At 44.6% G+C, this 60000-nt stretch overlaps 3 protein-coding genes across 3 annotated transcripts in view; 1 reads left to right on the plus strand and 2 right to left on the minus strand.

The window, feature by feature from the left end:
- tmem19 (transmembrane protein 19) overlaps window positions 1-4421 on the minus strand; it is a 37726-nt gene extending 33305 nt beyond the window's left edge. Inside the window, exons 1-2 of the mRNA XM_083935475.1 lie at window positions 4230-4421; window positions 1534-1681 (exon numbers count right to left, since the gene is read on the minus strand). Coding sequence (XP_083791601.1) covers window positions 1534-1663 — 130 coding nt within the window. The 5' untranslated portion in view covers window positions 1664-1681; window positions 4230-4421. The remainder of the gene's footprint in view (window positions 1-1533; window positions 1682-4229) is intronic.
- Window positions 4422-12139: 7718 nt separating this feature from the next.
- On the plus strand, window positions 12140-16221 carry kics2 (KICSTOR subunit 2). Its single transcript, XM_083934878.1, has 3 exons — window positions 12140-12670; window positions 13474-13768; window positions 15219-16221. Exons 1-3 carry the CDS (start codon window positions 12430-12432, stop codon window positions 16036-16038), a joined length of 1356 nt encoding a protein of 451 aa, XP_083791004.1. The 5' UTR covers window positions 12140-12429; the 3' UTR covers window positions 16039-16221.
- Window positions 16222-18817: 2596 nt separating this feature from the next.
- On the minus strand, window positions 18818-54234 carry srgap1b (SLIT-ROBO Rho GTPase activating protein 1b; the record flags this gene model as incomplete). The annotated part of the gene is made up of 23 exons (XM_083935381.1): window positions 18818-19252; window positions 19986-20328; window positions 23187-23318; window positions 24828-25008; window positions 25333-25412; window positions 26399-26623; window positions 26900-27005; window positions 28328-28462; window positions 28554-28631; window positions 28722-28782; window positions 30974-31007; window positions 31104-31131; window positions 31209-31293; window positions 31404-31601; window positions 33806-33907; window positions 34711-34932; window positions 36054-36182; window positions 36267-36464; window positions 38149-38211; window positions 43674-43781; window positions 43886-43940; window positions 44049-44244; window positions 54168-54234. The coding sequence occupies 23 exons, from the start codon at window positions 54232-54234 to the stop codon at window positions 18818-18820; spliced, it is 3261 nt and encodes a 1086-aa protein (XP_083791507.1).
- Window positions 54235-60000: the final 5766 nt, after the last annotated feature.

Consider the following 60000-nt stretch of genomic DNA (forward strand, 5'->3'; position numbering starts at 1 on the left):
CTAAGCTCTTCTTCTTCTTCTTCTTCTTCTTCTTCTTGGTGGGTTTCTGACTCCTCGCTAAGCTCTTCTTCTTCTTCTTGGTGGGTTTCTGACTCCTCGCTAAGCTCTTCTTCTTCTTCTTCTTCTTCTTCTTCGTGGGTTTCTGACTCCTCGCTAAGCTCTTCTTCTTCTTCTTCGTGGGTTTCTGACTCCTCGCTAAGCTCCGCTCTGTTGTTGTTCTCGGTCGCTCCAGTCTGGTTAAATCTGCGGTTCAATCCCCACATCAAAGTCTCTTTGTACTGTGAAAAACAGAAAGGTTAACGCAGAACACCAGCGGTTCACCAGAGGACGTACAGAGACGCTTTTGTTTCTGTCGCTGTGATTCTGTCTGAGTTTAGTCTGCAGCCAAATCTGAGTGTGAAGATACAAGTTAATGAGGCATTTTCAGAAAAATCAGGCTGCTCTGCATTTGTGTGAGTCCAGTTTCTGATGAATAAACTAATGTTTCATATGAGCGCGTCAGCCTGGTGATGTAACTAAGAACTGAACTAGGTACATTTACAAATAACCAGGTCCAGTTGCTTCTGACTGAAGTTGCTTTGGGAGAACTCGTAACTGAAGTCATCAGATAAATGTAGTTGGAGTAGAAAGTAGAATATTTCCACTGGTTTGTAGAAGAGAAGAAGAATAAAGCAGCATTAAAATAAAACACTAAAGTAAAGGAGAAGAGCCTCAAACTTTACTTAAGGGCACACTCACACTGTTCCTCCGTACCGTGTCCCAGCACGTTTCACGGCTAAAGTCTGGTTCCTTTGACCAGTGTGAGTGCACCCGTACCACGCCACGGCCCGTTTGGGAGAGGTGGGCTTTTGTAAAGCACGTTTGCACGTGTACGAGCACGAGCGTGCGCACGTGTACGAGCACGAGGCCTACGGCGGTTCTGAGGTCATTTCCTGTGCGCCTGTTGGGACGTAGAAAAAAGAAGGAGGGACCATGCGCGGACATTTCAAACAATGGCGGTGAAAGGTTCACGTTGGTGTGATGTGGAGGTGGAGTGTTTACTGCAGATTTGGTCGATGAAAAGATTCAAAAACAGTCGACAAGACGCACAAAAACTCAGAGGTCTACGGAAAGATCTGGAAACAAAGCCACGCATCGCCATGACGTCATCAATGCGTGTGACGTGTTACGGCGTGATGACGTATAGGCAGCAAGAAGCATTCTCCGAGGCCCAGGTAGTGTGAGTACAAACGGGCCTGGAGGGGGGGACAAGGACCCTAAAGCACGGGGCACGGGACGGAGGCACAGTGGGAGGGCCCTCTTAGTCCAATAATTGAGTGAAACCCTCACAGGATTGTTTTTAAAAAGTTGTTGCACTTTGATAAATAAAGAATATCTGCACTCCTATGTCGCTGCATTGTTTTACAACATTAATGTGATGCTCAGATTGATGTGATGCCTAATTCCAGCTGAACTGAACCGATCTCATCCACACTGAGAACCAGGATTAAAGAAACTAATGTAAACGATGCATTAAGCATTGAGTGGACTCACCGCTGTAGGCGCTGATGGTGAGGGACAGGACCCAGAAGAAGAGGGAGAGGGCCAGAGTGGCACACAGCACGATCATGTCAGTCATCATCTTGATGTATTCTTTCATCACCACTTCGCCCTCAGAGTCCATGCTGGCGCTCGAACCGTGCTGCAGCATAGGAGAGAGGACCTTCGTTAAACTGGGGTTAGATCTCATGTTACTGTTTGTAATTAGACGTGGTGACAGTTTTACTGGCAGCCACTGAACCTTTGTTCATGTTAATAAAATAAACGCTCCCCTCGCTCTGACATCTCTCCTTAATTGCATGTATATAGGTCCTGTCTGTGTGTGTGTGTGTGTGTGTGTGTGTGTGTGTGTGTGTGTGTGTGTGTGTGTGTGTGTGTGTGTGTGTGTGTGTGTGTGTGTGTGTGTGTGTGTGTATTTCGGCCTGTGTGTGTGTGTGTGTGTATTTCGGCCTGTGTGTGTGTAACATGATTAATAATAAGAGTGAAAAAATTAAATTTCACCCTGCGGGATAAATAAAGTAATTCTTCTTCTTCTTCAAACACCACACTCTATGACTTATTTATGATTTAAAGAGACCCAACAATTCCCCACAAAAAGATGCTAAATGACTAAAAATAGATGCAAAACCACCACAAAAAGATGCAAAATGACTAAAAATAGATGCAAAACCAGCACAAAAAGATGTAAAATGACTAAAAATAGATGCAAAACCACCACAAAAAGATGCAAAATGACTAAAAATAGATGCAAAACCACCACAAAAAGATGCAAAATGACTAAAAATAGATGCAAAACCACCACAAATAGATGCAAAATGACTAAAAATAGATGCAAAACCACCACAAAAAGATGCAAAATGACTAAAAATAGATGCAAAACTACCACAAAAAGATGCAAAATTACTAAAAACAGATGCAAAACCACCACAAAAAGATGCAAAATGACTAAAAATAGATGCAAAACTACCACAAAAAGATGCAAAATGACTAAAAATAGATGCAAAACTACCACAAAAGGATGCAAAATGACTTAAAATAGATGCAAACCACCACAAAAAGATGCAAAATGACTAAAAATAGATGTTTTTGTGGTGTTTTCATCTGTTTTTTGGTAATTGTGTCACGTTTTTGTGGTGTTTTCATCTGTTTTTAGTTGTTTCATCACTGTTTTGGTGGTGTTTTCATCTGTTTTTACTAAAAAAAAAAAAAAAGACTGCTAATGTGCATGTGTCCCTTCTCTCCAGATGTGTAACGTGGAACCTTTCCAATGCAGGTCCTTGTTCTCGTCGCGGTGTTTCTGTTTTAGTCTTTGGTCACAGCCACGGTGGCTCTGCAGACGAGACAAACGGCTCTTTACTCTCATGAACAGAGAACGTTTGACTCCCCTGTTCTATGAGCTCATCATGTGTTTGCAGCTTTTATTACATAGGACATGGAGCGAGAAAGAGTGGGGGAGACCTGCAGCAAAGGGCCGTAGGTTGGAGTCAAACCCGCGGCCTCCTTATATGGGGCGACTGCTCTAACCGCTGTTCCACCGGCCGCCGCTAAAAAGCATTTTAAAGATTATTTTTGGTAGTTTTTTAAGACTTTTATAAGATAGGACAGACAGGAAATAGGGTGAGAAAGAGAGGGGGAGACATGCAGCAAGGGGCCGCGGGTTTGACTCCGAACTGCGCTGCCTCGAGGACCTTCAGCCTCTTTACACGGGCCGACCGCCCGAACCACTGTGCCACCGGCCGCCACTAAATAGCATTTTAAAGATTATTTTTGGTAGTTTTTTAAGACTATTATAAGATAGGACAGACGGGAAATGGGGTGAGTAAGAGAGGGGGAGACATGCAGCAAATGGCCGCAGGTCGGAGTTGAACCCGCGGCCACTGCCTCAAGGACCTTCAGCCTCTTTACACGGGCCGACCGCCCTAACCACTGTTCCACCGGCCGCCCCAAATAGCATTTAAAAGATCATTTTTGGTAGTTTTGTTTGATAGGACAGACAGAAAATGGGGAGACATGCAGCAAATGGCCGCAGGTCGGAGTCGAACCCGCGGCCACTGCCTGGAGGACCTTCAGCCTCTTTACATGGGGTAAAGCCCCTAAATAGCATTTTAAGATAAAAACACCATCACAAACACCTTCGTATACACCCTGAACACCTACAGAGCTGTCAGAGACGTAAACACTAACAACCTGAAATGTGTCCAAGTTTGATTCCTGCTGTTTTTCACGCTGACAGGAAGTTAACTAGGACCAAGGCTAGCAATGGAATTCGATTAAAAAGGTCTATAACGTTACTTTAAATATCTTTACAATTGACCTAAAATGGGATTTTTTGGTGTTATTTATAATATTTGCCCCCTTAAATTAGGAAAAGTCGTTAAATATGAAGCAAAAATAATTATATCAACCGTGTATTTAGAGGGTTGGATCAGTAAGCTTCTTAAAATATAACTTTTACCCCTTTATGTAAAAAAAAAAGGGTTAAAATGAGCTGGTGACGTTTTGTTTCTCGCTTTAAACATCATTTAACAGTGAAGCAGCTCAATGAACTTTACCGTGTGGGTGAAAACCGGAAGTCGGTGCGATAATAATATAAATATGCTGCTTTATCAATTGAGCAAATGTGACTTTTAAACACATTAAAGCCATAAATGTTAAATTAAACCTGGTGTGTGTAACGTCGGGGAACTCACCACTTGTTTCAGGAGCCATCGCGAGAGTTCGTTAACGGTACTTTAACGGTAAAATACGTAAATTTAACGGTTAATTTCCAGTTGAGACGATTAAATTATTATTATTATTATTATTTAACCGAGTAAAATAAATAAACGTCCGTCAGCAGAGAGCTGAGACACCGGACCGACTGAGGCTCCGTGTGTGTGTGTGTGTGTTACACCGGAGGCGAGGGCAGCACCGAGGCAATTTGATTAACGGACCGACTTCCGGAAACAAACCGTTGACGGTTCTTAAAGGGACAGTAACCGAAATAAAGACAAAACAACGTTTATTTTTTTATACATAAAGTATTTAATGTTTATTCTTATTTTTTTTATGAATTAAAAAAATCACTCTGTATTTGTTCTGGGGAACATTGTTGTATCCGAGCAACCACCACAGCCACTTCCTGGTTGGTCCAAACAGGAAGTATCCAAAACTGCAGTTCTCCAAGTTTCCACTAGGGGCAGGTTTCATGATATAGCAGGTTTTCATTGACCGTCGTGTTAATCACAGCATCTTTTAACGAATTATGCAGTAGCTCAGTCCATAGGTGACTTGGCTTGAAACCGAAGGGTCGCTGGTTCAAGTCCCTGTGTGGACCATGAGTGGAGCGTGGACTGGTGGCTGGACAGGTGTCAGTTCATCTCCTGGGCACTGCTAAGGTGCTGTTGAGCACGGCACCGAACCCCCAACTGCTCAGGGCGGCGCTCACTGGCAGCCCCCACGCTCTAACATTAGTTGCATGTATATAGGTCCTGTGTGTGTGTGTGTGTGTGTGTGTGTGTGTGTGTGTGTGTGTGTGTGTGTGTGTGTGTGTATCGATTAGGGTTTTATGCTACGTTCCAGTGCCGTGGGACGTTCATATCCATGTGCAGAGCTTTCACATTAACGGCTCCAGATCTGTTGAGGATGTTTTCACTGCTAAACAGTTTGTTTGTTAACGTACTTGATGGCGGTCGTCCATGTTTTCTGTTTACGTTCGACTTAAATGTTCTGGAACGCTTTGAAGTCGGAGCTTGTAAACTCCAGGTAGGAGAAGTCCCATGACCCGGTGCTTAGGAGTGCACTTTATTTGTTAATAAATAATATTAAATACATTTATCCTCATATCTTTACACTGGCTTCCTGTCTGTCAAAGAATTGATTTCAAAATACTTCTGTTGGTTCACAAAGCACTGAATGGTTTAGGATCAAGTCAGGACTAAACATGGGGCGGGTCTGTCCACACTACCTGGGCCTCGGAGAATGCTTCTTGCTGCCTATACGTCATCACGCCGTAACACGTCACACGCATTGATGACGTCATGGCGATGCGTGGCTTTGTTTCCAGATCTTTCCGTAGACCTCAGAGTTTTTGTGCGTCTTGTCGACTGTTTTTGAATCTTTTCATCGACCAAATCTGCAGTAAACACTCCACCTCCGCATCACACCAACGTGAACCTTTCACCGCCATTGTTTGAAATGTCCGCGCATGGTCCCTCCTTCTTTTTTCTACGTCCCAACAGGCGCACAGGAAATGACCTCAGAACCGCCGTAGGCCTCATGCTCGTACACGTGCGCACGCTCGTGCTCGTACACGTGCAAACGTGCTTTACTAAAGCCCACCTCTCTTAAACGGGCCGTGGACGGCAAGCGTGCCGCTCCTAGACGCGGTACGGTTGCACTCACACTGGTCAAAGGAACCAGACTTTAGCCAAACATGTTTGGGCACGGTACGGAGGAACAGTGGGAGTGCGCCCTAAGACACCTACAATAAAATCATGATCAGTTTATGATCAGTTTTTCTCCACTTTACCTCTCAGATCACGAGTTGCTGATTTAACTGCAGACAGATACGTTTAAACATCTGTTTAAATGTAATAACTTTCGTGGTCCTTAGACTTTTCATCAGGTACCCCCCCCCCCTCCCACACACACACACAGGTCAAAACTGGTCCATTACTTTGTCTTATGACCAAACACCAGCATAACTACGTCCTCGTCAGCTGTGCTTTGTGTTTACGGCTCATTAGCACGCTAACACCTGCTAAACATCCGCAGCGTAAAGCGCCCACAGCTTCCCAGATTTAGTGGCTCGGCTGTGGGCTTTTGTTTTTGCAGATTTTTATCAGTAAAGTAACAGATTTAAACCGATTTACAGGCCAATTTTACACGGTCATCAAATCCTGTTCTGTTTCCTGCCGCACAAAGACACTTACAATGTGTCACAGCTCAGAGTATTTCACGCCGATTTGAAACTGTGTGTAAACTGAGTTTGTGTTTTACGGCGCATTGATCCGACACTGATACAGACTCAAAGAGCTGGATCAGTGACACTTGGGGATAAAACGTTTTACGGGCTGTTAGCGCGGCCGTTTATAACCGCACTGTGAAAAGCTCAAGGTCAACATCGTCCAGCATCAACCAAAGTCAGCAACAGTCTAAAATGTGTAATTATTCTTGTATTTATTGTATCTATGTATTTTATTCTTTATAAGAGTACTGAAAAAGGCTTTTTTATAACAATAATTTGTATTATTTTAATGTTTATGCAAACAAAAAGTGCTGCTAATCTTATTCGTAGGTGTGTATCAGCACTTTTTGAACATTGTCAGCACATTTTAACAATGCTACCATGGACACAAGGGATAAAAATGGTATAAAAACAGACTTTAAAACTAAGGCAATGAATGACCTAAATTAAAAGCGTTGTACGGTTTCTTTTAGAAGCATAGCAGGTGTTTAGCTTGTTAGATCCTGTGCAACATCTGCACATCTATAGATCCTGTTTAAACACATAAAATGAGGCTTTAAATTAAAACCATGCTAACGTGCACAGAAGGGTACATAAACTCCAGGTGAGAGATTCTTCACATTAAACTGAGACTCGCTCGGAAATCATTACAAAGAGTGAACGCACGAGAAAAAGAAGAAAGAGAGGTGGCGTGACTTACCGAGCAGGAGGAACGGAGGAGGATGAACGTAAATGTGATTTGTGCTTATTTTTGAGGCTGTCCACACTTAAAGTGGAGCAGAGACCCACCCCTGGAGGGGGGGGGGGAGAGAGAGAGAGAGAGAGAGAGAGAGAGGGAGGGAGAGAAAGAGAGAGAGAGAGAGGGAGAGAAAGAGAGAGAGAGAGAGAGAGAGAGAGAGAGAGAGATAGAGAGAGGGAGAGAAAGAGAGAGAGAGAGAGAGGGAGAGAGAGAGAGAGAGAGTGAGAGAGAGAGGGAGAGAAAGAGAGAGAGAGAGAGAGAGAGAGAGAGAGAGAGAGATAGAGAGAGGGAGAGAAAGAGAGAGAGAGAGAGAGGGAGAGAGAGAGAGAGAGAGAGAGAGGGAGAGAGAGAGAGAGAGAGAGAGAGAGAGAGAGGGAGAGAGGGAGAGAAAGAGAGAGAGAGAGAGAGAGAGAGAGAGATAGAGAGAGGGAGAGAGAGAGAGAGAGAGAGAGAGAGTGAGAATGCATTTTTGTATAATCGATTATGTAATCACAAATCTCACACGCTTTTCAGGAACTTGGTCGTTTGTATTTTAATAATAAACTTCAATTTTGGATAAAAACAAACATGAAACAAGGAGGACTGAATAAAAACAGAAGACTAACAGAAGACGATTAACTAGCAAGAAAGGGAACAGATATATACAAATACAGGTTATAACAGAGGGGATTCTGCATCATTTCTGGGATCAAGGGCCTCATTACAGAAAGTTCAGAACAGAAACATGGATTAAAAAGTAACACAGAGTAGTAAAGTGATGCTTCATGGCCCCTACAGTGGCTTTAAAAGTAACATTAAGTAGTAAAGTGAAGCTTCATGCCCCTATCGTGGCTTGATAAGTAACATTGAAACTGATGCTTCATGGCCCCTATCATGGCTTGAAATGTAACATCGAGTAGTAAAGTGATGCTGCTTCATGGCCCCTATCATGGCTTGAAAAGTAACACCGAGTAGTAAAGTGAAGCTTCATGCCCCTATCGTGGCTTGATAAGTAACATTGAGTATTAAAGTGATGCTTCATGGCCCCTATTGCGACTTGAAATGTAACATTGAGTAGTAAAGTGATGCTTCATGGCCCCAATCGTGGCTTGAAAAGTAACATTAGGTAGTAACGTCACGCTTCATGGCCCCTATCGTGGCTTGAAATGTAACATTAAGTAGTAATGTGATGCTTCATGGCCCCTATCATAGCTTGAAATGTAACTTTAAGTGGTAAAGTGATGCTTCATGGCCCCTATCATGGCTTAAAATGTAACATCGAGTAGTAAAGTGACGCTTCATGGCCCCTATCGCTGCTTGAAATGAAACATGGAATAGTAAAGTGATGTTTCGTGGCCCCTATCCTGGCTTGAAAAGTAAAATTGAGTAGTAAAGTGATGCTTCATGGCCCCTATCATGGCTTGAAATGTAACATTGAGTAGTAAAGTGATGCTTCATGGCCCCTATCATGGCTTGAAAAGTAAAATTGAGTAGTAAAGTTACGCTTCATGGCCCCTATCATGGCTTGAAATGTAACATTGAGTAGTAAAGTGATGCTTCATGGCCCCTATCGCTGCTTGAAAAGTAAAATTGAGTAGTAAAGTGATGCTTCATGGCCCCTATCACAGCTTGAAATGTAACATTGAGTAGTAGAGTGAAGCTTCATGGCCCCGATCGTGGCTTGAAAAGTAACATTGAGTAGTAAAGTGATGCTATTGGGGCTTGAAATGTAACACAGTAGTAAAGTGATGCTTCATGGCCCCTATCATGGCTTGAAAAGTAACATCAAGTAGTAAAGTGACGCTTCATGGCCCCTATCATTGCTTGAAAAGTAACATTAAGTAGTAAAGTGACGCTTCATGGCCCCTATCATGGCTTGAAATGTAACATCAAGTAGTAAAGTGACGCTTCATGGCCCCTATCATTGCTTGAAAAGTAACATTAATTAGTAAAGTCACGCTTCATGGCTCCTGTCACGGCTTGAAATGTAACATTGAGTCGTAAACGGACGCTTCATGGCCTCTATCGTGGCTTGAAATGTAACATTGAGTCGTAAAGTAATGCTTCATTGCCCCTATCGTGGCTTGAAATGTAACATTAAGTAGTAAGGTGACGCTTCATGGCCCCTAAAGTAGCTTTAATAGTAACATTAAGTAGTAAGGTGACGCTTCATGGCCCCTAAAGTAGCTGTAATAGTAACATTAAGTAGTAAGGTGACGCTTCATGGCCCCGATCGTGGCTTGAAATGTAACATTAAGTAGTAAAGTGATGCTTCATGGCCCTGATCATGGCTTGAAAAGTAAAATTGAGTCGTAAAGTGACGCTTCTTGGCCCCTACAGTGGCTTTAAAAGTAACACCAAGTAGTAAAGTGACGCTTCATGGCCCCTATCGTGGCTTAAAATTTAACATTGAGTCGTAAAGTGAAGCTTCATGGCCCCTATCATGGCTTGAAATAATTTAAGCCAGAGTTTCTGCATTTCGGGGGCAGAGGGGAGTTTAAAAGCTGCTTTTAGCAAACTATGAATTTGAAATTAAGTTCAGCATATAACTCAGTGATAGATTAGAGATCCTGCTCCTTGTAAAGATCACAAATCACTGCCATACCCCTCTGCACCCACTCCTCACACCAGACAGTAGATTTACCGTAGGGAGGGATTGAACCGTAGAGGTTGTGTTCAGGAAAGGGTCAAAATAAGAATATCTGCTGTCTCGTACTGAGAGTTCATAAAGACCATCTATTTATTAAAGGTATTAAAAATCAACTCATACATTATAATGTATGATTATAGATATTTACACCCAGCGTGATTTATAAAGTCAGTAAAATCAGCTCCACCTTCACCAGCTGCAACATTAAAGTTATGAACAAATTGCGGTGTCAATAATTCCCATCCCATAATATAAAATATAGCCTGGTGTTCTGGAATGAGACGTTCTGCATGAGCTCGGAGACAGACCAACACTTTGCAGCTTTCTAAAGGAAGAAATAGGACATGACTGCAGGGCAGAGGGGCCGACATCACAGTGAGTTTAACTGTCCAGTTCAGGGAAATCCACTCAGTAATGACTTTGACTAGAGCATCACAAGAACGCTGCCATGCTGATAAATTTAAAAAAGTTCATCACTGATTATTGGTGAAAGAAACGCATTAAGCAGTTCTGGATACTCGGACCAGACAGCTGCGCTCAACCCTTCTTCCCGAGGCTGTGGTGAAGTGTCTTCTTGTCTTCATGGAGCACACACAAAAAAATTAATTGTAAGCTTTATTCTTAGAAAATCTCCACAGCCACGGTGGCGACCCGGTGAGGCGGTACAGTAGCGCTTTATAGTGAAGGCTAGCATGGGCATGCTAGCACGCTCCATGTACGGAGGCCTCCAAGGGTCACGGCGAGTATCATCATTTATACATTTGCCCTGGAGACAAGTTACACATGTGCAGGAGGTAAAAATACTGTAATTTGATGAATAGAGATGTTAGTCAGTGTGTGACTTAAGATCTGTGTCAACGTATGATCTGTGCGGTAGCTAAGGCTCCACACGGCGCACAAACCACACCGCTGCGGGTATTTCAAGTTTAATACTTACCATAAAACATTTTCATTGAGGAGTGAACAGATAATATTTGATCTGCACAAACAAAAATGTGATAAACCCCGAGGTGAGAACATTTGACCCCAGTTCGTGGGGGGGTGTGGGGGGGTGGAGGACGTTACGAGTGAGCGGTTCGACCAAAAACATTACGTATGTTAAACTAGAACATTAAACAAAGACGTGTGTACATTTAAAACAACAGATACATGATGACACATGAGGGGAGGTAGGTTAAAAATAATGAATACATTGAGTAAAAATATTACTTAAAGATTTTGATAAAATTCAAATCAAATTGAATATAAATTGGTTTAGAATTAAGAAAGTTTCTGCACTTCGCACAAACACTTTGGATCTGCATACTCTTGTATTGGTTCTTGTCCACCTCAGATCGTGCAGACTGGTTTGTCCAAGTGGTGTAGCCGTAGCTAATTTTCAAAGATGGCCGACCTTCCACACATGTGCACCTCTGACAGCATTAATGATCAGTGTATTCACATACTTTAATATGTGCATGATTCACTCTGCTGTAACTGAGCAACCTACTCCATTTAACCACACGGTGGCATCGTCAACAAACATGAACCTCAGGAAAACTCAAGCTGTGCAGAGAACGTCCACACGCTATTTAGTTTAAATGATATTTTGTATATAAACAAAGTTATTAAATATTATTATATTATGATTATCTTCTGTATTATATTATTGTGTAATATATAATTTATTATATTTTATAAAAATATTTTATTTGTATATAAAATATAATTTAAAGAAAATAAAAATATATTTTATGTATTATATTAGTAAATAAATACATTTTAAATAAATTCATTTTAATTGTATTTATTTTAAATAATATTTTTATATATAAAACAGAAATATCAAATATTGTACCAATATAATAATGATATTATTTATTATATTAATAAACGGATGATATTCTATAATAAATATCTTTATTTTATATAAAATATAATTTAAAGTAAATACATAAAACATTGTCTGTATTATATTGTTTTAACATATCATATCATATTATTATTAACATTTTAATCGTATTCATTTTAAATATTTTATATAAAACAAAATATCACGTTTTATAGTAGTATAATAATATTATTAATTATATTATTCCCTGTATTATATTCTTAAAAAAATAATATTTTTAACAAATAAAAATATTTAAAATAAATACATTGAATAAAAACACACAAAACAATAATAAAAAATGAATACAATATTTTAATAATAATTATATATTAATATTCTGTCTACTTCTACTGAAACGCTTTTATTTTGGTACTCTTGAGTCGCCGTAGTGTTTACATCCAATGTAGCAAAGATGGCGTCGGGTGGCTAGCCAGTTAGCTGATACTTATTCACAGTTATTTCCGTTTAAAGTACATATTGAAGGAATTTATCGGTATTTATATGAAGAGATACATTTCTAAATGAAGTCAAGCTGTTTTTAAAGTCGGTAAATCTGCGTTTTGATGGCGGGAGAACGATGTTTTCTGACCTAGACGTTACACCGTCACTTTGCTAACACGGTTAGCCGTTAGCTCGTTAGCCGTTAGCTCCTATCTCCAACGGTCGGTTTCACCGGAGCGTCCGGTTCCTCTGACCCGGTGATGGCGGAGGTGGAGGAGCTGCGGCCGGTCCCCCGGGAGAGGGCCATCCTGGAGAGCTTCTTCACGCAGCTCGGCATGTTTTCCTTCGACCGGGCTAAAGACTACGTGGAGAAGGAGAAGGACAACAGCCGGAGCGCCGGGGCTGCCGGGGCCGCCTGGGCCTCGCTGCTGGCCGCTCTGGCTCACCTGGCCGCCGCGGAGAAGGCGTACCACCACCTGACCTTCCTGGGGCAGAAGATGGGTAAACTAAACACCACAGCTGCCATGTACAAAGCAATCAGAGCTGCATTTCTTTGTATGAAAGGTGCTCTATGAGTAAAGTGTATTGTTATTGTCATTAAGAACCAAAGGTGCTTATTATTACAGAATTAAAGAGTTTAAGCTTATTTTAAATACTCAAGGTTCATACTGGTGCTTGAATTTTGGATAACATGCTTAAAAATGCATGAATTTTGGATAAAGTGCTTAAAAAAATGCTTGAATTTTGGATAAAGTGCCCAAAAAATGCTTGAATTTTGGATAAAGTGCTTAAAAAATGCTTGAATTTTGGATAAAGTGCTTAAAAAATGCTTGAATTTTGGATAAAGTTCTTAAAAATGCTTAAATTTGGATAAAGTGCTCAAAAATGTTTGCTCTATAAATAAAGTTTCTTTATTCAGAATGCAGAATGAATGTGTTTAACGTTGTAGCTGGTAAAGTTGAAGCTTATTTTAAATACTCAGGGTTTATACTGGTGTTTGAATTTTGGATAAAGTGCTTAAAAAATGCTCGACAGCTCAAACTCAGCAGTGAGGAGTTGTAATGATAAAATAATGTGATGTTACTCACTTTGTTCCACCGCAGCCTGTGAAGATAGTTGCGTTACTGTAATAAAATGTTGAACCCTGAGAAATCCTCACCTTAAAAACCGTGACAGCTCCGGATTTCCAGCAGCAGGTGGCGCTGTGGCACATGCATGATGGCAGACGTCGACCGTTTTCATCTCATGCCATCTCTCCGTCTCCCTCTCTCTCCATCTCTCCGTCTCTCTTTCTCTCTCTGCAGGCGGTCAGTCCTTCTTCAGCCGCAAAGACTCCATCCGAACCATCTACACTTCGCTGTACAACGAGCTGAGGAAGGTGGTGACGATGGGGCGCCACAGCCAGCCGGGCTCCGCCTCCTACCTGGAGGACCTGCTGTCGCACCTGTCGGAGCAGCTCTGCCACTTCACGCAGGCGCGCACGGAGATGGCCGACCTGTACGAGAAGATGCACTCGCTGGGCAGCCAGAAGAGCATCAGCATCAACTCGGAGGAGCTGGTCACCACGCTGGAGGCCGTCCTGCACAAATACAGCTCCAAGTGTGTACCCGTTCATGCGTTGGTGCATTTACCCGAGGACGTTGTTTCACAAACGTGATGCGTTCGGTGCAAAAGAATCTGCTTTTTGAGCCATTTCAGTCCTTAAATGTGTCTTTTTAAGTGACTAAATCAGTCTCAGGGCGCACTCCCACAAACAAATACAAATAAATAAATAAAATATAAAAAACCCTTTACACACAAATAAAAAATAAATAAATAAATTAAATGTAAATAATTAAATAATGAAAAATTTAAAAACCTGCGATTTCCCAGCAAGTATTTAAATTACACACACACACACACACACACACACACACACACACACACACACACACACACACACACACACACACACACACACACACACACACACACACACACACACACACACACACACACACACACACACACACACACACACACACACACACACACACACACACACACACACACACCCCCCCCCTCCGGTTCGTCTTGCAGGTATGCAGATGTGAGGTCACTGATCACCTGCATGCACACGCAGGCAGAAAAAAGGGCTGCAGACGCCGCATGCTGCAGGAAACACTCCGTCTCTGCCTCCCGTCTGCCTCCCTCCTCTCTCCTCTCTCCCCCCTGCAGAGCTCTTTTCTTTCCCCCTTTTCTTTTAAAAACCATTTGCATTTTCTCATTAAAGACGCTCCTCGTCTCCTTCACACAGAGGAGGTGTCTCTCACACACACACACACACACACACACACAATAAATTAAATATAAATAATTAAATAATAAAAAATTTAAAAACCTGCGATTTCCCAGCAAGTATTTAAATTTAAATTACACACACACACATGCGCGTGTTCCCGTCAGCAGAGTGTACACGTGTAGCTCAAATGAAGACGCCCACACTGCTACGCTTTTGCTGCTTTTTGTGAGAAATCAGTTTTATACAGTTGGTTTTTCTGAGTTTACGGTAAATCCTTGGTTTCTGGTGATTAACACAACTAACTAACAGTGGAGCTGTGGGTGAGTGCTGGGGGATGTGGAGAGGGGTCACATGAGGGGCGCAGATGGTGACATTCGGTGGTCGTAAAACACTGATAACATCTACTGGGGTCATGAACACTGGGTGGTGTGTGTGTGTGTGTGTGTGTTGTTACTGTGATGTTCTTGTGTTTGTAAGGACATGATTTAAGAAACACTGAGGACTCTAGAGTCTTTCTCTCACAGTTTACGCGTCACGACCATGATTTTAAACCTCAGAAGGACGTTAGACACTCTGCTTCCTGTTTACAGTCACGCACACACCCATGGTCATGTGATGTGTGCGTGTTCATGCGCGTTAATATGGACGCAAATTATTTCTGATACGGAGCTGAAACGCCGTTTAAAATGAAAACTTAAAGTGTCTCAGCGGGACAAAGCGCCAGCGTGTGTCGTGTTCCTACTCACCTCCTCTCCCTCGCTCCTCCAGGTTCCACCACCCCATCCTGGGCCGCGTGGAGGAGGGCTTCCAGACGGAGGTGGACGTGGTGACCCAGTTACTGCGCTGCCAGGCCCAGGTGTCAGAGTGGTATTTCCTGCCCGCTCTGCTCAGCCTGCACAGCGCCAACTCCAAGCTCATCGCCTGGGGTCAGCTGTTCCAGCGGCAGAAGGAAACCCGCAAGCATCTGTTCGGAGGTCAGTCCCAGAAGGCCGTGCAGCCGCCGCACCTGTACGTGTGGCTGCAGCGCTTCCAGGCGCTGCTCCTCGCCAAGTTCAGCTTCTACTTCCACGAAGCCCTGAGCCGGCAGACGGCGCCGGCCGACATGAGAGCCCTGACCGCCCGCACGGCGCCGGACTACCACGGTAAGATCTGCTCCTTCATTCGCAAACACGACGCCAGCAACGTGTCTCTGGTGTTCGACAACCGCGGCTCCGAAAGCTTCCAGGGCCACGGCTACCACCACCCGCACTCATACCGGGAGGCACCGAAGGGCGTGGAGCAGTTCCCGGCCGTGGTGTCCCTGCCGTCGGGAGAGCGCCCACTCACGCACTGGCCCAACGTCATCATGATGATGGGGGACCGCGCCGCCGAGCTCAACACTCTGGACAAGGTGGTGCACTTCTACGACGACAAAGTGCAGAGCACCTACTACCTGACGCGGCCCGAGCCACACTTCACTCTGGTGGTCATCTTCGACGGCAGGAAGTCGGAGAAGGATCTGCACATCGCCGCCTTCCTGCAGGAGATCTGCGGCTCGCTGCGCAACTCCAAACCCTTCAGCACCCTGAAACCCGGCTCCAAGGGCTGAGAAACACAAAGTGACGACGAACCTGAACTAATTAAAGATTAAAAAAGACGCTTTAACGCTTCATCTTCTTTCCCGTGTGTTGCCTCGAGTCTCATTTTGCCAAAAAAAGTTCCAGACCAAAGAATCAGAGACGTGTCGGTTCAACAAACACGCTGGAAGAGATTAAAACCTCTTAATTTACTTTGCTTGATACAATTGTAATAAAGCTTTGAGATGATTTGCACATGATCGATGCATCAGTCGTGATTTTTGTTTAGCAACAAAGACTTTATCTGGAGTTCATGCAAACACGAGAAAAGGCCAGAGGTCTGACACCCTTTCAAAATACTACTTCCTGGTCCGAGAGCTCAGTCGAACAAAACAAACAACAACAAGTGAGCCCACCTGTGGTCATGAAAGCTGGGTCAGGACCCAAAGAACCAGGTCCAGGTCCAAGCGTGTGAAATGTGTTTCCTCAGGAGGGGGTCTGGAGTCTACCTTAGAGAGAGGGGGAGAAGTTCAGCATCCGTGAGGAACTCGGAGTAGAGCCGCTGCTCCTTTGTGTTGAAAGGAGCCAGTTGAGGTGGTTCAGGATCATCTGGTAAGGATGAACCCTGGGCGCCTCCCTAGGGAGGTGTTCCAGGCACGTCCAGCTGGGAGGAGGCCTCGGGGAAGACCCAGGACCAGGTGGAGAGATTAGATCTCCACACTGGCCTGGGAACGCCTCAGGATCCCCCAGTTAGAGCTGGTTAATGTGGCCCGGGAAAGGGAAGTTTGGGGTCCCCTGCTGGAGCTGCTGCCCCTGAGACCTGATCCAGGATAAGAGGCTGAAGATGAGATGAATCCAGGGTTATTCTGACGGACAGGGTGAGAGAAATAACGTGTTTTTTCAACATTAAATCATAGAAAACACACTTTTGAATCCTTTAAATGAACTGGGACAGAAACGTGGGCGTGCAGAACACACCTGGAGGTTTATTGAGTGTTCAAACAGAAACATTTAGCCACGTTTTTCCTCTAGAGAAAAAGTGTCAACCTTTCATTTCATGTCATGACTCGAATGCTAACTTCTTTATGTTATTTATAATATAAATACAACACGTCGATACAATCCATTTGGCTATACGAGCTCGTCTCGGGGAAGCTCCGTTTTTCAAACACAGCAACACTAACAGACAAAAGAGCCTTTTTTACCGCGTTATTATGAAACACATTCAAAAAGAAAAAGCTCCCGTTTGAGTTTTTAAAATGCACCAACATGTTCATGATGCTACATGCCAAGTACACGAGTTCCTATACATCAAAGTGCAATGTCACAATGGGTTAATGCTAACAGTTCATAATTCAGTAAGTCTACGGAAACACTTCAGGGTTACTTCATTCGCAGTGCTGCTGCTGCTGCTGCTGCTCTTCGTCTCAGGACATGCGTGAGTGGACTCCCCCCAAAAAAGACAAGGGATTAAAAAAAAGGCACTTTCACATACACACACACACACACACACACACACACACACACACACACAGCCTGGTTGGAGGCCACATTCAGTGTGCTGTTCAAGTGTTTGTTTGTTTTTTTGGGGCGTTTTACGCACAAAGCCCCACCCTGTTAGCTTATTGTGAATTTAAGGTTAACTAGTGACTTCAGTGACTTCTCAAGCAGGTAAAACCTTTATTCTAACACACACACACGCACACACACACACACTCACACTCACACACACAAAGTGGCATGCTTTTTGCACTCCCAACTTGCACTTAACTTGCGTGTTCTGGCACTCAAGGCAGGCATGAATAATCTATCGTCTATCACTACTCTAGTGCTTCGAGGGAGCAGAACAAGGGCAGACAAGAAGAACACACACTTTTCTTGCACGCACACACACACACACACACACACTTCTTGCACACACACACAAACAAGAACAAAATCATACACCCACCCCCCCTCCATCCCAGATAAAAAGTTCTGTCCAAGCTCCCTCCAACACTCGACCGTAACACCCTGTTTGTTTGGGCGTGAGGGGGTTCAAACAAAGAGAAATAAGAGTTTAGCGGGTCGCCGCCGTCGCCACCGCCGCCGTCACCGCCGCAGCAGCTCGCTGAACATTCAATAGATGGCTGAACAGTCGTTAAACACTGGAAACATTCGTTAAATAGCTGGAGAAACAATGTGGCGTCACCGACGACCTCTGGAGGCGTTTCGTGGTTTGAGGTGTGAGTGAGCTCTTTAGCAGCTGGAACGTAAAAAAATAAAGGATAAGTCACGCAGACGTGGTCGTCGTCGTCGTCGCCTCCTCGTCTTCCTTCAGTCGTCACAGATACAGCAGCCGATCAAGTCTTTTTTCCCCGTGGCGGGCTCTTTGCACCCGTCACCACAGCACAGCCAACATTCACGTCACTGAAACGACACTTCACTTTAACGCTCCCTCGCCGCCGCCGCGTCTCCCCGACTATTAAACCTTCACGTACGGGACGGGACGGGACGCTCCGCCGCGCCCCCGCGTCCCTTTATCAGCGCTAACCTTTGATAAATGCTTCGATACATGGAGAGAAAAACTCCTACACACCAAGAGAGAGAGAGAGAGAGAGAGAGTACACACCAACCTGACGACACATAAATATCATGGCATATCATATCATAGGTCATGTCATATATTTTACTTTATTACTACATTAAAACCTTTTTCCCTGTTCGAACGTTTCTACCCTCATGTTCGATTAGAAACCCTGATCTCCTCTTCTGGGCCCAGTTTTGGCCCGGGTCGGCCTGATTTGGCCCCTTTCGTGGGCCTGTTTTGGCTCACATGGTGCAGGATTTGTCCAGGGGCGGGGGCAGAGGCGGGGTGCTGCTCTTGGGCGGGACCACGGGTTTGGGCCTCAGGGCGGGGGGCCGCAGCGGAGCCCCCATGCGAGGGGCCGCCACCGGTTTGAAGGAGCCCAGGGTGTCTGGGGACGGGTTGGACGGTCTGGGGGGTCCAGGTGGAGGCCCGGGGAGCGGGCTGAGTGGGCTCAGAGGGCTGAGGGGGCTCGGGGTGCCGGGGGTCCCGGGAGTCCCGGGGGTCCCCGGGGTGCTGGGGGTGCTGTGGGGGCTGGGAGACTCGGAGGAGCAGGCGGTGGCGGGGCCGTTCTTCACCTGCTCCAGAGTGTCCAGGACCACGTCGGGGGCCGGTCGGCAGCCCTGGCGCTCCAGCTGCCGCAGCTCGCCCAACGCCACCGTCACCGTCTCCTCGATGTCCTGCAGCAGGAGCAAAGACAAGACGTCCGCCAACAGAGTCACGCGGGAAAAGTACTCTAAAACGCAGACAATCTACGTTTACATCACATCACTACCCCGAAAACGGTCAAACCCCGGAGTAACTCTTCCTCCGGTGCAGCAGGTGGCGCTCCACCGACAAACAGCTGCTCTGAATACAACCTTTTCTCTGGTTCACTTTGTCAAAATCACAGACGCCGACTTTTGGACAGAATTACGACACAAAGGGATCTTCTTGGTAGTGATGTTAGTTGCCGTTAACGCTCTTTTGTTGTTTTTGGCGCTGTTGCTTCCTGGTTTAATCTGTTTCCAGATCAAAAAGCCACCACCGCGGAGTGGGGAGCACGCGCAGATGAGAACCCCGGTGTTAGCCCGGGTTAACATGCGTGAATACCTCGGTTATTAAAGGAGTTCTCTAGGTCCGTTAACCGGGGAATGAGAACTCTGATTTTACCCGGGGTACGGTGTTTACACGGTGTTTGAGAACCCGGGGTACGCCCTTAAGTTTGGCGTTTTGACCTTCGCCATCGTGTTCCTCTGGAGCCAGAAGTGACCGTGTGCGCGTGTGTGTCTGTGCGTGTGTGTTTGTGTGTGTGTGTGTGCGTGTGTTTGTACGTGTGTGTGTGTGTCTGTGTGTGTGTGTGCGGGTGTCTCTGTGTGCGTGCGTGCGTGTGTGTGTGTGTGTGTGTGTGTGTGTGTGTGTGCATGCGTGTACCTGAGCCAGCGTGTCGGGGTCCAGAGCTCTGGATCGGTGGGAGTCACCGAAGCCGTGCTGCCCGCTGCTCGAGCGCCGGATGGGCGTGTCCTCCGGCCTCCTCAGGGAGTCGTGGCGGCTCACGGTCATGGTCACAGCGGCGGCCGAGCGGCGGCGGCGCTCCGGGCTGTCGAGGGGCGGAGTCAGACCCTGGCCCCGCCCCAGCAGCAGCTCCCTGGGGCTGAAGTGACCCGTCACCGGGGGGGAGCTCCTCTCCATCACGCCCCCGTTGCCGTGGCAGTGGGTGTCGGTGGAGCGGCCGAGCGGGCGCCGGAACAAACCGTCGGTTCGCTTCCTCCGGTGACTGTGAACAGGAAGTGCAGACGCCGTCAGAGACGCATCATCACGACCAAACTTTAAATAAGAGATAAAATGAGTTTCTCTAAATAAAAGTTTATTAATTTAAAAAATCTGCATCATTTTATTATTATTATTTTAAAAAATCGTCTTTGTTGAATATATTTATTTACATTTTATTATATTATTTATTTAAAAAAGTATGTTTGTATATTAATATAATTATGTTTTGGTTTTGTTTCTAATAAAGAAAATTAGAAACAAATGAAATAACTCAGACTCAGAGGATCTTTGTTCTTTCCTCCGTAGATTTCAGACATTCGAGGCAAAGTTCCGCATTTTTCATAAAAACTGAACCGCGTGAACTCTTCCACGGGCGACAGCAGAGAGGAGGAGGAGGAGGAGGAGGAGGAGGAGGAGGAGGAGGAGGAGGCGTGTGCAGACAGGCGCCACGGCAACGCAGGTGATAACAGCGTGATGAAGGCTGCAGGTATTTATAGAGGTGAGAGAAGAAGCTGGAGCCTCTTCTTCCTCTTCCCCCTCCTCCTCCTCTCCCCCTTCTCCCTCCCCCTCCTCCTCTTCCTCTCCCCCTCCTCCTCCTCCTCAGAGGTAACGGGCGGTGTCTTACATGACGGACCTGTTGTAGGTCTCTCCTCCTCCTCCTCCTCCTCTCCTCCTCCTCTCCCCTCCTCTCCCCCTCCTCCCCCCTCCTCTCTCCTCCCCCCCCCTCCTCTCCTCCTCCTGTCCCCCCCCCCCCCTCCTCCTCCTCCTCCCCCCCCCCTCCTCTCCTCCTCCTCCTCTTCCCCTCTCCTCCTCCTCTCCTCCTCCTCTCCTCTCCTCCTCCTCCTCTCCTCCTCCTCCTCCTCTCCTACCCCTCCTCCTCCTCTCCTCCTCCTCTCCTCTCCTCCTCCTCCTCCTCTCCACCTCTCCTCTCCCCCTCCTCCCCCCCTCCTCTCCTCCTCCTCCTCTTCCCCTCTCCTCCTCCTCCTCTCCATCTCTCCTCCTCCTCCTCTCCTCCTCTCCTACCCCTCCTCCTCCTCTCCTCCTCCCCTCCTCCTCTCCTCCTCCTCCTCCACCTCCTCCCCTCCTCCTCCTCCTCCTCCTCTTCCCCTCTCCTCCTCCTCTCCTCTCCTCCTCCTCCTGCTCCTGCTCCTCCTCCTCCTCCTCTCCACCTCTCCTCTCCCCCTCTCCCCCCCCCTCCTCTCCTCCTCCTCCTCTTCCCCTCTCCTCCTCCTCCTCTCCTCCTCTCCTTCTCCCTCCTCCTCCTCTCCCTCTCCTCCTCCTCCTCCTCCTCCTCAGAGGTAACGGGCGGTGTCTTACATGACGGACCTGTTGTAGGTCTCTCCTCCTCCTCCTCCTCTCCTCCTCCTCTCCTCCCCCTCTCCTCCTCCTCCTCCTCAGAGGTAACGGGCGGTGTCTTACATGACGGACCTGTTGTAGGTCTCTCCCCCCCTCCTCTCCTCCCCCCCTCTCCTCTCCTCCTCTCCTCCTCCTCTCCTCCTTCTCCTCCCCTCCTCCTCCTCCTCCTCTCCTCCTCCTCCTCCTCTCCTCCTCCTCCTCTCCCCCTCCTCCTCCTCCTCCTCCTCCTCCTCAGAGGTAACGGGCGGTGTCTTACATGACGGACCTGTTGTAGGTCTCTCTCCTCCTCTCCTCCCTCTCCTCTCCTCTTCCTCCCCTTGCTCCTCCTCCTCTCCTCTTCCTCCTCCTCCTGCTCCTCCCTCTTCCTCCTTCTCCTCCCTCCTCCTCCTCCTCTCCCCCTCCTCTCCTCCTCCTCTCCTCCTCTCCCCCTCCTCCTCCTCCTCCTCCTCCTCCTCCTCCTCAGAGGTAACGGGCGGTGTCTTACATGACGGACCTGTTGTAGGTCTCTCCTCCTCCTCTCCCTCTCCTCCTCTTCTCCTCCCCCTCCTCCTCCTCCCTTCCTCCTCTCCTCCTCCTCTCCTCTCCTCCTCCTCCTCTCCCCCTCCTCTCCTCCTCCTCCTCTCCTCCTCCTCTCCTCCTCCTCCTCTCCACCTCCTCCTCTCCTCCTCCTCTCCTCCTCCTCTCCTCCATCTCCTCCCCTCCCCCCCTCCTCTCCTCCTCCTCAGAGGTAACGGGGCGGTGTCTTACATGACGGACCTGTTGTAGGTCTCTCCTCCTCCTCTCCCTCTCCTCCTCTTCTCCTCCCCCTCCTCCTCCTCTCCTCCTCCTCTCCTCCATCTCCTCCCCTCCCCCCCTCCTCTCCTCCTCCTCTCCTCCTCTCCCCTCCTCCTCCTCCTCCTCCTCCTCCTCCTCAGAGGTAACGGGCGGTGTCTTACATGACGGACCTGTTGTAGGTCTCTCCTCCTCCTCTCCCTCTCCTCCTCTTCTCCTCCCCCTCCTCCTCCTCCCTTCCTCCTCTCCTCCTCCTCTCCTCCTCCTCCTCTCCTCCTCTCTCTCCTCCTCCTCCTCCTCCTCCTCCTCCTCCTCCTCCTCCTCCTCCTGCCTCCTCTCCTCCTCTTCCTCCTTCTCCTCCCTCCTCCTCCTCCTCCTCCTCTGCTCCTCCCTCTTCCTCCTTCTCCTCCCTCCTCCTCCTCCTCTCCCCCTCCTCTCCTCCTCCTCTCCTCCCTCCTCCTCCTCCTCCTCCTCCTGCTCCTCCCTCTTCCTCCTTCTCCTCCCTCCTCCTCCTCCTCTCCCCCTCCTCTCCTCCTCTTCTCCTCCCCCTCCTCCTCCTCCCTTCCTCCTCTCCTCCTCCTCTCCTCCTCCTCCTCTCCTCCTCTCCTCCTCTCCTCCTCCTCCTCCTCCTTCTCCTCCCTCCTCCTCCTCCTCCTCCTCCTCCTCTCCTCCTCCTCCTCCTCCTCTCCTCCTCCTCCTCCTCAGAGGTAACGTGCGGTGTCTTACATGACGGACCTGTTGTAGGTCTCTGCAGGTCTGGTGTCGGTCGGGGAGCTCAGTTCGCTCCTGGACCTCTTGTCGTCGGTGCTGCTGCTCCCTCCGTCGCTGTCCGCCTTCTGACTGAGCGCGTCTGACACCACGTCGGCCCTGAAGACACAGACGGACGCTCAATCAGGACGCGTCACCGTGGCAACGACACGTCACCGTGGCAACGACACACCGAGCATCAATTAAGGGGTCAATAGAGTCGCTGAGTGACTCCTCAGTGAGTCCGTTAACCAGCTGCAGACTGTGTTTCCTGTCGCTTTATGACGTTAAATACACTTAATTAAATATATTAATTATCACGTAACTTTCTAATGATGCATTTCTGAGTGATGTCGAGTTAAAAGAGAATATTATTCTTTATTAATCTTTACATTTTATGTTCACCTAAAGCAGCTTTATGTCATTATAAATGAAAATAAACAAGTTATTTTTACATTTATTCAAATAATAATAATTAAACATGTTATAAATAATAATAATAATAAAAAGTAAGTAGGTGAAAAACATAATTCATTGCCTTATTAATAGATATATTCATGTTTATATGGTTTATCTGATCTTCTCCCTCTTTTATTCATTTTTCAAAAGAACAATAACATATATTATTAATAATAATGGGAAAATAATAATATAAATATGTATGAATAAAAATAATAAAACTGCAAACATGTTTTTTTATTCATGTATTAAAATTAAAATATTATTATTAATAATAAGAAAATATGTAAGTGAAAAAAATAAGAATATTATATATAAATAAAAATAATACAACTGCACACATGATTTTTATTCATGTATTAAATTTAGAATATAATAATTAATAATAAGAAAATACGTCAATGAAAAAAACTAAATTAATAAAATAATAATAATATATACTGTATAAATAATAAAATGGTACGCATGATTTTTTATTCATGTATTAAATTTAGAATATTATTAAAAATAAGAAAATATAAATAAACTAAATTCATAAAATATTAATAATGTATATAAATATTATAAAACTGCACACATGATTTTTATTTATTTATTAAAATAAGAATAACATTTATATTTAATGATAAGAAAATACGTTAGTGAAAGAATTAATTAATAATAATTATAATATATATAAATAATAATAAAACTTCACCCATGATTTTTTTATTTATTCATCGAAATAAGAATAACTATTATTAAATATACATAAAAAATATATTAAAATATAATAAATATATTATTAATAATGAGAAAATAGGTAAAAAAAACGTTATTATATAATAATAATATATGTATAAATAAAAATAATAAACTGCAAACATGTTTTTTATTCATGTATTAAATTTAGAATATTATAATTAATAATAAGAAAAATACGTAAGTGAAAAAATTAATTAATAAAATAATAACAATGAAAAATATGAATAATAATGAATTATATTAACTTATAATAATAATAATAACTGTGTGTGCGTGCGTGCGAGTGCGTGCACGTGTGTGTGTGTGCGTGCGTGTGTGCGTGCATGTCAGATGTGTGTGTGTGTGTGCGTGCGTGTGTGTGTGCTTGAGTGTGCGTGCGTGTGTGTGTGCGTGTGCGTGCGTGCTTGCTTGCGTGCGTGCACTCGCCTGTCCTTCACCACGATGTACTGGTGAGGCACCAGGCCGCGGTTGCCGTTGTGCCGCCCCTCCCACCAGTCGTGCGACGCCCTCTGGAAGAGCTGCAGGGACGCTCCCTTCTTAAAGGAGAGCTCGCGGCCCGACCGGCCCACGTAGTCGAACCTCGCCACCGCCACCACGCCCTCGCCCTCTGGAGAGAGAGAGAGAGAGAGAGAGAGAGAGAGAGAGAGAGAAGAAGAAAAGAGGAGGAGGGGGGAGATGGAGATAAGAGCGCGGCGTGGAGGTGAACCTGTCAATCAGACGTGTCTCTGCGGCTTTGTTCCCCCCTCAGATCGACCAATCAGAACAGAGGAACGCGTTAAGTCTTTTCTTTTAAATCAGATAAAGAGAGAAAGAAGGGGGGGTGTGTGTCTCCATGGCTGCTGTTGCCGTAGCAACCTTTCTCCACCAGAACACAGAGGGATTGTGGGAAAGCGTGGGCGGATTGTGTGAAGGGTCACGGGGTCATGCGTACCCTCGTCGCTGGTCTGGGTCTCGGTGCCGCCGTCGGGCTCGGCCTCCTCCAACGCCCCCGGCTCGCTGAACGGACTCTCGCTGCAGGAGGAAGAGGAGGAGGAGGAGGAAGAGGAGGAGGAAGAGGAGGAGGAGGGGGGAAGAGGATGAAGAGGAGGAGGAGGGGGAGGAGGAAGAGGAGGAGGAAGAGGAGGAGGAGGAAGAGGAGGAGGAGGGGGAAGATGATGAAGAGGAGGAGGAGGAAGAGGGGGAAGATGAGGAAGAGGAGGAAGAGGAGGAAGAAGAAGAGGAGGAAGATGAGGAGGAGGAGGGGGAAGAGGAAGAGGAGGAAGAGAAGGAAGGAGAAAAGGAAGAGAAGGAGGAGGAGGAAGAGGAGGAGGAAGAGGAAGAAGAAGAGGAAGAGGAGAAGAGGAAGAAGAGGAGGAAGATGAAGAGGAAGAAGAAGAAGATGAGGAGGAAGATGAAGATTAGGAAGAAGAAGAGGAAGAAGAAGAGGAGGAGGAGGAAGAGGAGGAGGAGGGGGAAGATGATGAAGAGGAGGAGGAGGAAGAGGGGGAAGATGAGGAAGAGGAGGAAGAGGAGGAAGAAGAAGAGGAGGAAGATGAGGAGGAGGGGGAAGAGGAAGAGGAGGAAGAGAAGGAAGAAGAAAAGGAAGAGAAGGAGGAGGAGGAAGAAGAAGAGGAAGAGGAGAAGAGGAAGAAGAGGAAGAAGAGGAGGAAGATGAAGAGGAAGAAGAAGAAGATGAGGAGGAAGATGAAGATTAGGAAGAAGAAGAGGAAGAAGAAGAGGAAGAGGAGGAAGAAGATGAAGAAGAGGAAGAGGAAGAAGAGAAAGAAGAAGAAGAGGAGGAAGAGGAAGAAGATAAAGAAGAAGAAGAGGAGGAAGAGGAAGAAGAAGAGGAAGAAGAAGAAGAAGAAGATAAAATATTAATAATCCGTATAAATCATAAGCATCACGTGTGTGATGTGAACGAGGCGACGGTCCCAGAGTGAACGCGTGCAGAGGAGCCAGAGTCCCGCAGGTTCACGCGGACGCCGTAACAACGATGCAGAAGGCTCCGGACTCACCAGTACTGGTCCCCCGTCATGCACTTCTCGTAGACGGGCCCCGGCAGCTCCTTGGTGTCGGGGAAGATGTTGTCGTGGTTGAGGATGACGGTCTTGACGACCTCGTTGACGTGCGCCTGACAGGCCACCTGGTCCAGGGCGTCGGGCGTGGGCAGCAGCGTGGGGCCGAACACGATGGCCAGGTTCCCGGCGTCCATCATGTTCTCGTCGCTGTACTGGGACAGGCTGCGGGACACGGGCGCCGCACGGGCGCGTTATTAGTTTATTAGTTTATTATTTAACTGTTCAGAACTTTATTAAACTTTTTTTTAAATAATAAATAACATTTGCACATTAAAAGTCTCTGGAAGTGACGTAAAAACATGTTCACCCTCGTCTGTATTTATATGAGAGGCTTCACGCCCCTCCCCTTTAACCACGAGAGCGGTTTACGGTGGACGAGCGGATCAATCGTGGGGGAGCGAGTTAAGAAAAGGTCCTTAACTGTGAGCGGGTACTCACTGGTTGAGGAAGGCGAACAGGTAACGCATCACCACCAGCGTCGCCCTCGGGACCCCCAGCAGGATCTTACGGATGCACTGCGCCCGCTCGTACATGTTCTCGATTCCTGTGGCGAGAAATGGAGAATATCGTCATGCCAACACATAATAATAAGTGTTTTAAAGGACTCTTATTACGGATTCAAGTGTAATTACAGTGTCAAAATCATCCAAGGGTCTTTTTCAGCGCCTACATACATCAAATAAACCATGTCGAGTTGCTAACAGCCAGACGTGGCTAACGCTGATTAGCTCGGGGCAGCACGGTGAAGGCATTCAAAGGTCTTTTTTAACCACTAATGCTGCTGAAAATAACAGCAAACCTCTGCAGCAGCATGAGAAGAGTCCCTACACACACAACAAAGCAGCAACAGCGTAGTTAGTGAAGCCAGAGTTTATTAAAGAGTGTTTTAAAGACTTACCTACTGGCCCCTGTACCAGCTCCTCTCATAGTAAAGTCCATTCCAGTGGAAGGAGCCCATTGCTGCTTTGTTTCAGCAAAACATGTAAAGTTTGTGGTGTTTTTTGGCAGTTTGGTGATAAATATAAGTTAAGAATAGATGTTAAAGGTTTGGAAAGGTCCCAGACGGTGTCACGTGAGGGGGAGGGGGCGTGTGTTGACGGGGCTACAGGTAGAAGGAGCATCAGACAGAGCATCAGTCTCGGTGTGAGGGCTTTTTTTGGTGTCTGTGGCACTGAAGGACGTTTAATCTGCCAACAAAGGGTAATTTTTCACCGTGGCCTGGAATCACTGAATAACGCAACACGCTGTGTGACTGTGGAGGGTTCCCCGTCCCTCAGCAATTGGACTGGACGCTGTTTTTCCACCTCCCCAGAATAAACTGGAAGAGGCGACTGATTCCCAAACAAAGCACCAACGGGCTCCTTCCACTGTAATGGACTTTACTATGAGAGGAGCTGGTACAGGGGCCAGTAGGTAAGTCTTTAAAGCACTCTTTTAATAAACTCTGGCTTCTCTAACTACGCTGTTGCTGCTTTGTTGTGTGTGTAGGGACTCTTCTCATGCTGCTGCAGAGGTTTGCTATTGTTATTTTCAGCAGCATTAGTGGTTAAAAAAGACCTTTGAATGCCTTCACCGTACTGCCCCGAGCTAATCACTGTTAGCCACGTCCGGCTGTTAGCGACGCTCCTGGATTTCTCCTTTAACAGTTGTGTTGAAAAAGACCCTGGGATGATTTTACGCCTGAATTTCACTTAAACTAACACTTTTTACAAGGACCTTTAATATAAAGTGTTATTTTATTCTAGTTTATGAGTCGATTAATCAGCTTTTTGCTTTTTATCGGCCTTTATAAATCCACTCTCAGTCTCCTCCTACTCAGGTTCGTCCGCTGCACGTGGACAGCGACCAGGCGGCGGCGGCACTCACGGACGCAGGAGATGAGGTCGTTGAAGCGCTCCTTGGGGAACAGCGGGTTCTCCAGACCCCTGAAGTAAAGCTTCAGCACTCCGGCCACAGAGTTGATGTCGTGGTTGCTCTCCTCGTCGATCAGCGGGTCGTTACCTTGACGACAAACACAAACAAACGAGTCAAGCACGTCTCCCGTCCCGCCCCTGCAGCGTCCGCCCTTTGACCTCTGACCTCAGATTCTCACCTCTCTCGAAGGAGTTCTTGATGTCGTTGACCTCCACCTGCGACCCCGACACCCTGAATATGCCCTGATGCTGGAGACCTGTCGGGACGGACGAGCGTTTGTCTTTCAGTCGGACTTCAACGTTTACTTGATTCATTTTTTCGCGGCGTGCAGTGAAGTGAAACTCACCGTGCAGGTTGATGTAGCGGATGCAGCTCTCCACCAGCAGAGGTATGGCTTTGGTTGAGTCCTGGGAACAAAGTTCGACTTGATTCAAACTTTATACGTCAGAAAAAACAAAGGTAAAGAAAAACACACACGTTCTGTCTTTCCCCGGTAACGTTAAAGGCTCCTAACAACGCAACCTGTAATAAAATAACAATAATAATAATAATAAACACACTTTCTATCTTTCCCTGTTCACGTTAAAGGCTCCTAACAACGCATTATGTATAAAATATCAAAGTTATTATGATTTCTGTAGTTTTCAACCTGGACACCAATATATTAATAACAATCAGAAGAAGAAGAAGAAGAAGAAGAAGAATGAAAAGGGGAAAAGGAAGAGGAAGAAGAAAACAAGTGAAATGAAAAAATGAAATTGTAAAAATAATATATATCAAAAATAATGATAATAATAAAAATGCATTGGTTTTTTATGTATTTATTAAAATAATAACAAAATATATTATTAATAATAATAATGATAATAAGTAAAAAACCTTTCTGTCTTTCCCTGTTAAAGTAAAAGGCATGTAATAATGCATTCTGTAATAAAATAGAAATTATAAAACATTTTTACCTGTATTATTTAATAATCTGCTGCATTTTGTAATAAACAGTCTGAACCCAATATGTAACAAATGTTTTAATAAAAAAAAATAATAATAATAATTAACTTATTATTATTTCTGTATTTTTCAATCTGGGCAGCAATATATTAATAATAATAACAAGAAAACAAGTGAAATAAAATCATGAAATTATAGAAATAATGTTTATATCAATAATAATAAAAATGCAAATATATTTTCTTTAATTTATTAAAATAATGAAAAAATATATTTATAATATTGAGAAAAAAAAATTAATTAAAATAATGATAAAAATAAAAAAATATTGATAATTACAAGAAAAATAAGTAAGAGCATTTTTTTAAAAAGAATAAATAATAATAATAATAATAATAATAATGATGTAGGCTCATGGAGGAACTGTTCTGGCACTCATAAAGAAGTCACAGAGTGGTCTTTAGCTTCTCTGTATGTAAACGTTTGTTATGATTTGGCACTAGAAATATGATTTAACTGATTTTTTATCATCTTTTAGAAGAATATTAACTTAGAAAATGAAGATTAAATGTTGTTTATTTAACGTGAACATGACATGAACGTGCAGACACATGACATGAACGTGCAGACACATGACATGAACGTGCAGACACATGACATGAACGTGCAGACACATGACATGAACGTGCAGACACATGACAGAACGTGCAGACACATGACATGAACGTGCAGACACATGACATGAACGTGCAGACACATGACATGAACGTGCAGACACATGACAGAACGAGCAGACACATGACATGAACGTGCAGACACATGACATGAACGTGCAGACACATGACATGAACGTGCAGACACATGACATGAACGTGCAGACACATGACATGAACGTGCAGACACATGACATGAACGTGCAGACACATGACATGAACGTGCAGACACATGACATGAACGTGCAGACACATGACAGAACGAGCAGACACATGACATGAACGTGCAGACACATGACATGAACGTGCAGACACATGACATGAACGTGCAGACACATGACATGAACGTGCAGACACATGACATGAACGTGCAGACACATGACATGAACGTGCAGACACATGACATGAACGTGCAGACACATGACATGAACGTGCAGACACATGACATGAACGTGCAGACACATGACAGAACGTGCAGACACATGACATGAACGTGCAGACACATGACATGAACGTGCAGACACATGACATGAACGAGCAGACACATGACATGAACGTGCAGACACATGACATGAACGTGCAGACACATGACATGAACGTGCAGACACATGACATGAAGGTGCAGACACATGACATGAAGGTGCAGACACATGACATGAACGTGCAGACACATGACATGAAGGTGCAGACACATGACATGAACGTGCAGACACATGACATGAACGTGCAGACACATGACATGAACGTGCAGACACATGACATGAAGGTGCAGACACATGACATGAACGTGCAGACACATGACATGAAGGTGCAGACACATGACATGAACGTGCAGACACATGACATGAAGGTGCAGACACATGACATGAACGTGCAGACACATGACATGAACGTGCAGACACATGACAGAACGAGCAGAAACAACCTGAAACTCTACCTGGTGTTTGCTGTGGGAGTTCTTCCGCCCACGACTGTAACGAGCAGAGAGAGAGGAGCGTCAGAAACACGGGAAGTGACACTTATGATCAACGTGAGGAGAGAATATTCAGTGTGAGGTGAAGTCATACCTGGTCGTCAGCAGCTCAGCTTTATATCCTGTGAGAAAAACAACAAGTTTTAAAGGCAATAAACAGCTGATGATGTGAGATGAAATATAGGTTTTAATAAGTCACCTTCTGCTAAAGCTTTCTTCAGAATATCATGTTTGGCCTGCAGCTTGGAAATGAGATTACTTCCCTCCAGATACTCGCGGAATTTCTGCGGATTGAGGATTAAAAACACAAATATAGTTTATTATCTATACTCTACTTTATATTTATATATATATATATATTTATATACTCTGTACTGTTTAAGTGTTCTCTCACTGTGAAGTAGAAGAGCTCCGTCTCATGCTGGTTGGCTCGTTTCTTGGCCAGACTCGGTTTGTTCAAGTAGCCGTCCGACACGCTGGACTTGACGGACTCGGAGGACGGGCTGTGGACGAAGCTCTGGGAGACGTCAAAGTCTTCCAGCACCGTCATGTCCTGCAGGGTGGTCAGAGTGGCGCCCCAGGTCTTCTTCACCTGCATGGGAAATGGAGACTTGACAGAGTTAAAAACCTGAGAAATCGAGAACCGTCACAGTGGTTCTTATTCTTCTTATAATATCACAGGACGGCGTCATCGGCGTATCGTCGAATATTTTAATCGAACCTTTTAAAACAGATATTGTGTTTTACTATCGTTCTCTTTGGTGTTAAAACTTTACCAAATGGTGCATATTTAACTTTTCCAAATGTGGTCCGTAGCATATTTTCTTCACAAAGCTATGACAGTTTAAAACTACATCATAGTTGACACGTCAGGGCTCCAGACTGCGACCAAATGGGCCCATTTTGCGGCCAAAATCTGAGAGTGTGCGACTGAATGTTACGTCTAGTTGCACATGTGTAACCAGATGTCTCGCCATATTAATATGTAGGAGGCTAAACAGCAACAGAGTGATGGATAAGACAGGAACGATATGTAAGCAGTGTAAGGAGATAGTGCCGACAGCAGTATTAGTGGTTAAAAAAGGCGCTTTGAATGCCTTCACCGTACTGCCCCAAGCTAATCAGCGTAAGCCATGTCCGGCTGTTAGCGACACTCCTGGGTTTCTCTTCTCTAGGTCACCCACGAACACTGGACGCATCAGTCTGGGAAGCGTCAGCCAGGTGGGACTCTGTTCCTGCTCTGAGACCTTTAAATACGAGCTCGTAGCTACACCTGAGTCTGGTTTTCCACCTGACAACGAAGCTTTGTGCGCCTTCGTTGACGCTTCCTCTGCCAATATCAGAGTGAAGACTTTTTGGTTACACTTCATATCACGGCCCGGGGCCTAGGGCGTACTTAAAGCTCACTCTCCGTGTAGATTATTTCACACAAGTACAGAGTAACTCTCGCTCACTTCCTCCACTAATTTCCCTGCGTTTTACACTATAACTAGGCTGCGTCTTAGAGGGTAACTCCCCTACAATTACGCGCTTCTTTGCCCCTATTTAAGACGCAGCCTAGTTACACTGTAAATGCACGGGGCAATCTAGAAAGTGAGCGGAGGTACGCTCTAAGTCGCAGACCTGATCAGTAGGAAATGCCCCGGAGTGACACTGTAAGTCCGGGCAAAGGAGCACGTCATTGTACGGGAGTTCAATCTAAGACAGTGTTTCTCGAACTCTGAACATGACGAACCAACTCAGTTAAAATAAAGCTCTCTCAAGTCCCACCACTAAGAACGCCTTCGTCGACGCTTCCTCTGAAGATATCATTGTGAAGACTTTACGGTAACACCTCATAACACGGCCCGGGACTTAGGGCGCACCCACCGCTCACTCTCCGCGTAGATTTACAGTGTAACTAGGCTGTGTCTTAGACCGTAACTCCCCTACAATTACACGCTTCTTTGCCCGCAATTACGCTCTAAGACGCAGCCTAGTTACACTGTCAATGCACGGGGCAATCTACGCGGAAAGTGAGCGGAGGTACGCTCTAGGTCGCGGACCTGATCGGTAGGAAATGACCAGGAGTGACACTGTAAGTCCGGGCAAAGGAGCACGTCATTGTACGGGAGTTACGCTCTAAGACAGTGGTTCTCAAAGACCTCACTGAAGCATCCGTTATCTGCTGATCCAGGACGCGTTTAAAGACGTTTTTCCTAACGTCTGGTTTGTATTTACAGCCAGGAGAACGTGTGTAAGAGTGTTTTTATCTGTGCGAGATGATCGGGGCGTGTCTGTGTGTGTCTGTGTGTGTCTGTGTGTGTCTGTGAGCTGCTGAGACGATGCAGACGCAGCTCATTAATCCAGACTCCTTCAGCATTTTCATGCCCTTCAGGGGGAGTTAACAGCTGCCCTCTGCGCACACAAACACGACGGCGGCAGCAGCAGCGAGGACGCCGCGGGCTGCAGACGCTTTCAGATGGCACGCGTTTATTTTTAGAGGCTGCATCTGCTGCGTTAACGAGCCATTAAAAGTGCATTCATTACCATAACTTTGAGCAGAGTTTTGAACTGTCAGATGATGATTAAATTTGTAATCAGGTTTTTGTTCGGTCGTACAAATATCTCAACAACCGCTGCACAATGGGACCAGTCGAGTTACTCAACCGTGATTGGACAGAAGCAGTTCAGGGGAGGAGTTCGTTATAATGTATTTGTTTGCATTGGTGCATCATTATGACGTGTGTGTGTGTGTGTGTGTGTGTGTGTGTGTGTGTGTGTGTGTGTGTGCGTGTGTGTGTGTGTGTGTCGGACCTCTTCGTTCTCGATCTTCAGAGACGCCAGGCGCGTCTGCAGCTGCGTGAGGCGCAGCGTGAGCTCGGCCTGCAGCTGCGGCTGGGAGGCGATCTGGGTCACCTGACAGGAAGTGGAACAAAAGTCTGATGTTCACTCACGTTTCCATAATTATACTGTTTATTATAAACTCTTCTGCTATTTATTCATTTAGAGAGTTGATCAAAATTCAGAATAGAGTAATATTTAATATTATCTTTTTTTAAAAGTACTTCTTCCTTTATTTAATTAATATTTTACATATTTTTATAGTATTTCTTCCTTTATTTAATTAATATTTTTATAGTATTTCTTCCTTTATTTAATTAATATTTTTATAGTATTTCTTCCTTTATTTAATTAATATTTTATAGTATTTCTTCCTTTATTTAATTTGTATTATTACATACTTTTTACAGTATTTGTGCCTATTTTTAAATTATATTATTATATTTTTATAGTATTTCTTCCCATTTGTATTGTCATTTTTACAGTTTTTCTTCCTATTATTGATCTATATTATTATTTATATATATACATAGTTTTCTTCCTATTTTTATTTTATTTTTAATACGATACCTTCCTATTTGTATTGTCATATTTACAGTATTTCTTCCTATTTTATTAGGATTTTTTAGCATTTTATTCACATTTTTTAAATAATTCTATTAGATTCCAAACCTGTTTTTCTTGTTATACTTTCTTTTAGTTTTGAGTTTCTGCTTCGTCAAGAGTTATAACGCTAACTCTCCCCCTTGATAAACATTTAATAAATAATAATAATAATAAATAATAATAATAATATTTATTCATAAATCTTTGTCACACTATTTGCAAAAATAACCCCAAAATGTGCCTGAACGCGTCACGAGGCTGGATGTACTGACTGCGTCTCCCATGTGCGCCTGGAAGCTGAAGCGCTGCGGGGGGCAGAAGGCGGTGGGGTAGAGGCCCAGCAGACGCTGCCTGTCGCGGGCCGGGTCCAGGCCCTCCACGGCGCCCTCCAGCACCTCCAGACCCGCCCTCCTGGAGGCTTCAAGGCTCAGCTCGGCTGATAGGTAGGTCCTCAGAGCCCGGCTCAGACTGGAGTGGTACCCTAGGTCACAGCACTGACACAGAGGGCGCAGGAGGACAGAAATCTCATTATGGATCCTGATTCATACAAATATAAACATATATACATTAATTATTTGTTTATCGTGCACTTTATCAACTCAAATATGAGCGTAGGGAGGTGGAGAGAGAGTCTGTGAACATATAAGTACAAAAGCGCACATAAAGAACAATTACACTTGTAGTAACGGAGAGATCCAGGAGAGTCCCTAACAGCTGGACGTGGCTAACGGTGATTAGCTCGGGGCACTACGGTGAAGGCATTCAAAGGTCTTTTTTAACCACTAATGCTGCTGAAAATAACAGCAAACCTCAGCAGCAGCATGAGAAGAGTCCCTACACACACACACAACAAAGCACCAATGGGCTCCTTCCACTGTAATGGACTTTACTATGAGAGGAGCTGGTACAGGGGCCAGTAGGTAAGCTAGCTACGCTAATGCTGCTTTGTTGTGTGTGTAGGGACTCTTCTCATGCTGCTGCAGAGGTTTGCTGTTATTTTCAGCAGCATTAGTGGTTAAAAAAGACCTTTGAATGCCTTCACCGTACCGCCCCGAGCTAATCACTGTTAGCCACGTCCGGCTGTTAGCGACTCTCCTGGATTTCTCCGTTAATAGTTGTTAAACAAATGTCCGATGGTTTATTTGATGTATGTAAGACGCACTCACTCACTATGGTAAAGTAAAAATCACACAGAAGTCATTTTTTAAGAAAACAAAGTCCAAAGTCTCTGATTTCAGCTTCTTTAATGTGAATATGTTCTAGTTTCTTTCCTCCTCTGTGACAATAAACCGAATATCTTTGACATTTGAGGACGTCGTTTGGCTTTAAAACACACTGATCCACATTTCTCAACATTTCCTGGACCAAACAACGAATCAATTAATCAGGAAAACAATGAAGAGTGAGAGTAAACAGAAGTTGAAGCCGTAGTTTTGTCTTTAAAACGGTGAAAAATCAGTGTTTCCCAAAGCTCAATATCACGATTTTGCGCCGGAATTACACTTTAAGTAATAACTGTGTGAAAACTTCCACTAAACTGTAGTTTGAGCTGTGGATGAGAAGCGTTACGCAGCTAAACCGACCTCTCTGACCACAAACAGAGAGGCGGACTCACGTCGATGATGTCGGGCAGGTCGTGGATGTAGTACTTGAACACGGAGGCGTTGGTGGCCTCCAGCGTCAGCAGATACTCGTTCCTGGCTTTGAGCGTCTTCAGTTTGTTCTCGGAGTATTTGGCTTTCCTCTAACGGAGAGAGAAACGCATCGTTAGATCCGTAAAACAGCTCGTTCATAGGAAAACTGTAGTTTAAGGGCGCTGAGTCGTCACCTTCTCTCTCATTTTCTCCATCTTGCGGGCGGCGTTGCGTCTCTGGTGGCGCTCTTCTATCCGCAGGCCGAACACAGGCTCCACCCCTCCGCCCGTCCCCGACAAGCCCTTCACGCGGCCCTCCTGGCGTTCCGCCTCCCGCAGCTTGGTTTCGGCGCTGATCGTCTCCACGTGGTACATGTGATACGTCTTCATCACCTAGGTAACGACAGCAGAAAGGAAAGTGCAGAAGGTTACTGGGTTCACTCTAATCGGATTTTCTGTGCGTGGACAAGAAGGACGGCGCTCCACAAGTGACAGGAAATAACCAGGAAATACATCCAGACGTGAAAAACATCTGTAAATGCAGCAGAAGGAGAATGAAGCTCTGTGCGCCTTCGTTGACGCTTCCTCCGCAGATATCACAGCGAAAACCTTTTTTGGTAACACTTCATAACACGACCCGCGACTTAGAGCGTACCTAACGCTCACTCTCCGCGTAGACTGCCCCTTATTTCACACAAGTACAGAGTAACTCTCGCTCGCGTCCTGCACTAATTTCCCTGCGTTATACAGTTTACCTAGGCCAGGGGTCTGCAGCCCGCGGCTCTTGGGCCTCATGGGAATGATGTGTTTTTTGCACATTGGACGATCTTTCAAAGGGAGCACCTGTTCTCCTGGAGTCTGTCTCTGTTCGTCTCTATGTGTCCTGTGATAGACTGGCGTCCTGTCCAGGGTGGACCCCGCCTCACGCCCGATGTCAGCTGGGATCGGCTCCAGCCCCCCCGCGAAGATTTAGTGGTTTAAGATGAATGAATGTATGAATATTCATTCATTCATTCATCTTCAACCGCTCATCCCGGGGTCGGGGTGCTGGAGCCAATCCCAGCTGACATCGGGCGTGAGCGGGGTCCACCCTGGACAGGACGCCAGTCTATCACAGGACACATAGAGACGAACAGAGACAGACAACCATTCACACCTACGGGTGATTTAGAGTCATCAATGAACCCAACACCTGCACGTCTTTGGACTGTGGGAGGAAACCGGAGAACCCGGAGAAAACCCACGCAGACACGGGGACAACATGCAAACTCCACACAGAAGGGCCACAGCCGGGATTCAAACCTGGAACCTTCTTGCTGTGAGGCGACAGTGCTAACCACTACACCACCGTGTGAAACTAAAATCTCCGTCACATGCTGCGGCTCTCGTTCAGCACCTTCCCTGCTAACCTTGAGTTTATGACCTGCGCTGTCAGGATGCTAACCCTGCTAACCGTGGCTAACCGTGAATAAACCCCCCAAAAAACACTTTGCGGAGGAGAGCAGTGTTGCTTTCACTGCCAACATTGATGGCTTACCTGTATGCTTTGTGGTGAGAAATTAGCGAACAACATGTAATAACAATCATTATAGTTATAGGAATGAAATGTCAACGTATTCATAAACTGTAGTTTGTTTTGTATAAATCATATAACTGTATATACAACTTTATAAGCTGTGACATCAAATACGTTTTGCGGCCCCAGACAGATTTTACTTGGTGAAGAGGCTCTTTGATAGGAAAGGTTGCAGACCCCTGACCTAGGCTGTGTCTTAGCGTAACTCCCGTACATATACGTGCTAGTTTGCCCGCAGTTACGCTCTAACACGCAGCCTGGTTACTCTGTAAATGCACGGGGGAAACACGGGGAGTGTGAGCAGGAGTTACTCTGTACTTGTGTGAAATAAGGGGCAATCTACGCGGAGAGTGTGCGGTAGGTGTGCGGTAGGTGTGCGGTAGGTGTGCGGTAGGTGCGCGCTGAGTCGCAGGCCGTGTTACGTAAAGGTGAAAAGTCAGTTCAGTAAAATGAAAGACATTTTAAAGACTTTTTCAAAGAGCTGCTGAGTGAAACACTTACGGTGTAAAGCTCGTTGAGGAGCTTCATGAGGTCCTCCTGAAGCTGGAAGATGATCTCTTTACTCTGACAGAAGAGAACAAACACAGAAGAACATCGTCAGCGTAAAGGGGAAGCGGCTCACACAGCAACGCATCATTTCAGAGGGAATTATTAGACTTTTTACAGCATGAGTTGCTTTTAAATTCAAGATTTTGCTTAAAAATCAGCGTTTTTGGTTTGTGACTTCTTACAAAAGCACGTTCATGCTTGTGTTTTTATGTCTGCACCATACTTTAGCTGTTTTTTTTATAATTGCTGTTAGTTGTTTGTACTTAAAGCAACACCATGTAGTTTTTTTAACCTTCATTATATATTTCCCAGACCCTTGATGATGGTGACCTGACTCCGCCCAGCTCCACTCAACCATCTGGGATCGATCCAGAGCAGAGGGATTTCAGGGTCCGCAGAAAATGGTGAAGCCAATCAGGAGCGCCGGGTGTTTTTTTTTTCTTAGATGTGACGTAGCGGAGAAGCGACTGTTGTGATTCAGACAACAATGGCGGCTCACATCGAGGAAGCAGGCGTCAACATGGATGCTGCTGTTTCATATCCAATCTAGTGAATACAGTTGTCCCTCGCTATAACGCGGAACAAGCCTAATGAGAACGCCTACACTTGATCACACTTTCCCTCCACTTCTCACTTCTCATCTCTGAGCGCTGCTGCTGCTGCTGCTCGTCTTCTGCACAGATTGAATTCAAGATGCCAGAGTATTTTGTGCCAGAATTCCAGCAAGAAAGGGTCTTTCTTTCCATTCCCGTCTGATCGCAAGACGAGGAAGCAGCAGAGACCACTTTAACACAAGTTTAGGCTCCTAGAGACCACTTTAGCACATGTGTTGGCTCCTAGAAGACACTGTATGGCTCCTAGAGGGCACTTTAGCACGAGCTTTGGGTCCTAGAGGGCACTTTAGCACGCATTTTGGCTCCTAGAGGGCACTTTAAGGGTCCTAGAGGGCACTTTAGCACGTGTTTTGGCTCCTAGAGGGCACTTTAAGGGTCCTAGAGGGCACTTTAGCACGCGTTTAGGCTCCTAGAGGGCACTTTAGCACACGTTTTGGCTCCTAGAGGGCACTTTAGCACGCGTTTAGGCTCCTAGAGGGCACTTTAGCACGCGTTTGGCTCCTAGTGGGCACTTTATGGGTCCTAGAGGGCACTTTAGCACGTGTTTTGGCCCATAGAGGGCACTTTAGCACACGTTTTGGCTCATAGAGGGCACGTTAGCACACGTTTTGGCTCTTAGAGGGCACTTTAGCACATGTTTTGGCTCCTAGAGGGCACTTTAGCACATGTTTTGGCTCCTAGAGGGCACTTCAGCACATGTTTTGGCTCCTAGAGGGCACTTTAGCACATGTTTTAGCTCCTAGAGGACACTTTAGCACATGTTTTGGCTCCTAGAGGGCACTTTAGCACATGTTTTAGCTCCTAGAGGACACTTTAGCACATGTTTTGGCTCCTAGAGGGCACTTTAGCATGGGTTTTTCAACAATTGGAACTCTACTAATTCATATATCAACGAATAATGATTTTAGGACTCAATTATAAAATAAAACATCATGAAAGAAGACAGGAAACCAGAGTTTAAAGCAAAAATCGAGCTCTTCCTCGACAGCGTGAAGAAACATCAGAAGCAGATAAACAAAAAAAGATTCGACTGCACAAACAAATGAAATCCTGACGCTCCGCTGCTGCGAACTGGATCCAGCTCATGCATTAAACAGCTCGACGGTCCGGGGAATATTATTAATATTACATTATGCGAAATGACTGAGGGATCCCAGGATGGATGGAGCTCGTTCCCATGGCGCCCGCTGAGGAGAGGATCAGCTGAGCCTGTCGCCATGACCACGGGGGGCCTGTCACGGCGTTGTCATGGTCACTCGGTCGTCCGTGTCCTCCTCAGAGTTCCTGTGATGGAGCTTTGTTCTGTTCAGAGCTGCCGGCGGGCGCTGCACTTTAGTCACGATGAATAAAAAACGAGTTGGAAGAGAAATTAATAATGAAGGCGCGGAGCTAAAGTTAGAGGCGGGGTTTTCTCTCGGGGGGGTTGTGTGTGTGTGTGTGTGTGTGTGTGTGTGTGTGGGGGGGGTGCGTGTTTAATTTGTTAAACTCCGACAGACTCAGGGGAACGCCGACGCTACTTTTCATTAGAATCGACTCTGGTATGAAATAATAACGAGCAGCTCAGAACACGAACACGACCGAGGCACGAAGACACTGGAGAACAAGGATTAATGTTATTTTTTTTATAGTGTTTCTTCCTATTTTAATTTTATTTTTTACAATATTTCTTACTTTATTTATAGGGTATCTTATTTATTAATTTATTATAATATTTTAATAGTATTTCTTCTTATTTCTATTTTCATTTTTTTTACAGTATTTCTTCCTATCTTAAATTAATATTATTATATATTTTTTACACTATTTCTTACTATATATATAGTATATCTTGTTTATTTATTTATTATTATTATATTTTAATAGTATATCTTCCTGTTTTTATTTTCATTTCTACACTATATACCCTATTTTATTGTCTTTTTTGGATTCTATAATTATACAGTTTATAAACTAATAAAGAATTACAGTATATTATTATTTAATATTACAGTATTTATTCATATTTTAAATTGAATTTCTCCCTATTTTATCTAATATAATTCTATATGTTTACAGTATTTCTTCCTATCTAAATCAATATCATACATTTTAACAGCATTTCTTCCTCTTTTTAATGAATATTATATATTTTAGTGTATTTCTTTCTATTTTTATAGTAAATCTATCTTATCTATTTATTATTATACTTTTAATTGTATATCTTCCTATTTTTATTTTACACTATTTCTTTCTATATCTTATTTATTTATTTATTATATTTTTATAGTATATTTTCCTATTTTATTGTCATTTTATTGTGACATTTAATTCCAGTGACGTTCAGAGTCTGGATTCTATAATTTTACTGTTTATAAAAGATTAAAGAGCAAAACATTTAATAATTCACAATTACATTATATTGTTATATATTTTAATAGAATTTCTTCCTATTTTAAATTTATATTATATATTTTTAATAGAATTTCTTCCTTTTCTTATTTAATATAATTCTACATTTTAACAGCATTTCTTCCTATTTTTAATTAATATTATTGAAAATCTTTAAGTATTTCTTTCTATTTTTGATTATTATATATTTTTATAGTATTTCTTCCCATTTTTATTGTTATTTTTTACAGTATTTCTTCCTATAATTATAGTATATCTTATTTATTTATTATTATACTTTTAATTGTTTATATTATAGTATATTTCTTCCTATTTTTTAATTCATATTATTGTACTTTTTTTTTTTACAATATTTCTTTCTATTCTTATTTAATACAATGATATATTTTTACAGCATTTCTTCCTATTTTTAATTAATATTATGTATATTTTTATAGTATTTCTTCCCATTTTTATTGTAATTTTTACAGTATTTCTTCCTATAATTATAGTATATCTTATTTATTTATTATAATATTTTTAATTGTATATATTATAGTATATTTCTTTCTATTCTTAATTAATATTATTGTACATTTTTGTAAGTAAATAAATATTACTGTCAGTTCATGCACATATAAATATGAGATGATAATAAAAATGTCCCATATGTCACAGTGTAAAGTGTAATAAAGTATATTTGTCTGATATTAAATGAGCACTTTAAGCTTTTTTTAGTGATTTATTACTTTTATATTGTTTAAATGTGATGAATCCGTGCAGCGTGCCGACGTACAGGACACATTAATGATTCAACACTTCCTCTTTCTACATTAAGTGAACATGTAAAAGGAAAACTGCACCATTTATTACATGTTTCTTCCTCCGTGCAGCCGCTGAACACGCTCCACTTCACATCCGTCACTGAGAGACTGCGACGGATTTAAGAGGCGAGCACGCGGGCGGGGAACACGAGGGCTTCTACCAGAACATCCGTACAGATTTACAGTGACACGTTGGGCTTTTATCGCAGGGGCGGGCGGATGTGCTGCGTCACAGGTCAAAGTGAGGAAAATGCAGACACGAGCGGACCGATCAGAGCCTCAGACACGCTCCGGGGTCGTGAAAGTAGCGATGACGCTCTGTCTTCACCTTAGAAATATAAAGTTTCTCGTAGGGGAGGGCAACAAGAAAAAAGTCGGTTCACGTAAAAATTACGATTCCCTTTCTTCTAACTGCGCGTTCACACCAAAGTGATGGAGGCGATTAAATCACATTTGTCACATTTTTCATCATCGCTTCATTCGCAGGTAGCAGTCGAGGCGGCTAGCTAACTGAAGCTAACTCAAGCTAACTGTAGCTAACTGGAGCTAACCCCCGGCTCAGCCTACTCTGCTGTTGTTCTAAATGGAAGTGATGCTAATGCTAATGCTAACAGGGGTCTGAACGCTACTAAAAGAACGTAAATGAACTCTCAGAGGAAGTGTGTCGTCGTGTTGTAGTGAGATCAGACGTCAGTGAGTTAAGCTCTGAAGCCGGTCAGGTGCTGCCCGCTCTCTTCTTCTTCTTCTTCTTCTTCTTCTTCTTCTCCTTCTCCTCCTCCTCCTCCTCCTTCTTCTTCTTCTCCTCCTCCTTCTTCTCTAGACACCTAAAGGCACGTCGCTGCCACTCAGCCCGGTGACCCCTGGATGTTTCACGGAGAACTTCGATGACGCTCACCGCAATCTCAACGCTGATTGGCTGCAGCGGCGCAGCTTCACGCGACAGCCAATCATAGATAGAATCAGACATATTTACAAAAGGGTTCATGCGTATTATATTATTATTGCAAATCCTGTTGGTGTTGGGTCTGAGTGTGAAAAACAATGGGCTCCTTCCTTTGGGATTGACTTTGGTAATCCACTGTAATGGACTTTACTATGAGAGGAGCTGGTACAGGGGCCAGTAGGTAAGTCTTTAAAACACTCTTTTAATAAACTCTGGCTTCACTAACTACGCTGTTGGTGCTTTGTTGTGTGTGTAGGGACTCTTCTCATGCTGCTGCAGAGGTTTGCTGTTATTTTCTGCAGCATTAGTGGTTAAAAAAGACCTTCGAATGCCTTCACCATGCTGCCCCGAGCTAATCACTGTTAGCCACGTCCGACTGTTAGCGACTCTACAGGAGTTCTCTGTTAATAGTTGATACACAATAAAACTGTCTCAGTGGTTTATTTGATGAGTGCCGATAAACACCATGGGATGATTTAGCGCCGACATTACACTTTAACCCTTCGCGGCTAACGTTAGCTCGCTGCTCCTGTACGGTGCGACAGCAGCCAAACTGGAGCAGAGACGCAACACGTCGGCTCTGAAACATTCAGATATCAGCCGGTGGGTTAGCGACTGTTTTAAGAAGCCGCTCGTCACACCTTAGAATAAAAAAAAGGGTAAAAACCTGCAGCATTTTGAACCAGTGTGACTCATGTTTGTGTCTGTGACATCACGAGAGGAGCTCACCCTCTTCAGCAGGCGGGCCGAGTCCTCGCTGATGTGCGTGAGGCGGCTGATGACGTTGTTCAGGTAGAGGTCGCTGAGGGTGGCGTGGTCCTTACTCTCCCTCCTCACCTGGAGAAGAGACACAGAGAGAGAGAGGGGGGTGGGGGGGGGGGGTTATGGGGGGCATGTCTTCATATTTCCTGTTATAAAAGAGTCGGACTCTCAGAACGGACCTGGTTCAGCAGCAGGTACCAGCAGTTGACTGGAGAGAGCAGGTTCTGGTCCTTTCTGCAGGAGAGAAAAGCACAAAACTGTTTCCTCGTCTTCGCCTTTAAACACAAATCAAAGCGAACCGACGTGCGCCGCGCCCTCTCTCTCTCTCTCTCGTGGACCTACTTGTACTGCTGGTGGTCTTTGGTGCTGCGGGTCTTGGCCATGAACCTCTCCGCCAGCTTCTCCAGGTTTCGGGAATACTCCGTCTCGATCTCGGACTTCTTCCTGAAGAAGTCCTGCAGGTCCTGGAGCAGCTGGACCCGCATCTCCGTCTGCTGCTCCAGACAGCGCTGCTGCTCCACCAACTGGGCCCGGACATCTGCACCAACACACACACACACACACACACACACACACAGGAGTTCATGAGCACTGCGGAGAGCGTCTTTGTTGATGGAGCGGTGGCGGCGTTAAGGCGGAGGTACAGGCGTGACATACGAATAAGTAATAATAAAAAAACAGATTCACAATCAGTTCACAACTGTGTTCATGAGCGTTTCATTCTCTGCAAAGAGAACTCAACTATACACACGATAATTTATCATTTTGTGGTGGTTTTGCATCTATTTTTAGACATTTTGCATCTTTTTGTGGTGATTTTGCATCTATTTTAGTCATTTTGCATCTTTTTGTGGTGGTTCTGCATCTATTTTTAGTCATTTTGCATCTTTTTGTGGTGGTTTTGCATCTATTTTAGTCATTTTGCATCTTTTTGTGGTGGTTTTGCATCTTTTTGTGGTGGTTCTGCATCTATTTTTAGTCATTTTGCATCTTTTTGTGGTGATTTTGCATCTATTTTAGTCATTTTGCATCTTTTTGTGGTGGTTCTGCATCTATTTTTAGTCATTTTGCATCTTTTTGTGGTGGTTTTGCATCTATTTTAGTCATTTTGCATCTTTTTGTGGTGATTTTGCATCTTTTTGTGGTGATTTTGCATCTATTTGTGGTGGTTCTGCATCTTTTTGTGGTGGTTTTGAAACTATAAAGCAATAACAATATTAAAGTAATGGACATATTCCAATTTAAACAGTTTCTATTAACAAAAGCATCCATAAACATTGTTCTTACAAAGAAATAGGCCTGGAAACGGTTCTGGTTCTTTAGTAAAGTCCAGTCGAGATAATAAAACAGTTGTGTTCAGGACCAGAATCAATAACTGAATCTATAAAGAACTGGAGCAGAGTCGATACAAGCGTTTGCTAATTCTCACACACACAAAAACACATTCAATAAAAGCTCAAAGTGGAGCTGAGGCTGATGGGACGGAAGGTTCTGGACGCACAGATGCACTGGATCAGGATGGTGATCCAGGCTTCAGCTGTGCACAGAGACGAACGTCACATTCATCAGAGAACACATGAAAACACCTCCATCAGAGCCCAGCGTGACGTCTTCTAACTAAACCCAGAGACATTCACTTCACGCTGACGTAGAAACACAAATCTTCTTCATATTCAGCAGCTGGAAACAGTCGAGTGTGTGTTCGTTTGATTAACGACGTTTAATAAATGTTTCATTTTCTGTCGATCGACTCATCGATCTTCCTCCTCCTCCTCCCTTCACTCTCCCTTTAATCCTTTATAATTACTGATGAAGACGCTCCATTTTTCTCAGAGGGGTCACCTTGGACGACTTCCACTGACCGACCCACACACACACACACACACACAGACACACACACAGGCACACACACTCAGTCAGTCCTACAGTCAGCATGGTAATGCCGGCTGCACGCTTCGCTGGTCGTGCTGTTTCAGAGCTCGATCTTTCTGCAGCAGAGAGAGAGAACGGGTCCAGAATACACAATGATAACCCCACCTTCCTCTCTATCACACACACACACACACACACACACACACGCAGACAGACACACACACACACACGCAGACAGACACACACCAATCCCTGAGGAGGCCCTATCCACTGCACTACCTGTTGTCTTGGCAACCACGCGCTGTGTGTGAACCATGTGATGAGGAAGGTGAAGACAAGAGCTCGGATCTGCCGCATCGACACACACACACGCACGCACACACACACACACACACACGCACACACACGCACAGGCACACGCACACACACGCGCACGCACACACACACACACGCACGCACACACACACACACACACACGCACGCACACACACACATGCACAGGCACACGCACACACACACACACACGCACACACACACACACACACACGCACACACACTCTCTGTTACTGTCTGTGTTTGTGTTGATTCTGCTTGTCGGCTTATTAATTTAAAATGGCTGCCGTTTCTTGCTGCTCTCACACACTTTCATACGAATCAACGTCGACACATTTCACTCTGAGCAGGGGGGAAAATACTCGTCTGTGATTGGCTGGCGGGGCCAAACGCGACCTCCCCCAAATTTGGATTCGAGGTGTCCTGGCGGTCAAAGGTTTAAGCGCTTCCGTCGGTTTGTGTTGCAGGTAACCACGGCAACTACTGATGCTTCACGCTTCAAAAAGGGAAAATTTTGGGAGGACTTTTATTTTGGAGAACCACTAGAGCGCCAATCGTAGACGCAGCGACCTCGAAAGACGCCAAACGTTACGAAAACAGCCGCAAATTTAAGCGAGAATAAAAACTAAAGTCTGTCAACTTCAACAGGAATTCATTTTTAGTCATTTTGCATCTTTTTGTGGTGGTTTTGCATCATTTTGTGATGGTTTTGCATCTATTTTTAGTCATTTTGCATCTTTTAGTGGTAGTTTTGCATCTATCTTTAGACATTTTGCATCTTTTTGTGCTGGTTTTGCATCTATTTTTAGACATTTTGCATCTTTTTGTGGTGGTTTTGCATCTTTTTGTGGTGGTTTTGCATCTATTTTTACTCATTTTGCATCTTGCAGAGCTTTCAAAGCGAACAAATAGAAACCTCAGATGTGATTTCTGAAACGCTGCTTCGTCCACGTCCCATTAGAAAACAACATTTCGCTCCGACAGGAAACTTTATCTGCATCCGTGCAGAAATAACAAGTTTAAACACAGAAAAGAGAAAAGCTGCAAAGTCAAACATCAACACTAGGACTGAAGAGTCAAAGTGTTCAGTACAGCTCGACGTCCTGCTGACTTCTGTGTTTCCGGGGTCACACACGGCTACTCAATGATTTACTCGACTCAGAGATGAGTTTTGCAAACACAGACGCAGGAAACGACTTCACTAAATAACGTCAGCGCCTCTTTATGAACTCAGTTTTACTGGTACGACTTCCCCAGACGGTGAGCACGGTTGTGTAACGTGTCAGTGCCGTGAATTTAACGTATAAGAACAGATCCAGTGTCTCTTCTACCTCACAAGTTGAGCACTTTCACTCTCAAACGCTCCATTTAAAGCAACTAAAGAGCAAATAAAGTCAAATGTTTTTGTAAAGTATTTCATCTCATGGTAAAAGACAAACGAGCTCCGAGCAGCAGAGTCGTGTTGCTTCTCCGTAGGGAGTTCAGACGGCGCATCAAAGAGCGAGCGCGTTAAACTACACTGAGATTCTGTCTGTTTGCATAAACGTCGACTCGAGAGGAAGAGACGTAAACGTTACAGCAACTGTCAGAAGCATCGCAACAATCTGCTCAACTAATAACGTTCAGTCTCAGCTCCACTGTGCGTTTACTGCCAACGAGCAAACGGGAGCGAATTAACAAGATGCACGTGGTAAAACATCAGCATGTTAGCGCTGTCATCAGTCCTGTCACGCTATATTTAAATAAACTCATTTTGCATCTTTTTGTGCTGGTTTTGCATCTATTTTTACTCATTTTGCATCTTTTTGTGGTGGTTTTGCATCTATTTTTACTCATTTTGCACCTTTTTGTGCTGGTTTTGCATCTATTTTTAATCATTTTGCATCTTTTTGTGCTGGTTTTGCATCTTTTTTAGTCATTTTGCATCTTTTTGTGGTGGTTTTGCATCTATTTTTAGTCATTTTGCATCTTTTTGTGGTGGTTTTGCATCTATTATTAGTCATTTTGGATCTTTTTGTGGTGGTTTTGCATCTTTTTGTGTTGTTTTTCAGCAACATTTCAGCAACGTCGCATCAATGCTTTTTCAACAAAGTCAAAAACAGCTTAAGTCAGCGTGAAAACTTTTTACACAACTGAGGAAACTCGATCAGACTTTTCCACTCAGCTTTTCTTTTGCAAAACTTGAAACGGAAAACGTTCATAAAATGATATGAATGGAGAAACTTCGTATTTAGCTCAGGAAACGAGGAACTGCTGCTTTACTTTGTTTCTGGGTTTTGGACTTAGATTTGGATTTTTCACCATTTCCTGCTCATTTATAACCCAAACACTAAATCACTGAACCAAGACAATAATCAGGTCGGCCGTCTGTTGATTAAGTGATAATGAAAATAACTGTGGGCTGCAGCAGACGAGTGTGTGACGGGAAAGTTTGCTGTTGCAGGAAGAGGAGGAGGAGGATCCGTGCAGATCCAGGAGGAGGAGGCGAGATCATATCAATGAGACTCTGCTTGGATCACACTCAACTGAACGTGAAAGGAGGAAATCCGCCGCTCTTCTACCTTTTGAAGTCTGAAACGCTCGTTCTTGGAAAACCTCGTGTGTCCTCGTAACACCCCCGAAGACGAGACTCAGCCTCTTTGATCAGAGGAGCTACAGTCGGCGCGGCACAATGTAGCACGGGCGGGGGGGGGTATGCAGACAATATAGCGAGCATAAAGAATTTGTTTCGGGGAATTCTCCTCGCTGATTCAATCTGAAAGCTCTGCAGAGCTCGGGTGGTAGCTGGAGCCGGCGGGAGGCGGGCAACAGTGGAAAGGTCAAAGCCAGTGAGGGGGACGATGCACAATCATCAATTTCAAGGTCGTTTCCTCTGTTCAAAGTGCCATTTTGCATCATTTTCACACGCACAGAGGTCTTTTTTCATCACACGGGGTCGTTCACGTTTGCAGCTCGATCAAATCTGGATCGATTACGTCGTCGCTGCGGAGTCTCGGCTAAAGTTCAACACGATTTATTACGATCGCCTCTGCTGCTCCACGTCAGGGAGATCACGCGCACACGCCTCTGTTTCTAAAAAGCTGGGACGGGTCCCAAAAATGATGCAATGATGAAGCTTTAAAAGGGGGAAAATATGAATGTGACGCCAAAAACCTGACTGGGATCAGAACCTGGAGACGACGGGTGTCTTTACTCTACGTCCGATGATCCCCGGATCTCCAGTAACGATGGGATTTAATCTCAACGCGTCGTTTTGTCCAGTCGTGAAATTCCAGCATGGACGACTTCGTCTTAGTGTAAAAAGTACACAACAACAGTTAAAAGGTTGTTTTTTTTATATAGAGAACGCGTCACAGTTGCGTCCAGGCAAAAGCTGCAGTTTGAAGTCGTATTTGTTCGAAATCGAGACGTAATGTTTCCTCCTTTCCCCAAAAAACGTTAATCAGGGACCTGCGACGTACAGTGACGGACGACATCTGCGTGGGAAGAAATTGGCCTCGTGATCCGATGATTGAGGACTTCCTCCGCCGCGATGGTTGGCGTCTCACAGGTTTCACAGGCTTCCCAGACGCTCTTCACGTCGGTCGATCTTCTGCCGTCCCTCGTTCATGTGATCGGCTGCTTCCTGCTTTTAAAACTCCCTTCTGTTGGTCGCACGACAGTTCACGTCCCCGACACCTCTGACCTGAGTCACGCCTGTGCCGCCGCGCCGCATCGTCTCTGTCTACGTGGAAACGAAGCCGCCGATGTGGCGGGTAAATCAGGCCGGAGGTAAAGCTTGTTCTGTCTGAACTCGAGGACCAGGACGCAGAAAAGGACGCAGGTTACCGTCTGTACCGACTCTCCAGTGTGAAAAAAGATCTAATGCTAACAGTCATAAAAGAGTGTAAACTTTTAATTCAAGTCTATTCAAAGTCCATTGAACAGCGATGTCTCCGTGTGTCTGTGCTCGGTGCGACGCTATCACAGCATCCTGGTTCTGTTTAACGTCATTATCTTTAATATCAGGATCAAATCAAATCCCATCCAGAACAGAAACTACTTCTCTGGAGCGCAGAGCTGAATTTAGGTGAGCAGACACGTGGAGAACGGAAACGCGTGGAGTCAGATTCACGGAAAAGAGACGTCAAATTTTTACCTACTGGCCCCTGTACCAGCTCCTCTCATAGTAAAGTCCATTCTTATTTTGTAACTTTAATGCGCTCGATAGACATCGTCACAAACAGCACAGTAATAATGCATTTATAATAATAATACATTGTATTTATAGGCGCCTTTCTAAGCACTCAAGGACGCCGTACATTTGTTAAAAACATGGAATTATAAACGTTTCCTCCTTTAACTGAACTCCAGTGCATTGAATAAACCGTCACCACGGACCTGCAGGTGAGGCACAGACCTGTTAAACACTCTTTTAATAAACTCTGGCTTCACTAACTACGCTGTTGCTGCTTTGTTGTGTGTGTAGGGACTCTTCTCATGCTGCTGCAGAGGTTTCCTGTTATTTTCAGCAGCATTAGTGGTTAAAAAAGACCTTTGAATGGCTTCACCGTACTGCCCCGAGCTAATCACCGTTAGCCACGTCAGGCTGTTAGCGCCTCTCCGGGCGTTCTCTCTACATGGTTGATCAACTGGAAATGGCTCCATGGCTAATTTGATGTCTTTTCATGCTGAATGAGACACTTTTACAGTTTAAGCGGGACCCCATCATGAACAGAACAGAGTTTAAAGGTCGTGTGATGACTGGATATTTCTTGCACCTTGGGAGTCGTAGCTAAATTCTCCCCTGAACGTTTTCATGCACACAGGTTTGTATTAGTAGACGTTTCAACATTACGGCGTGATGACGTATAGGCAGCAAGAAGCATTCTCCGAGGCCCAGGTAGTGTGAGTACAAACGGGCCTGGAGGGGGGGACAAGGAGCCTAAAGCACGGGGCACGGGACGGAGGCACAGTGGGAGGGCGCCCTTAATTAGAGCATTTGTGGATTGGTTCTCATTTTCTCAGCAAATCTACTGGGAACCTTTGGGAAGGGGCGAAAACACTGGTTTCTGATTGGATAAACCATCTGTCTATCACCAACATACGGGCCAAACCAACCAATCAGATGACTGAAGCGTGCGACGTGCTAACAGCGTGGAGGCAAAGCTCAGAAAGGAAACAACATGAGGGTAAAGGAGATTTTCCCTTTGTGTTTAACGTGAATTTACGGATCAAAGGCCCAATTTCAGGAGCCCGGTCCATATTCAACAGAAGGATCCAGAGAACAAAGAGTTAGTGAGCGGCTCGCTCCATAGCTGCTCATCTCATCCGCGGAGGCCTCCATGTTGTTCACACTCAACAGTCTCTGCTGTTTCACTTCAATCCACCAAAGAAACCAACGCTGATTGGTTCAAACTGCGCAAACGTCACCAGACTGATCTGAGAGTGAAACACACCGGAGCTATGTGTCTCCCTGTGTGGTTCGGGTTTCCCACATTTCCCCAGGTGTGTGTTCACACTCGGATATCCAACTCATAACCAGGCCCAAAATGGCCGCTGTGGTTCGAGCTTGGACGGAAACTCTTCCCGTAGCTGCTGGCGCTTAAAGCTCCACTTGTAACGGACGTTTCGAAGTTTTACGACCTTTTATGGATCGACCCGTCAAATAAAGTGAGCGAGTTATTGTCAAATTAACGGTTCGTCGCAGCGTTTCCTTCCTTCCTTCCTTCCTTCCTTCCTTCCTTCCTTCCTTCCCTTTGCAGCTGTCGTCTAATTACTTCCCCCTCACTCATTGGTTGTTACTGCGACGATCAAGAAACACACCGTCTCTACGTCTTCACTTCACGTTTTTGCTTTTTTTAAATTCATAAATGAGAGAGAAGCGTGATGTCACAGGAACAGGAAGCTCACGCTGCCTTTCCCCCCAGGTGACCGTTACCATGACGACGATGTCCAAGGACACGGAGGGGCAGCGTGGGTACCGCTGGATCATCAAGAAACACACACACACACACACACACACACACACACACACACTACTGGGGGCCTCTTTAACTCAATGAAGAGCCGCTTCATTATCCCGTGCTCCTCCGTCCCTCTGGTTCGTCTTGCAGGTATGCAGATGTGAGGTCACTGATCACCTGCATGCACACGCAGGCAGAAAAAAGGGCTGCAGACGCCGCATGCTGCAGGAAACACTCCGTCTCTGCCTCCCGTCTGCCTCCCTCCTCTCTCCCCCCTGCAGAGTTCTTTTCTTTCCCCCCTTTTCTTTTAAAAACCATTTGCATTTTCTCATTAAAGACGCTCCTCGTCTCCTTCACACAGAGGAGGTGTCTATCTCACACACACACACACACACACACACTCACACACACACACACACTCACACTCACACACAGGCGAGGTGACGCTCCCAAACACTGAGGAGCAGAGCATCATCGAGCACACAAATTTGTGCCGTCAGCACTTTGCATAATCTCTCTACCTTTTCCGCGAGGCTCACCTCACCTCGGCGAGCACCTCCTCCTCCTCCTCCTCCTCCTCCTCCCCGTGAGGGAGGAAGAGAGCGCCGGCGAGCCACCTCCTCCTGTGTATACATTACACACCACCTCCTGCACGGACCAATCAGGAGCCAGAGCGGGGAGGCAGACTTGGAAAGCACATAGTTACAACGCAGATCTATACACGCTCGGGCTGCGGGGCGGCGGAGAGCGAGGAGAGGGCCGGACGGCGAGAGGGCTTTTAATCCGGAGCAGGTCACTTCAATGCAGGGGCGTCCCCGAGTGTGTGTTGGCATCACGCCAGAGCAAGGGCCCCACACACACACACACACACACACAAACACAAATAGGTGTGAGTGTGTATAAACAAACACACGGGGGCTGCTTCACTACTCTCCATTAAATTTAATCACTCGAACTCTGAATGAGACGAGAGGAAGGATGGAGATGGAGATGGAGATGGAGGTGGAGGAAGAGGAGGAGGAGGAAGAGGAGGGAGAGTAACTGTGCATGAGAGAGAGAGAGAGGAAAGACTATTTCTGAATGAAGCAGCTTGAATATTTTGAAGTCAAAGAGAGAGAAAAAGGTAAAATCTGCAGAGTAAACGCTGCATTTCCTCCTCAGACGTTTGAGCCGAGAGCGACGGCTGTGATGGGGATGATGGTGGTGGTGGTGGTGGTGGTGATGGTGATGATGGTGGTGGTGGTGGTGGTGGTGGTGGGGACGGCGTGGGCGTGGGTGACAAGTGAACATGGAGGTGTGAGGAGCCATGTGGCGAAGGGAAGAGGCTGTGGAGGAATGGAGGCGATGAAAGAAAAGCAGAGTAATGAGAAGTGTGTGTGTGTGTGTGTGTGTGTGTGTGTGTGTGTGTGTGTGTGTGTGTGTGCGCGCAGAGGTCGGACATTTTGAACTGTGCACGAACGAAGAAGAGGAAGAATCTTTCACACCTTTGGTTCGGGGGGGGGGGGGGGGGGGGGGGGGCAGGGCGGCCTTTTTAGAGTTGCACTAAAAGGTCATTTGACTTCGTCCGTCGCCGCCCCAACAGAACGAGGCAGGGGTGGTGGTTACCATGGCGCCGGGAGGAGGAGGAGGAGGAAGAGGAGGAGGAGGAGGTCCCACGGTCATGGCAACCACTATTTCAGGACTGCCATCACCTTTAAAACATGTACCCCCCCCCCCCCCCCCCACCACCACCACCACCCTTCAGTTTAGCATCACGCCATCAGGTAATCTATGGAGACCACACACACACACACACACGCGCACGCGCACGCACGCACACACACACACACTGCTGCAGTCACAGCCTCAGAGGAATACCAATGGAAAGACTCCCAGACGATTAGACACACACTCGCCTCAGGTTTGAGAGTAAAAACCCGCCTTACACACACACACACACACACACAAACACACACACAGATATGGAGCGAAGATCAAGGGGGCTCTGCAGAACATACACACGCACACACACATTTATATATATACACACACCCTCCTCTTCCTCCCCCCTAAGGCACCATGCAGCACTCAGGATGAACCCAGAAATCCTGACGTCTCATGGTGGTGTCTCTCACACACACACACACACACACACACACACACGCACACACACACACACACACACACGGAGGGCTGAATGAAGCCAGTGCATGGGTGTGTACATGCTGGCAGACAGGTGTGTGTGTGTGTAGGTGAGAAAAGGTGCGGCTCATTACAGCAAATTAAAAATATTAAAAATAATAAAAATGTAATAGAAATAAAGAGCTCTTACCTTTGACCTGACTCTCATATTCAGCCAGGATCTCTTTGTCCTTCTTGCTCTTGTTTGAGTTGGACATGTCGTCACAGAGGAGGTGAGTGATCAGCAGGTGAGAGGAGGAGGAGGAGGAGGAAGAAGGGATGAAATTTAAGAAAAGAAAAGAGAAGAAACACAAAAAAGGGGTTTTTATTTCCCTCCGCCCGAGGCAAACATGCCGCTTAGATCCATCCAGTGCCGCAACCACACAGCCAGCAGTGGCCCCGCACCTCCACCGAGGAGCAGCAGGAGCAGCAGGAGGAGGAGGAAGAGGAGGAAGAGGAGGAAGAGGAGGAGGAGGAGGAGGAGGAGGAGGAAGAGGAGGAGAAATCACGCACTCAGGGAGGAATCACCCACGCGTGACCGCTGCAGCCGCGAGGACCCGCAAAAAAGAAAAGAAATGCAAAGCTGCAAAAACGAGCTTCTGCACGCGCTCCTGTTTCCTTGCAGCTCGTGCAAACTCGCACCCGCGCGCACACGCACGTGCACACGCTCACGCACCGGTCTGCAGGGAGAGAGAGCACCGGGCACACGCCCACTTGGTAGAACTGCACCGGACCCCCCACGGACACACACACACACGCACACACACGCACGCGCGCTGGTGTCTGATGTTATCCTCACCCCGACGTAACCTTTCACACATGCACACACGCATGCACGCGCGCGCACGCGGAGTGACCAGCCTTAGAGAGCGCGTGCGGATGTGATGCCACTGTGGAAACGCCGGTGAGGAAATGGGTGTGTCCGCGCCGGGGGCGGGACCAGGCGCGTGATTGACAGCTGAGCGGACCAGTGAGACACAGAAGCTGCTGCGCTTTAATGAATGGGAGAAGAAGAAGATTCACACTTTTATACTTTTAATTTTTATTATAATTATTAACATTATTTTTGATCATTTTTAATTCATATTTAATCTTCTTTGTTTTTATTTATTTAAAAATGATTTTGAGTCTTGGGGTTGGGTGGAAATATAGTTTTATATATATAAATATATAAATAAAATAAAAATAATATTATATACATTTAAAAATGCATTTACGGTGGAGGTGTGTACACATTCATGTATCTGCCTTATTTTTTAATTTTTATTACAATTGTTATTTTTTAATTATAATTTTTAATTCATATTTATTTTTTTGTATTTATTTAAAAATGTTTTTGAGTGTTGGGGTTGGGTGGAAACAAACAAACAAAATATATAAATTTTAAAATACATTTACAGGGGAGGTGTGTGCACATCTTCCTTATTTTTTCATTTTTTCTTATAATTATTATTATTTTTAAAATGATTATTATCATTTTTAACTTCTTTGTATTTATTTTTGTTATTTATTTGTATGTTTTTATTTTTATTATTTTCTGAGTGTTAGGGTGGTAAATAATAAAAATACATTTTTATTGTAAGTTATAATTATAATAAACCTTATCATTATTAGAATTTTTATTTAATATTTGATCTTATTTGTATTTAATTATTTAAAAAAACATTTTTCTCTCATTTTCTGGGTGTAAGGTGGTAAATAATAAAAATATCTACATTTAAAAATACATTTACAGTAGAGGTGTGTGCACATTTCTGCCTTATTTTTAAAATTTTAATCAATTAAAATGATTATTATGATAATTTTTATTTAATATTTGATCTTATTTGTATTTAATTATTGATTTCAAAATGAGCGTAAAATACATTTATAATGTTTTTATGCCTTCAAAAACTTTCATGTTCCAGATTTGAAACTGGACTTAATTCAACTATTAATGATAAAAAGTGAATATTATTTAATGCAAACAGATTCTTTAGACACAGTTTAATAAACAATAATAGTCTGTGTGTGTATATTTATGCTTCCTGTCAAACAGCCTGTTTAGTTTATTAAAAACATGATTTCAGTTATTAAAATTCATGTTTTCTTTTCTTTCAGAACAAAAAGAAAACATTTATTTTTTTCACTTTGTAGATTTCTCTAAATTAAAACAACAGTTAAAATCAGATAATTCCTCATTTGCATATTTAAACGCATCATTTCAGAAAAACGTGTAAAAGTGAAAATAAAGGTGAGTTTAAACTTTGATGGTGTTCAAAGTGTGGAGCTGAACTTTGTCTCCACCTGCTGGTTCCACCACAGAACTGTTTACCCTTTAATAATGTTCATATCTGAAGAATCATTCATTCATTCATCTTCAGCCTCTTGTCCCTGTCGGGGTCGTGGGGGGGCTGGGGCCGATCCCAGCTGACATCGGGCGTGAGGCGGGGTCCACCCTGGACAGGACGCCAGTCTATCACAGGACACATAGAGACGAACAGAGACAGACAACCATTCACACCTACGGGTGATTTAGAGTCATCAATGAACCGAACACCTGCACGTCTTTGGACTGTGGGAGGAAACCGGAGAACCCGGAGAAAACCCACGCAGACACGGGGACAACATGCAAACTCCACACAGAAGGGCCCCAGCCGGGATTCGAACCTGTGACCTTCTTGCTGTGAGGCGACAGTGCTAACCACTACACCTTTAGTTATGTTCATATCTGCAGAATAATGTTATTAAATAAACAATATTAATCAATAATATAAATATTATTATTATGTTTATATTCCTGTTGATGATGTCACGTGTTCCTCAGCTGTTACAGATTAATAGACGGATCAGTTCAGAGACGTGTCTGCGTGTCTGCGTGTCCGTGTTTCCTGCCTCTTCTTACCCTTTAAGGAAGAAGCTGCAGGAATGTACAGGCTCCTATATCCTTCTGCAGGTGGAGATTAAAGGTGTGTGTGTGTGTGTGTGTGTGTGTGTGTGTGTGTGTGTGTGTGTGTGTGTGTGTGTGTGTGTGTGTGTGTGTGTGTGTGTGTGTGTGTGTGTGTGTGTGTGTGTGTGTGTGTGTGTGTGTGTGTGTGTGTGTGTGTGTGTGTGTGTGTGTGTGTGTGTGTGTGTGATGTTCAGGAGAAATGGCTGCATGCACTTGTCTTAAGTTTCTCCCTGCAGCTGAAACAGTTATAAAGTTATTATCAGAGGAAAAATCACGGCTTCACGGTTGTTAATACATCCAGGTACCGACTTCGTGTCCCCACAGATGTGGACAGGAAACAGGAAGTGAACTCCTCCAGCCCAGTTTAAACCGGTTTGGTCCTCCAGTCCAGTTTAAACTGGTTTGGTCCTCCAGTCCAGTTTAAACTGGTTTGGTCCTCCAGTCCAGTTTAAACTGGTTTGGTCCTCCAGTCCAGTTTAAACTGGTTTGGTCCTCCAGTCCAGTTTAAACCGGTTTGGTCCTCCAGTCCAGTTTAAACTGGTTTGGTCCTCCAGCCCAGTTTAAACTGGTTTGGTCCTCCAGTCCAGTTTAAACTGGTTTGGTTCTCCAGTCCAGTTTAAACTGGTTTGGTCCTCCAGTCCAGTTTAAACTGGTTTGGTTCTCCAGTCCAGTTTAAACTAGTTTGGTCCTCCAGTCCAGTTTAAACCGGTTTGGTCCTCCAGTCCAGTTTAAACCGGTTTGGTCCTCCAGTCCAGTTTAAACTGGTTTGGTCCTCCAGTCCAGTTTAAACTGCTTTGGTCCTCCAGTCCAGTTTAAACTGCTTTGGTCCTCCAGTCCAGTTTAAACTGCTTTGGTCCTCCAGTCCAGTTTAAACTGCTTTGGTCCTCCAGTCCAGTTTAAACTGCTTTGGTCCTCCAGTCCAGTTTAAACTGGTTTGGTCCTCCAGTCCAGTTTAAACTGGTTTGGTCCTCCAGTCCAGTTTAAACTGGTTTGGTCCTCCAGTCCAGTTTAAACTGGTTTGGTCCTCCAGCCCAGTTTAAACCGGTTTGGTCCTCCAGCCCAGTTTAAAGTGGTTTGGTCCAGATTAGTAACGATACATTCACACATAAGTTCACAAATGAACATAGATGTTGATCAACCACAAAGTGACTCAAACGACAAAAAATAGATGTAAAATTACAAAAAATGGGTGCAAAAAAAACTAAAAATACATTTAAATACTCAAAAAAGAAGCAAAATGGCTGAAAATAGACTTTAACCGACTACAAAGTGACTCAAATGAATCAAAAAAGATGCAAAATGATGAAAAAAAAGATGCAAAATTACTGAAAATAGATATAAAACAGCTACATTAAGACTTGAAATCTCATAAATCTGTGACGTCTGTACGTATCTTTAAACTGTGAACTCTCCGCAGTGGAAGCTCCACCGCAGATCGACATGTTGCTGAAAATGGGAGCATGTGTGGATAGAGTCAGGTTGGCGTTGTGAGCTCATGCGTCAGCCCTGATTGTGAGCGGCGGTCTCTCCAGGGTGAACCCGCCCGCCCTGACGCCCCTTTGGAAAGGTCAGGGTGACGTGTTCGCAGGTGAAGAACAGAATTCTGCAGAGAGACGCTGATCTGAGCCGAGCACAAAACACTCTTAAGGTCACTTAAACGTCCTCTGAGCACAGAAACCCAGATGGTGGACGCTTTCAGGAGCGTAAACATGCTTTCACTCCCGAGTCCTTGCTCCTGTACTCAGACTTATTTTTATTACGGTTCTGCAAAGATCTGAAGGTTACATAAACAACCCTCCACACACACGTCAGGATTCACTCTCTGCTGAACGGAGGACGCCAGGAGGAGTCGCTTTATTGAAAAGAGGTCGTATTTGAGTTTAAAGGATGAGTTTTCCCACAGAGGAGCGCGGGGAGCGGGGTCTATGCCGCCTGAATGCAGTCCAAAGTGTTCCTCCAGGAGAGATCAGAGCACATCAATGACTTTAGAGCATGTTGATAAAAGAGAAATCAGGCTTGGAAGCTGTCGATGTGTTAAACATCGAGTTTCCAGCCTTCAAAGATTCCCTTCACAGTGACAGACGGACTGTGATCGCAGCGCAGAGGCAAAGGAACTCACACCAATAAATTGCATGACTCATAATAACACACGTCAGGCACTAATGGACGCATGTAAACACGTCGTTCTCCTAATGGATGAACATGTTCTGTACGTTAGCTCGTTAAAATGTAAATGGGAGCCGTGATGAAGAGCGACTGGATGAGATGGAGGTGACTGATGGAGGGACGGAGAGGACTGATGTCAAATGATTAAAAATAGATGTAAAATGACTGGAAATACATTTAAAATGATTAAAAAAAGATGTAAAGTGACAGAAAGTGATGTTAAACGACTACAAAGTGAATCAAATGACTCAAAATAGATGCAAAATGACTGAATATAGTTGCAAAATTACTAAAATAGATGCAAACTGACTAAAAACAGATGCAAAATTACTAAAATAGATGCAAAATGACTGAAAATAGATGTTAAATGACTAAAATAGATGCAAAATGACTAAAATAGATGCAAAATGACTAAAATAGATGAAAAATGACTAAAAATAGATGTAAACTGACAGAAATAGATGTAAAATGACTGAAAATAGATGCAAAATAACTGAAAATAGATGTAAAATGACTGAAAATAGATGCAAAATGACTAAAAATAGATGCAAAATGACTAAAAATAGATGCAAAATGACTAAAAATAGATGTAAAATGACTGAAAATAGATGTAAAATGACTGAAAATAGATGTAAAATGTCTAAAAATAGATGTAAAATGACTGAAAATAGATGCAAAATGACTGAAAATAGATGCAAAATGACTCAAAACAGAAGCAAAATAATAAAAAAGTGACTCAAAATTTCTAAATAAAGATGTTAAATGACTCAAAATAGATCGAAAATAACAAAAAAGGATGCAAAATGACTAAAATAGATGAAAAATTACTCAAAATAGATAAAAAAATACTCAAAATAGATAAAAAATACTCAAAATAGATAAAAAATGA

Source organism: Echiichthys vipera (genome assembly GCF_963691815.1).
Source record: "Echiichthys vipera genome assembly, chromosome: 20".
Classification (NCBI taxonomy): domain Eukaryota; kingdom Metazoa; phylum Chordata; class Actinopteri; order Perciformes; family Trachinidae; genus Echiichthys; species Echiichthys vipera.

Coding starts and splice junctions, on each gene's coding strand:
- kics2 (XM_083934878.1), top strand. CDS start 12,430: ATGGCGGAGGTGGAGGAGCTGCGGCCGGTCCCCCGGGAGAGGGCCATC. Junction 12,671..13,473: donor CTTCCTGGGGCAGAAGATGG/GTAAACTAAACA, acceptor CTCTCTCTGCAG/GCGGTCAGTCCTTCTTCAGC. Junction 13,769..15,218: donor CTGCACAAATACAGCTCCAA/GTGTGTACCCGT, acceptor TCGCTCCTCCAG/GTTCCACCACCCCATCCTGG.